At 41.5% G+C, this 72,089-nt stretch overlaps 1 long non-coding RNA gene and 1 pseudogene across 1 annotated transcript; both read right to left on the bottom strand.

Moving 5' to 3' along the window:
* Positions 1 to 35,521: 35,521 nt before the first annotated feature.
* Positions 35,522 to 47,718, bottom strand: LOC150005197 (uncharacterized). The gene is made up of 3 exons (XR_016512318.1): positions 47,492 to 47,718; positions 36,302 to 37,169; positions 35,522 to 35,971 (listed from the first exon to the last, which is right to left on the bottom strand). It is a non-coding gene; the product is annotated as an uncharacterized LOC150005197 (long non-coding RNA).
* A 6,761-nt stretch (positions 47,719 to 54,479) lies between these two features.
* On the bottom strand, positions 54,480 to 55,082 carry LOC150005196 (small ribosomal subunit protein uS11 pseudogene; annotated as a pseudogene).
* Positions 55,083 to 72,089: the final 17,007 nt, after the last annotated feature.

Genomic DNA, 72,089 nt, shown 5'->3' with positions numbered 1-72,089 from the left:
GTCTCTAAACAACTGATATTTATTTTTCACAGTTCTGGAGGCTGGAAGAGTCAGGGTGCCAGCATGGTCCAGCTCTGGTGCAGGGTCCCTTCCTGTCTTTTCGCTGTAACTTCACCTGCCAGAAAGGAGAGAGAGCTCTCTGAGTTAGTTTTGTAAGGGCACTAACCCCACTCATGAGGAGTCTGTCGTCATGACCTAACCACCTCCGAAAGGCCTCACCGCCAGGCACCATCACATTGGGCGTTAGATTTCAACATATGTATCTGGGGAGGAGGGGGTCACAAACATTCAGTCCACAACAATAACCAGCTCCATGTTCTTTTCTAGCACATCGTGTTCACACTTACTTGTCTTCAGGCAGAAATGGCTTTCCCCATACTCACTTAGGCTATTGGGAGGGAGGGAGGGAAGGAGGCAGGGAAGGGAGATGGGCAGCCTGCTTTTGTTTTCTTGGTTCAACAAGTACGCGAACACCCTGAGGAGACAGGAAGAGCATAAAACCTGTTTGAAATGCTGAGAAGAACAGAGAGAAGTTAAGAAATGAGAGCTAAAGGTCAGGGTAATGAAATGTGGTTTTTGACTTATTCGTTTATAATAAAACACTGACAATTCACATTGCCTCCCCCTCCTCCCACTCTTAGGTATCTAAGGACCCACTGTGTGGAAGACCCAGTGTTAAGTCCTATGCAGTTCAGAAAGGCAGCCCCTCCCTTCAGAGAACGGGTCATCTTGTTGTGAAGACATGATATTGCAGGAAAGGAAAGATAATTTTCCCTCTACCCTCTTGTGTTCTTAGCTAAGACCTCTGTAATAAAAAAAACAACAACAAGTTAACAAGAGAAAAACAAACAGAAGTTTATACATGGAGATATGCAGAAAAACTAGTTAACTCCCTCAGATGGCTTAATTAGAATTCAGATTAAATATCATCTTAATAGGGGAAGGAGAGGAGGACTTAGACCTCCTGGTGGGAAGTAAATGAGTTTTAGAAAAGACGAACGGGCCCTTAGGATATTATATGGGGGATATGCGTTTGTGACAAAGTTTGTCTGGGTGCAGCATCTACTCAGGCATCTACTCATCACCTCTCCCTGGTTCGTTGGAACTTCCAGGAAAGAGACTTTCTTGAGTTCCTCTGGGAGTTCAAAGATAGCCTCTTTCTGCATTTGCTATTTTTCAAGTGCCTACCACTCAAAATAATCAATATGCCAAAGTAGCATGTCTTGGGGTGGCATATTCTGTTCTCCTCCATCACTGAAGCAGGAAAAAGTCAAAAATAGTATCAGTCCTAAATCATTGCTAACGTCATTACAGAGAAGCGGCGTTGGTGCCGGTCTGAGAGATGATGGCTCTCTGCTTCTGAGAATGTACTTCACCTTTGCACCTGTTTCATAAGTGCCTTTTATTTCCATTAAGGGACGTTAGCAGTGTCCAGTTGAAACTGAAAAAGCAGTGTTCATGCTGCCTGTCATCTACCAGATCCAATAAGCAGAGACCGGGATTGAATCTTCATGGGCGCTTTATTCAGATGGTCGGGGATCTGAGAAGACAGTGGGTTTGTACCCTAACAGACTGTCTTAAATTCCATTATAAATGGACCCGTTTTACAAGAAGAAGAAAAGTATAGGTAAGGGTTTGGAATTCAGGGAAAGAGTTAATCAGATAAAAAGCTGTTGCATTCTTTTATCTGTGTCCTGGAGTACAAGGGCTCAGATACCATCTTGATTGCTTGCAGGCCTCCCAAGGCACAAAGTTGGAACTGCTTGTAGTCTCCTGGAGTCAGGGTGGGTCATACCTTCAGTTTCTGAAACAACAGCTTTTTACATGCATTGATTATTAAGCTTATTATCTGTTACCTGAAACTAGTTTTTCAACATTTGAGTCCTCCATCAATACTGGCTATGGCATTCGTCTGTCTGGTTTTGTGGTGGTTAGTCCTAGGGTTGTGAAATGCTCACAATAAAACACCAGGACACAGGACTTCAGCAACAGAGCGAGGCGTCTGTTCACGAGTCTCTAGAGTCAGGCGCACAGCCAACCTGGGGCCTGTGCACCTGAAGTAGACAAAGAAAACTGGTTTTATACTAATGCGATGAACTCCCCCTCCCTAATGTGATTAGCTCCCCCTCCCCTCTCTTTCTTCCCTGTTTCTCCATTACTGGTTAATCCGGGTTCACAATCTAATGCAATTAACTACTTAACTCGGGGTGTGATTAACTAAAGGTAATCTAGTTATAGGTCTATCTCCAACTTATTTGCTAAGTTATCTAGGTACATCTTCCCATCTCTCTGTGTTTGGTGATGACAATCTTCCTCCTTTTGATCCCAGAGAGATGTGCGAGGAGCTGCGGAATGTCATTTCCTTGCCTCCTTTTCATGATTCATCTGTTAATTATCTCCTACTGGTTTGAGAGCCACTGGCTTCTTTATCCCTTACACCAGCGGTTCTCAACCTGTGGGTCGCGACCCCTTTGGGGGTCGAATGACCCTTTCACAGGGGTCGCCTAAGACCATCAGAAAACACATATATAATTACATATTGTTTTTGTGATTAATCACTGTGCTTTAATTATGTTCAATTTGTAACAATGAAAACACATCCTGCCTATCAGATATTTACATTACGATTCATAACAGTAGCAAAATTACAGTTATGAAGTAGCAACGAAAATAATTTTATGGTTGGGGGTCACCACAAATGGGGAACTATATTAAAGGGTCGCGGCATTAGGAAGGTTGAGAACCACTGCCCTGTCATTGTTCTTGTGAGTCTGAATAAACACACCTTTGACATACTAGAGTAATTCTTTTTCAGATTCCTCGAAGGTATAACCACTCTCAAGGGAGCAAACTAACCTGTGATCCAAAATTAGATTCCCCTGCCTTGTTTTTGTGTGCCTTCATGTAATCTTCCTTATATTCCTCCTCTCATTCCAACTGTATAAAACAAATTGCAGAACTGTCATTCTCTGGAACATTTTCTCAGTCTATTGTGATCTTGCTTTCAGGTGTTCCCTCTGTTCAGCTCAAATAAACTCTGATAGAGTCTCATAAAAACTTCTTTGTACCAGTTTGGTTGTTCTTATGTCCATAACACTTACTAAGATTCTATTATGTGCCAGGCATTGTTCTGAGTACTTTGTGTGCATTGTTTAAAAGTTCCATATGAAAAGATTCAAGTACAAGTGGTTTTATAAAGGTAGTGTTCCTTAACTCCTAAGGCAGTAGGGCTAGTGGGACAAAAAAAAAAAGCAAAATAGGTACAATTTCAGGCAAAATCTCACAGAAGATGGCTTCTGCTTGGTCTCTAAGGGAGCTCTGGAGGGTAACTTCCACTTCAGGACTTGGTTGCGGAGCTTTCTTTCCTATTCAGGCCCTTGGCCTATGTTGGCTAAGGACCAGGGTAACATAAACCCCCAGGCACTTCCAGCTCTCTGCCCTGACAGGCCAGCAGCTCCAGTAGGTGGAAGGCCTCCAGAGAAGCTGTAGGTGCTCATGCGCACGGTGAAAGTAAAAATGCAGAGAAGCTGATGGGGAACTCAAATACGGGAAAATTTTAGTTTCAGTTAACAGCTAATAAACTTAGTAATCAAGGTATGTAAAAAGTGATTGCTTCAGGAACCAGAGGTATGACCCACCTTGATTCCAAGAAACCATAAGCAGTTCCACCTTTGTGCTTGAGAGGACTGCAAGCAATCAAGATGGTATCTGAGCCACTGTGCTCCAGGGTGACCACCACCCAGGACACAAAGACCACCACCCAGGACACAGATGAAAGAATGCTGCAGCTTTTATCTGATTATCCTATTAACATTTTCCCTGAATTCCAAACCCCTTACCTACTCTTCTCCTTTAAAAAAGGGCTCATTTATGATGGAATTTAAGACAGTCTGTTAGGGTACAAACCCTCTGTCTTCTCAGATCGCTGACCTACCGTCTGAATAAAGTGCCGGTGAAGATTCAATCCCTGTCTCTGCTCATTGAGTCTGGTAGGTGAACAGCAGCGCGGACACTGGCTTTTCCAGTTTCAAAGCCAGAAAAGGGGTGCTCAGAAAATGTTAAAAGGAGGCTGGGAGACGTGGCCAGAACACTAACACTGTCTCCTGCAGAGACTTTTAACAACAAAGCCCATTTTAAAAATGACGCACAGGAGGGAGGTTAAGTCCTTCGCTCTGGTCACGTAGCCAGTAAGTGGAAAACAAGGATTCCAATCCAGGCAGACGATTTCCCAAGCCTGCGCTCTTCCCCTCGGTGCCTTATCAGCCAGCTCTCCTAACCACACCAGCGACTCTGTTCAAACACAATGCCTGGACGTTGTTCTGCGTGGCAGACATCTGGAAACACGCTAAAACCGACCAAATTGTCCCTTCACATAGGAGGTCCTTTGTCATCCTGACTTTTCTCAGCCTCCATCCCCATAATGTAATCAGGACGCTTTTCATGCCCGTCAGCTCTTAATTCCTGTAATTTTCTCTTAATGGCACTCCGGATCCTGCTGCTGATTACGGGGCCGTTCAGGACCCGCAGCCGCAGTCGGTGCTGGGTTTAGGTACCAGGTGCAGGCTCCTGAGACCCCAGCTTTTCATTGGAAACAAATTTCATTTTATTTAAACATGTCAAGAAATGTTCTCCTTTCAAAATGTTAAATTACTCTTTCCTGGAAAGAGTTTGGCCACAATTAATTTTTTTCTCTATAAAAATCACATCAAAGTATTTCCTGTCGGTTTAAGTGATTAGAGAAAGTATGGACTTCATAATGTGCTTGGGCGTCCGGCAGCAGCCAAGGTTCACGTGACATTTGAGCTCACAGCCTCTGGCCCTTGGGGTGAAAAAAGTAGACTATGAACTTCTAAGGCATAATTGATCGAATGATGATTAAACTTTATTTAATATATTGATAAAACATTCTAGATTAAATATATATTGCTTCTTACATGTGATTGATTACTTTCTATAATCAGAAAGACACTAATGAGTATGATACAGCAGTGATGTTGGTAATTATTATCCAGAGCAGGGTTTCTCAACCTCAGCATAGCTGACGTTTTAGGTCAGATCATTCTCTGTTTGTGAAGGGCTGTTCTGTGAACTGTAGGACATGTAACAGCATTGCTGGTCTCTGCTCACTAGATGCTGGTCGAGGTACTCGTCCTCACAAGTTGAAATAGTTGAAATATTTCCAGGCATTGCCACTCATCCTCTGGGAAGCAAAAGTGTCCCTGGTTGAAAACCATTACTTAAAAGGACAGTAACAAGAGAACAACCCATGGTGTACCTTCTGGGTTCACACACACCAACGGCTCTGACAATCCGCCTTCTTGGTTTCCATTTCACTGGTATTTCTGAGTTTAGCAGTTTCAGTTCCTTGTATTTTGCAGATCTTTCTGGCAACCTGTCTTCCAGTTGTTCACAACATTTCCAGTTCTCCAGTGTTGGTCCAATGATCGCATTTCTGAACCTGGAAGGTCCCCATCGCCTTCCTATCCTAGCCTGAGCCTTACTTTCTTGCAAACATTAGCTATGAGAGGAAATCACTGAGCATAGGTAGAAAAGAGGCTGCTGGTGACATATCTGCACATTTTTAGTACTTCCCTTTAGTAACTTTGTTTCAATCTCATGATGTGTAAAGTAATGTTTCCCACGAAGTAAGGGGAATTTAGAGTGACATTTTGGTGTATCCGGGAGAATTAATGATTGAAAAAGAATATAGGTTTTTTAAAATCTAGTAATGAGAATTTTTCATTTTTTTTCAATATGATAATTCTAGTCAAAAAAGTTTTAAGGGTCTGCTCAAAATATTTATATCCACAGCCACAAACACCTGCTCTTATATCTTTTCAAAGTTCAGGCCAAGTATAGCAAACAAAGTTTATCCATCATACCTCCATGATGGGTTGTCTTATTATATTGTCTTCTCCCATCATATCTCTAGAGCTGGACTTTACAAAATAGGCCAACCAAACTGGAACCAGATCTACCGTGTTGCCAAGAACCCAAGCAAGGTTTCTGAGGGAAATTGACCTTTCAGGTTTGAAGCTGGTGCCCAATACTTGCCACCGCCCATAAGGGGTCAAATTTAATGACTTTGACCATTCAGATCATGGTTTGAATTGACCCTGTGGGTATCCAACTCTGCTCCAAATCTCTGTTGGTCTAAGGCCGCTCCATCCTTCAAGACCTAATGCCTTACATGAAGATCTCCCCTCTTTGAGTGTCCATATAATTATGATTATATCTTTAGTGTTCTCCTTTAAACTGTAGTCATTCGTGATCTGTTTGTTTTTGTCTTTCTTAAACTTAAATATTCTTAAGGACAGAGGTCCTTATGTATATGGTTTGTCTCTGCACAGAGGAGGAACCCAGCAACTACTTGAGCAACTGAATTTAATTTTGGTAGAGTCACCCTAGGTCTTGCAGTATTACCTAATGAGTCTTGGCTGAGGCTACAAAAAGGGAGGATGGAAGGATGGAAGGAAGGAAGGAAGAAAGGAAGGAAGGAAGAGGGGAATGAAGAAATGAAGGAAAGAGGAAAGGAGGGGAAGAAGGTAGAAATGCTGGCTTTTTACTTGAGTATGTTTAAACACCAGATCCCTTTAGGAGGTATAAAGTACCCTGCTGAAATCACAATAAGATTATAATGATGCAGGGCCATATTTGCCTCATCTGAAGGTAAAGGTCATTATTAATGAAAACTAAGTAGACAATATTCTCTTCTTGCCCCAGGGTTGTAAAATTTGTAGAGAAAGGAAACTCTTTGCTCACGGTACAGATAGAGCTTATTTCTTTGCTATTGAGCCTCACTTACTTTTGATTGCCTGAGTTTTTCTATGGCTTTAGGATTGTAAAGGCCATAGAAGTGCAGCTTTATCCATTTGGAAGCACCATGACTTCTCAGGGATGTGAATATCCGTATGTTCTCCCCTCAGTGCAGGAACTTTGGTCATGTGATAGTAGTTCCTCCAAATAAAACATCCATCTGCCCAGATCTAGGTTTTCTATTATCATACAGATTCTGCAGCATCCTGTAGCTGGCTCTGCTGCTTTTATGGCAAGGGTGTGATAAACCATAGCCCTCACTGGCTGCTCACCCTGTGCAACTCTAAAGAATTGGGGGCATTTAGAATAGAAGTCAGGCTGGAAATGAAGCAAGAGTGACTTCAGCTCACTGTAAAGAAGGTTTCCGGACCAATCACACATGTCGTCTTGGTCACATGTTCTATGCAAAGCATAGAACACAGAAAGAAAGGGTTTCTTCTTTAAGATAGTCATGTTAGATGCCAAAGAAGACATGATGAAATATGAGGTGTTCTGTGTATATAGTTGATATGGAAAAGAACCCCTTGGGCCTTTTCTTGATGGGATTTGGAAATCTAACCAAAATTGGTGGATAGAATTGAGAAGAATGAAGTTAAAGCAGGAGGACCAGTCTAAAGAAATGAATATAACAAGGCCATAAATTTCCCAGATTATAGACTCTTCACTGGCTGGTCCATGCCCCTAGAGCATGAGTAGGCTGAAGGAATTTGAAATATATGTTAAATTCTGTACATTTTTATAAAGTAAGGGTCCATTCCTAGAAAGTAAAATTTTACCAATCTAGTTGACCAAGGAATTAGACCTGCTGAGCAAAGAAAGAAGAAGGAAAGTGGGGGTTGGCCCTGGAGGTCAAAATGTCAGAATAAAGGACATTTGGGAGGGTCAGGAAGTTAAAATTCAAAGCCATCCTATCTAATGGATGAGCACCTTCCAGGCGAGGTGGGTGAGTTCAAATCAAAGGGGCGAGAGGCACAGTTGTCCATGTTTCTGTCACTCCTCGGGCACACCCAGCTCTGACCCTGCAGACTTCCCAAGAGCAGAGACTAGATGAAGTGACAGGCAGATAAGCTCTGGCTCCTGAATATTTAATGATGGGATGTCTTTCAGTTGCAAGCTTCTTTTGTTATTTATAGTTCCCAGATCTCAATAGAATGAATAGGCCATGGCCTTATTATCCAGATGCTGCCCAAAATAAAAACTAGGGGAGGGGAGTGATAGACACACTGACTGTGGAGGTGTAAATGGTAGCTGCTTTCACAGTTTGATATGAGCGGCTTCAAGGACAGCTTTGCCCATTGATTGGCTATGAACAACGTCAGCAATCCCACCATTATCAAGATCTGTGGACGGTGTGACAGCTTTGCTCCAGTTACATGGAAATACATCAATCACCAAGACTTCAGTGTGAATCAGAATTCCTTTTTTTCTTTTTTCTCAACTGAGAGTATGTTGAGAGGGTGCACTTTGTACAAGACTTTGCTTTAAATATGAGAGAAGAGAGAGAGACAGAGTTAGACGTTGAGGGCAGAACCAGAGAGGATGACTGGGTGGGGAACAGAAGGGGTCCAACTGAAAACCAGCAGGAAGGTGAGGGATGCTTGGATGATTCTTGAAGCTAATTTAACTGGCTTTACAGATTGGCCCAGGACCCGCTCTAAGGATGGAATGTGGCCTTGGTTTCTACATTAGTGTCTACATTAGGTCACAGATATTGTTAAGTTTGCAATCAAAGTGCCTCAAACAATATAGATAATTTCAAGACTCACTTAAGGGAAGTGTCCAGAAGTAATTCACATTTCAAGGTTGGTTTAGGCTTGAACTCTACCAGAAAATGTTCTCAATCATGATGTTGATGATGGTTACATGGATGTGTACATTTGTCAAAACTCGTCCAACAGCAAACTGAAGATCTATTCTTTTACTGGAGGTGATTTATGCTTCGATAAAAAATTAAAATATAAAAGGTAAAGTGAATTGCCCTGACTGGTGTGGCTCAGTGAATTGAGCACCAGCCTGTGAGCCAAAGGGTCGCCAGTTCAATTCCCAGTCAGGGCACATGACTGGGTTGTGGGCCAGGTGCCCAGTTAGGGGCTCCTGAGAGGCAAACATACATTGATGTTTCTCCCCCTCTCTCTCCCTTACCGTCTCTCTAAAAAATTAAATAAATAAAATATATATTTTTAAAAAGTAAAGTGAACTATTATAGCCATAAAAAGTAAACTTTCGACCTTACTCAACTTGTCTAATCTTCTTAATATGGTCTCTTTTAAAATTAATTTTTCCTGTGGACTAATCACAAACTGTTGTCATTAAAAGTACACTTGATAAAACCATGCAGAAAGGTCCAAAGTTCATTTCCAGTCTGTTGAATCATTTCACTTGTCTTTTTTAAAAATCCCAAATGTGGTTTCTATTTTCATCATGGGAATAGCATCAAATTTGGAAACGACTCTTGAACTCAGAAGCCCCACTTGGTCAATTAGCATTTTGAGTTTCGAAAGGTGTGATTGTTCACTTTGGGGTTAAAATGTTTTAGAAGTTGTTCATTTTTATCACTGAAGCAAAATATAAATATATTTTGAGAGGAGTGAATTAAGAATGAACCTATTAGGCACATCAACATTAGTGTTGCTCATGATGTTTTTCTTTCTCTTGGCCCGTTGGTTCCTAGCTTATTGATTTAATTAAAAAAAATTTTTTTCTTTTTTTAAGTTGTAGTCTTTACCTCAAATCCAGTCTTCTCAGAGCCTCAGAGGCTGATCCTTTGGTTGTTTGAGATAAGAAAGTTGGCTCCACAATAACTGACCTGGTATTTTCCAGCTAAAATCAGCTATTATGCAGCAAGGCGGGGGGGAGGGGGGGGCAGCCAATAAGACCTATGAATCACCAGGTCATCTGAGCCATGGTCTGGGTTTCTCATTGTAATGAAGATGGAGCTTCGGTTCAGTAGAGACTAGTTCCTTCACAAGATAAGAAGCTGCTGTTCAGTTCAACCTTGCAGCTGGTCATGCAGCTGGGATGGGAAAATTCCTGAATCAATGAAGAGAGCTCTGCACTTCCTCTCTGGGTTCCCGAAAAGGAAGAGGGCCAGGGCCAGGCTTGGGGACGCCCTCCAGCTGTACTGTTGTCATCGTTCTGCCTTCTTATTGGTTGATTCTCCTAACTATCCATAAGCATTTGCTTATTATTAGTGACATTATTATTTAATTTGGTATTCAAGTGTTGCAAATAGCTTGATGTTTTGCAGGAATTTTTTTTTTTTTTTACTTTTGGGAAAAATACTGCCGCTTTGCTCTGGCCACAATCAGGCCAGAGTAGACATCCCAAAGAATTGTGGCTTATATTTTTAGTGAATCTATTCTCATTTTCATTTTAATTCACTGTCTGCTTAATTTTTTTTTTTTTTTTTTTTTTTTTGCCTTCATGCTCTGTTGGCCTTGGGTGAGCAATTCTGTACACAGTCCAGAGAAAAGGAGTTTTAGGTGGGAATCACCAGAAACAGACCCAGGGACCAAATTTAATGTTTAAGTGCTTTCTGAGGAAGAATTCCTGGGAAGGAACAATAAGGAGTGGGGAAGTGTGATGGGGAAAGAAGGTCAGGAGGGCAAGCACAGTGGCAGAAAGGACTGCTTCAAACCTGCGGAGGAGCTCTGGAGAAGGTAGCTGTCTGAAACCGATGTGAGGGAGTTGAACTATTTATACTCTTGTTTCCATCTATCCGTGGTTAAGGGAGGTCTCAGGAGGGCATCGATTCCCACTCTCATGGCTCTCTGAACAAGGGAGCGCTGGTACTGAGGACAGGCCTCTGACAAAGAGGCCCAGGTTCCAACTGTGATGAGTGAACGCAGCCTGGGAATGTATGTGCATAAAAAATGGGGCAAAAAAAAAAAAAGGGGGGGTGGGGGCAAGTACGAAAATGGGGAAGGAATCAAAAGGATACAGTGAAGCACCACGTCTATCACATCGCAGGTTTCTGTTTCAGAGCCTGTGAGGGGACAGAGATACCCTTTCCTTTTTTCTTCTCTTCCTCCCTTCTTTTCTGCTTTCTCCTCCCCCTGTTTTCCTCTAAAGCATTTTGTGCATCATGGACTGGCAAGGCTCATCGTTGGCTTGACTTTTAAACTACTTGGCTAACTTATCAAATTGATCCACTTGATATGGTACAATATTTTGAAGACTTTTGTTTTCAAAGTGAGTTTCTTCCGGCTTTTTTGGGTTCTTGTCATACCAAGCAACTTAGACAATGTTTGAGTACTTTTCCTTTTCTCTCAATCTCTCACTTCCTATCTTGCCATTACTTGTATTGGAGATATTTTTGTAAATATTTTAACTAAGGACATGATCAATACACATTTGAAATCTGAGTGAATAAGAAATATGCTGCTAAACAAAAATGAAAACCGCACTTTTCCCAACATTGTTACACTATTAACAAGAAAAATCACATAATATTTAGTGATTGTTCCCACAAGTAAGCTGGTTTTTTAATAAAGAGATTTGTCCTCACTTTGGAGCAAGCTTGTGTTATTTGTAAATTATGAAGGAACCACATTCAAATGATAGTCCTATTAAAATAATCTCATAGAAGTTCCCTTGAAGTGAGATTTTTATTTTCAATAGTGCCAACTTTCTGTCATTTGAGAGTTCCACTTTTCTGGGAGTTCCCTACATATTCCTAGCTTGGAAGGATACCTCCAGGAAGCAAAACAGTTCAAGTAGTTAAGGGAGATGATGAGGAAGGGAATCATTTTTAAAAATTGCAAAACCTATAGGAGTCCAGTATTACTCACTATATGAATTAATATTATTAAATGTAATTTAATTTGTAGTGTAATTAAAGAGAGTGTATATGGCTCTATTCTTCCAGTGCTAACATTTCGCCCAGAAGCCCTTTCTTCTGACATCACTGCTTAATGATTTATGGGTTTCCCATGGCTTCCTTACCTTGCCTGGCTGTCACCAATTGGCTTCTGAGATAGGAGAGTAGGCTACCTGGAAAGTGATGATCCAAAGTCCATGGCTACTGGGCTTTGTTCTTACATCTAATTAATTTACTCAGTGGATTCTGCTCCAGGAGGAGATAAAAATGAGAAGTTACTGGAACACTTCATTTGTAAGAGGCAGCCAGCTGCATATTGACTTTCACCTCCTAAGGGTATCCCTGCCAAAATGATAGTTGCTTAGTTTCCAAAGTCAAAATTGCTAATAAAATGCAAAAGTTTTTTTCCCAGGAGACAGTGTGTGTGTGTGTGTGTGTGTGTGTGTGTGTGTGTGTGTGTGAGAGAGAGAGAGAAACAGAGAGACAGAGAGACAGAGAGACAGAGAGACAGAGAAAGAGAACACTTGGTTAGAATGGTAAAGTTCCTACTCTCTGTTTATTGTTTATTTTCATTACTTGATGGAGGCTATTAGTTGTCCTTCAAAATCCCACTCCTCAGCCCAGGTGAAAGGTTTTCCTAGTAGACCATGAGCCTTTAACATCCTGTCTTTCTGAAAAGGGGATAATGAAAAAACAATGCAAAATTTCAGGCTGAAAAAGAACTGTTGGGAAGACTGTGATTTGGTGGAAGGTGAAAGTAGCCTGAAACCAAGTGTTGTAGTGATTAGCTTTTATGACTCAATGTTAAAATGCCTCTGATAGTGGTGGGACAGGAGAGGGAAGAGTGTGGAGAAAATTAAGAACAAGGAGAGAGAGAAAGAGAAAGAGAGATAGAGAGGGGAGAAAACTATCTGAGAGAAATTGAAGTTCGACAATGTTGGATATTCTTAGTGTTTTCATTTATTGAAGCAAGTTTCATAAATAGATCCCATGATCACAGTAGAGAAGTGGATCTATTATACAAAATGTCTCCCTTGGAACTTTGTAAGTCCTAAAGGGAAATATTTCTTTTTCAGCTTAACTATTTCTGGCAAAATTTCATACAAACAGACTCCTCTTTGACTCTTTGAAACTGTTGATTAAGCCAAGCTTTAAGGGAAACGAAAGTATCTTTGGTCTCTGCACAACCGCTTCTTTATTTTTTCTTTTTGCCGTTTACCAACTTAATGCATCTATGTTGACAGCTAAAGACTGAAGATAAAATCAGAGGAAGGTTCTTACTGCATTTTAGATTATGTTAAGCACTTGAACTCGTTACAATTCTCCACCGCAGAAACAAACTGCTCCGTAATCTTTCATCAAGATTTCAGGATTAATGACCGACATTTCCTTCGCTGAAAGTATCAAAAAGCTGCACTAGCCAGCGAATGTTCTCACCCACACTGGTAAGGGGTTAATTATATTCTCCAGTGGAAGCTGTGACTTCTGGTTGCTCTGTTTCTCCTTGTGAAAAAAAAAAAAAGTTTCTGGTTACCCCCAAGGGTACTGTGACTTCATGAAACACCACTTCATAAAACCAGCTCTGCAGTTTCGAAGGGGGCCTAGGAGAGATGGTGGATTCCTTTCTCTTTGAAAATGAGATGTTCTCTTCCAGAAGATGATGGGGAATGTAACATTCTAGGCCAACACCTGGGCTTTATCCGAAGTGGTGACTGATGGAACTTCGATCTCAGAGCATGCAGCTCACCCTCAAGCACTGCTATTCATTTTTTTGGTCAGAACATTTATTTTCCTCCTTCAACCTGGCATTGTGTACATATCCATTGAGAAGAAAACAGTTATTAGTATTTTCCAAGAAGGCTTTTGCCTATAGAGGAAATCAACCTCGCTTTTACTTTTATGTTGTCAGCAGAGGATGAAACAGATGCAAAAGCTGTAAGGGTAGATAACACTTGTCTTTCTCTTTCTTGCTTTTCTTCTCTTGTTGATGTTTATTTCTTGCCTCTTCTATTTTTTTATTCTTGTGCTGCCTTTATATCTTCTTTTTGTTTTCCCATTTCTATGCAATCTTGTGTTCTGTTTGCTTTGCTTTTTTTCCTGTCTCTTTGCTCGAGAGGAAGTTCCTTTTGCTAAGTGGAGAAAAGAGATAAGATAGGGGAAGATTATTCAGTAAAAACAAGGGTTTTGACAATGTCCCGATCATTTAGTTGAGCTGGTTGGCTCTATCATCAACTTACATACAGAACGCAACCACTTACCGCCCCTACTGCTACTCCCGTAGTTTAACCTACCACCTAAATCAGCGGTTCTCAACCTGTGGGTCACGACCCCTTTGGGGGCTCGAACGACCCTTTCACAGGGGTCGCCTAAGACCATCGGAAAACACATATATAATTACATATTGTTTTTGTGATTAATCACTATGCTTTAGTTATGTTCAATTTGTAACAATGAAAACACATCCTGCCTATCAGATATTTACATTATGATTCATAACAGTAGCAAAATTACAGTTATGAAGTAGCAACGAAAATAATTTTATGGTTGGGGGTCACCACAACATGAGGAACTGTATTAAAGGGTTGCGGCATTAGGAAGGTTGAGAATCACTGACCTAAATTATTACATTCTAACTGATCACTCTCACATCACCTTTGCCTCTATACTGTTAACAAATGAACCAGGGTGACCCTTTTAAAAGTTAAATCATGCCCTGGCTGGTGTGGCTCAGTGGATTAAGTGCCAGCCTGCCAACCATAGGGTCACCAGTTTGATTCCCAGTCAGGGCTCATGCCTGGGTTGTGGACCAGATCACCAACTGGGGGTGTGTGAGAGGCAACCGGTCAATATATCTCTCGCACATTGATGTTTCTCTCCTTCTCTTTCTCCCTTCCTTGCCCTCTCTCTAAAAATAAATAAAATCTTTTATAAATAAATAAATAAATAAATAAGTTAAATCACTCTTCTGCTCACAGGCCCTCAATGGCTTCAGCATAAATTCCAGATTGCTTACAGTGGACTCTAAAGGTCTAAACGATGTAATGCCTTGCTACGTCCCAAGCCTCGGCTCCCGTCATCCTTCTCCTTGTTCACACCACTCCAGCCACTCTACTCCCATGTTGCTCTGCTTCTGGGCCTTCTTGGTTACTCCTCCCTCTGTCTGGACTGCTCTGGCCCTGAGAGCCAAAGCCTCTCTCCCCTCCTTCCTTCATGTCTCTGCTCCAATGTCAACCTTCTGTTAAACCTCCCTGAAAAGTCTCTCCAAAATAGCACCCTCTTTTATTTTTGTCCCCTTTATTGCCACCTGACATATAATTATTTGCTTATTAATTTATGTTGTCTCTCCAGACTGAAATATAGAATATAAGAATTTGTCTCTACATCCAGCACCTAAAATAGAGCCCAGCATGTTGAACATAATATTTGTGGACTGGGAAGATGAAAAGTCATAATACCAGCAAAATATGTAGCCTTTGGCCAGGATCCCTTCCTGTGGCATTTGTGTAGTATAAGGCCACTCTTCTTATGGTATATTGGAAACAAAGGGCTTATTGGAATGTTAAAGCCCTGACCAGGAGTCAGCTGCTTTTGCCCTGGTGGCAGCTCTGTGAGCCTGTAAGCGTGACAGCTTTCTTATCTTCAGCTTACTGGTCAGAAAGAACATGCCCAGTCATGTATCTGACTTAAGCTTTGTTTTCCAACAGGAACAGTGTGCACGCGCCCTTCCCTCGTGTCCCAGGGCCAGGGGCTGTACCGTTGGTTGCAGTTTTAGTTCTTATTCATAGTCATGATTCCACCCCACCTGAGTACTTTATGCCTGGCCACTCTCAGAAATTGCACATCACCCTTGGCTTCTTGCAAAATGGTCAGGTGGAGGAGGAAGGTCAAAGCCTCTTTCAAAAGAGTTGGTAGACTAAGCCATCATTGCTCAGACCCTCACAGAATCCTAGAGTATTACAGTGGGGAAGGATTTTGAAGATCTTGGAAAACCGTGATAGTTAATTTTTTTTTACAAGAGCAGTGCTACTTTTTCTTCAAATTCTTTTCTGGAAGCCCAACATGTCAAACAAACCAAATAGAAGCTACTCTGTTTGGAACAGAGGCAGGGAGTCTGCTTGGTTCTAGTCAGCCTGGTTCTATTGCAGAAGCAAGAGTTTTCATGGGAACAGTGAGGGAACCATAGGTGTCATCAAACTCCGTTGCTTTATAGGTAAACAGAGCAAGGTTCAAAGAGGGGAAAAGATTTCCCTCAAGGTTATACAGGACTCAGCAGTCCTGGAATGAGAACTCCAGTCTCCTAATTTCCAGTTTATGCACTATTCCCACCATATCCATGGTTCTCTGCTCACAGTCTACCACCTATTAAGTACCTACTGTGTTCTAGTCATCCTATTAGGTGTTTTGCATTCATCATTTTATTTAATCATATATCTACCTTTTGTGATAGATACTATTAATCTTATTTTATAAAACAGAGACTAACAAAGGGCTCCCAGGACATCAGTAGTAGAACATGGATTTGAACTTAGGTCTGTCTCATTTCAAAGCCTGTGTTGATTCCACCATGTCTCACTTAGAATAAACTAACAAAGAAGCTAAGTGTATTACTAACAAATGGACCTCAATATGTAATAACCAAAGCCCAAACAAAAAATTATCTTTTGTACATGTAAAACCATTAGTCAAGTGAATAGGTTAGTGAGGAGACCCTCCACCTTATAGTCATTTAGGGGCCAAGTTGTCAGAGGCTCTGTCATCTTTAACCCAATAGCTTCCAATGCCACTTTGGATGTCATCTTCATTTTAGACAGCCAGAGAGGGAAATAGCCTGGAGGATCACTAAATGGAGATATTTTATAAGCTAAGCCTGGAAGTGTCCTGTATTACTTGCACACTTCACAAGGTCACTTGGCTGCACCTCACTGCAAGGTGCTGGGAAATATAGTCCCTAGATTGAAAGTCACTTTCTCTCTTTCTTATTTTTTTTTTAAGATTTTATTTATTTTTAGAGAGAGAGGAAGGGTAGGGAGGGAGAAAGAGAGGGAGAGAAATGTCAATGTGCAAGAGAAACATCAGTTGCACATGCCCCAACCAGAAACTGGGCCTGTAACCCAAGCATGAGCCCTGACTGGGAATCAAACCAGCGACTTTTCACTTTGCAGGACAATGTTCAACCAATTGAGCCATACTGATCCAGGGCTGGAAGTCACTGTCCTTTGAGAATGCTATCCTATGAAAGGAAGAGCACAGATTTTGGGCGGATATCTAGCTATCTCTGCCTCATTAACCAGAAGTTGGTGAACATAAAAAATTCTAGATTCAATGTTCTTTTTATTGATGTAGCTTTCGATGTCCATGGCAACAATCACAGTTGTGGTAAACATTTTTAAATTTCTTTTCTTTCCAGCATTTGATCTACCTTCTTATTTTGGAGGAATTCACCAAATGTCTATTATTTATGGGACACATTTCCCGCTAACTTCCTTTGCCCATGCCTCTAGCAGTAAGAATTCAAGCAGGGGAACTAGATCTTACCAATCAATCAGATGATCACTCTTGGCACTTTGAATCTGCAGAGTATAATGCAAAAGCAGAGGAACTGCTGGTGTTCACTTGCGCAGTTTCAATGGTGTCCATTGGTAGCTATTTTTTGTGGTTGTGTCCAGCTGAGGGATGACATTGCACCAGAGATTGAGAACCCTAGCCAAATTGTTCTTCTGACAATTTCTGAAGCCCCTTACTTCCTATCCATTTTCCAAGGTTTCCCCACCCTGCCACCTAAGCCCCTGCCTCTGGGCAATTCTGTAAGCTACCTCCTGATACCCTTCTAGGAAATCCTCTTTTTGTTTAAGTTGTCCAGAGTTGGTGTCTCTTGCCTGCAACCTACAACTTTGATTGATACAAAGGCTTCAGAGCACCTTGTCTAAATCTGCCTCCCTCAGGCCTAAAGCTTGATTATTTCTGATAGCGCTGGAAACGCCATGGTTATTGACAAATCTGGACCCCTGCCTCCTTAAGAGCTGAATTCCTCTCATGACCTATGTTCTTTTTTTCTTTCTTTTTTGTTTGTTTTGTCTTGTTTAAGGTGAGGAGAGTCTATGAGTAATAAAGCTTTTATACTATCTGCAAGAAGGAGAGGGTGTGGAGCAGAGTCCAGAAACAAGCAGCTTGCTCCTACCAGCTGCTCCCAACCACCTCTCCAAGCCAAGGACAGTACAATCCTTCACAGTATTTAGTGACGGAAGAAACCTGGCTGGCTAGAAAAATGTGTGTTGAGTTGAGGGTATGAGGAGAAAAGGCGTGTGTGTGTGTGTGTGCGCATGTGCACAAGTGCATGCACGGTGCACACGCATGCATGGCACACACGCATGCACGGTGCACACACACACACACTTTGGAGAAGGGAGCAAGAGAGCCCGTACCAGACTCTCCTGAGAAAGAGATGGGAGAAGGCAATGAATGACCAGCTTGTTAACCAGGGGACTGAAAAAAACTACACAAAATTGTGTACTTTCTTTCACTCAGCCTGTTGACCCTGCTTTTCCATGCAAGACTTGAGTAAACGTTTGTGGTCAAAGAGAGGACCCAGACTCTATATTGTCAGGTAGTTAACTGCTAGTACAAGTAAATACAATTGCTGTGCTTTCTAAAGAAGTCTTGACCCCCAACCCCAGCCCCGGGCTTGTGGGCATTGGCTTTCAGTATCAACAGAATTCTAATTCAATAAGGATTCATTGACAATTTTTCCCAGGTGCAAATATCTCTGTATTCCAAATTTGTTAAGGCCCCCAAAGCTCATAGATATAAATAAGGTCATATTTACATACTATCCAAATTTCACTGGCTCATAGTCCTCACCTGTGTCTCCCTGCCCTCCAGGTTCTTATTTTCATGTGTCTCCTCAGTGATGGTTCTCTGAAGTTCTCCAACTCCAGTCATCCCACAAAGCTACTTGAGAAATGTCCCTGTTATGTCTTGAATTATTGGACCTCCAAAATTTGTATGTTGAAGTCCTAACCCCCTACCTTAGAATGTGACCATATTGGGAGATAAGGCCTTTAAATAGGTGATAAATTAAAAATGAGGTGTTAGGGTGGGTGATAATCCAATCTGATGGATATCCTTATAAAAAGAGAAAATTTGGACCTATAAAGGGACACCAGGGATGTGCATGGGCAGAGAAAAGACCATATAAGGACACAGGGAGAAGGCTGCCACCTGCAAGTCAAGGAGGGAGGCCTCAGGATGAAATCTACCCTGCGGACACCTTGATCTTGCACTTTCAGCCTCCTGGACTGTGAGAAAATAAATTTCTGTTGTCTAAGTCACCCAGTATTTTGCTAAAACAGCCCGTACAAACTAATACAGTCCTTGACCATGGCCATGATTGTTGAGAATTGTGTTAACCATGTGTTTCTCATGCCTTGACATCTTGGGGCTTTGCTGACCCTGAAAGTATTATACAACCCCTCCCAGGGCTAGCCAATTCCTAGAGATAGTAAAGGACTCAACCTATGAGCATGTCTTATGCAGACCTATAAGCATGCATATGCAAAGCAGCCAGAGCCCGTACCCCACCACCTCCTTTACATATTGGGCTCTGGCAGGACTCACACTCAGAATCACTGATCCCTGACCTAATCACTCCTGGGCCAAGTGCCAGAGAACTAGGAACAGCCAGTCCCTATAACCCAGAGCCAGGTGAAATTATTCAAATTAGCCAAGTCCAAGCCTGCTTACCCTGCTTCACCCATTTCTTCCCACAGAAACCACAGTAAAGATTACCTTCCCTCCTTTCCTCTTCCTCTTTCTGCTTCCTACTGACTCTAGTGCTTCCTCTATGGCCATGCCCCTCTCTTGGGAACTATGAATAACAAAATATCTTTCCAATGGCAATTGTCTCCCCACCTGTTGGCCTCATTCTATCAGAATAACAATAAAACCTGTAAATTAAAACAAAGCTTTTGGTGAAAACCTGCGCCCCAGACTAAGATGATAGCTACCAGCCCTCCCAAAGTTGAAAACCCTAAGAGGTAGCAAAACAAAGCTACTCCTTTTCATTCTCTTTTGTAGGAACCATGAGACACACATAAATGGGGAGAAGAACCTCCAACTCTATGTCACACCATCGCAGGGCCCAAAAGCAGTGCTATTGATGCCCTGTGAGCTACAAAACCCCTCAAACATCTGCTCCTCCTGCCTTTGTCACAGCTCCTTCTGTCCCGAGGACCTGCATGAATCTCTGGGCTCAGCTTTGGTAGCAAAAATCATGCCACTCTCTCCACCTTCCTGCAATAAACTTCCTCTTGTAATGTCCCTCCCCCTCTTGCAAAGCAGCTCCATGTAAACTGATTCTTTTTTCTTTTTATTTGAGAGAGAGAGAAATTTGTTGTTCCACTTTTTTATGCATTCACTGGTTACTTCTTATATATGCCCACAACGTCAGCATAGGGGAAACGCTCTGACCAACTGAGCGACCCTGCCAGGGCTCTGATTCATGTACGCTCTGCTTTTATATGAACAGATAAGTCTAAATTTATATTATGGCCCGCCAGGACCTATGAATCTCCACAACTGCCTCTACTAACAAGGCAGTAAATGAAGTTTGTGAAGCAGGGAAGGGAAGAGGCTGTAGACAGCATCACAAGATGCCTGTCTGGGGAGACTGAACATCTAAAGAATGAAGCAGTCTCTGCGTCATTCGGGAAACACAAAGCCGGTGGACGCAGTTCAAAGAAAGAAGAGATGCCTTCTGATAGGAGAGGCTTGAGATAAGGTACTTGAAAATTCAGCGCAATTTGACAAAGAAATTAACAAGGAGTGAAGTCCAGCTCCTCTTGGCAAACACCTAGAGGCTGAATAAAGAGATGTATTTAGGAAAAAACAAGAAGACTGATGGACTTATGAAGACTAAGATAGTAGGGAAGTAGGGGGTTTCAGGCTGAAGAAGCAGTTGGTGCCTGGCTGAAGACGCCTTGACTGTCTTGTTAAATAACATCTATGGAAAAAGCAACAGAAACAGATAACTGGCTTTTGCCTTTAAGATTATACTCCTTGTAACAAAGATGAAACTTACTTAAATGCTGAAACATACAATAGAACATATTTATAAACTGGCATTTTGGGGGTCTTAATATGTACGACATAGAGCAGGGGTCAGCAAACATTTTCTAAGGGCCATTGGTCCCTGTCAAAACTACTCAGCTCGGCTGTTTTATTGAGAAAGCAGACACAGTGTGTGAATGAATGGGCGTGACTGTGTTCTAATAAAACTTTATTTACAAAAACTATCAGTAGACCAGATTTGGCCTACAGGTCCTATTTTGCTGATCATTAGTATAGAATGCAGTCTTGAAATACTTGTCATTTGGGTACCACATCAGGAGCTTAGATGAAACCTCAAACAAAAACTGGATTTTGAAAGATGATATGATTTAGGGTTTCGATAAAAATAGCATCTAGAAAATTTGGGCTTCATCAATATGTTTTCAGATCTATCTAGGAGCTAGGTCCGTCCAATCAAATACAATAGACCATCTTCCCTTTTGGAAATCTGAATCTTGTGCACAGAAGACTTAAAAGTCTGGAAAGTCAATAAATTAAGCATAAGCAACTGTCCTTTGCTCCAGTCCATTTTCATGACCTGGGAGGATTGGGGATCTATTTGCTGATTCTCAGTCCTCTATTGTTTCTCTCTCTCTCTCTTTCTCTCTCTCTCTCTCTCTCTCTCTTAAAGATTTTACTTATTTTTAGACAGAGAGCAAAGGAGGGAGAAAGAGAGGGAGAGAAACATCAACGTGTGGCTGGCTCTCACACACCCCCAACTGGGCACCTGGCCCACAACCCAGGCATGTGCCCTGACTGAGAATTGAACTTCAACCCTTTGGTTTGCAAGCCAGCACTCAATCCACCAAGCCGCACCAGCCAGGGCTGTTTCTCTTTTTTAAAGCTTACACTTACTAAGTGCATTGCTATTTGCCAGATAGTTTGCTGTAGCCCAAATCCCCAGGGCTCTCTGAGAATTCTTTGCCAAAAACACACTTTCACACCACCTTAGGACCCAGTATAAGAGTTTGTACCAGTCCAAAAAGGTAATATTTCAAAGATCCACGCTACCACTGATTTAATCCTCACACCCTTCGCATGAAGTAGGTACTATTGTTATTATTCCTGCTTACCTGGGAATGAGGAAACTGAGGCTCAAAGAGACTCATTACTTTCCCAAGTTCATATAGTAAGTAAATGAGTGAACAGCAGACTGGAATTAGAACTCAGGTACATCCGACCGCAGAGCCTATAAGTAAAGGTCTTGCCTGTTCTGTGACTTGTGCTCTATCTCAGGAGAGTTACTGCCCACCTGGGGTAAGACATGGGGGGAAACACCATTAATTGCTATGACTGTCTAGTGTCCACTGGACAGGACCAGCAACTAGCTGACCAAAGAGGTCAACACTAGAGTAGGTTCCAGAAACTGACACGAGTCAGGGAATGTACCCAGACTTTCCATTAGCAGACAAAACTCAAAAGGAAAGTACCAATATTGGATCCAAAGAAGGGATCTCTGGTCATTTCCAGAGAAGCAAAATTAGTCTCAGGGACAAGTGCGAGGCTAGATATGAAAGATGAGATACAAGGACCAGAACCACAGAGATCAGAAGCAGGCTAGGAAGAAGAGGAAGAGGCTGGAAGAGACAAAAAGCTTCAGGTATAGACTAAGAACAAAGCTGAGGTGAGAGAGGGTTTGAATGGGATTCTGGCTATGAAGGAGGAAGTAGCACAGTTCAACTTCAGGCTGTGGCTACACAGAGGGCATTGGGGCTGGCTTCATGGAAGAGATGGTAATGGGGTTTGAGCTGGTCCTTAAGGTTGGATTTGACCAGGGAGTTATTTTAGGAGACTTAAACAAACCTGGGACTATGCCTGATAGAGAGCAGCAAGCTGGCACTATGTTTATGAAGAATTTAATAGGAGGCATTGCTCTAGAAGCAATTATTCCATGAGTATTCTTGGTCTATATTCTCCCAACCTCAATGGTCCAAAAATGAAGTATCTGATGCTCGTATCATGGGATTGCCTTGTTCTAACCAGAGGGTGCAGAACTTAAGATAGAGGACAGGCCTTCTACAAATGGGTGTCAAGACGGAGGTATTCTTGGGGAAGCATAACACTCCAGTGTTTCATGGTTACACCATCTGAACACTTGCAGACTTCTGTCAGCTTGTGCCCCTGGGAATCTCTCTTGGATGTTTTCTATCACTCTTCATTCTACATGTATTAAAATTAAATATTGCTCAAAATATAGAGCTGTCACCAAAATTCTCTCTGAAGTAGCTTAGAAATCAATAAGATGTCAATCTGGAAACCTCTGACTCCTAAGAAACTAAGAATTACACCGAGTGCCTTTCTGCCTTCCCACAGGGGGATGTTATACATTAAACAATAAATTAAAGCTTTGCTGTTGTTTTGGCGGATTCAGGATTTTGAAATATGCCTCTACATTCCCCTGTACTCACCCCACGCTCCCACTCCAGTGGAAAGTTTAAAGTCCTCCTGGCTCAAACTAATTTTGAATTCAGAAATAACAGCTGGGACACTGAAGGGTGATCACAGGGCTGTGTCATATTAGTTTTCCAAAGACAGAGTACAGGACGTGAACTAACTTGCCAGTACAAAATGTCTCCCTTCCAAGTGAAGTGATCGGAAGGAGGATCATGAGTGGAGAGCTGCATAGGAAGAAGGGCCAGTACCCTAAAGGGAGTGTTTGTTGGTTGATAATGATCCTGGCTCTCTCATAAGCCACTTGGTTGAGGGTCAACAGACTGTGTTGGGGTTCAGCACAATAGAGCAAAGCAAATAGCCTTTGTGCCCCCACTCTTTTTAGAGCTATTTAAAAACAGTATCTAGGAAAAAGAACAGTCCAAGAATGATTGAGAGAATCTGCAAAGCTAATGAAGGCTGGGCAGGGTGGGGGCGGCCACCAGCAGGTTATCTGAGCAGATTTTAAATACTCATTAGTGTGTGGGCACAATGCTTCCCTGTGCGAAGTCTTCAGAAGCCATAGGCCCCGCCTTGAAAGCAAATAGGTGGCCCAGGAGCTGTGTCTGAACCTTCTGTGCACACATCTTTTTCAGCTTATAGCTCCCCTACCCCCACCCCTCAATACAAAGCCATATGAGTAACTCGGGGCCAGTACACAGCACGTTGTCATGTCAGGGAGAATGCAGCAGCATAAAACCTGCTTCATTTCATTGTGTTTAAGGATGAAAGACAAAAAGATTCTAGCACATGGCATTATTTTTCCAAACAGGAATAGAGCAGATGGAGTTCTGGGCATCTACACAATTATTTCATTACTCTTGGTCTAGTACTGGTGTTTGCTGCTGCTGAGAACAGAACCACTGGAAACCTGAACGTCATCAGACAGGTGTGTGTGTGCTGAGTAAGTCTCTGACTGAGGGGACATTCTCCCAGCAGGGTCTTTGACTTCATTCCAACCCAGCCAATCCTAGGTACAATAATGAAGCCAAGTCAGAGAACACCAGAATGGAAGTTTTGGAAGGGCCCTTAGGAATCATAGTTGCCAAACCCCTCATATAACAGATGGGAATTGAAGCCAAAAGAGGGGAATTTACTTGGAGGATTACACAGCTTGGTGATCACCAAGATGGGTCAAGAAACCAGAACTCGAGCAAGATACAGCAGAAAGAACATTGACAGATCTGGGTACTTCTATGCAGTGTGCCACTAGTGGCTAGTGGTGTGATTTAGATTAGTCACTTAGCCCCTCTGAGTTTCAGTTTCTTTGTTTACAGAAAATGGCTACAGCAACTTAATACCTCTCTGTCTTCTCCCAGAGGGTTGTCAGGTGTTTCACAAAGGACTCTACAAAAATAAATGATTGTGTGCATGTGCGTGTGTGTGTGTGTGTGTGTGTATCTATAACAAAATGTAGTCTGTGTAATATCATGGGAAGAGCTAGGATAGAGGAGTCCAAATTGGTTAGGATTCTTTCGGTTCTTCTATTGCAAATAATAAATCCCAACTCACAGTTGCGGTCTTCTTCCTAACTGAAATATGGGTGTGACTTGGGTCATGTGTCCATCTTTGTGTGTGGTTTTTTTCTTTTGCCTTTTTTTGTTGTTTTTTTACAGTTGTCCCAATTTCTCCTCCATTGCTATCCCCAGCCCTGCCCACCCCACCTCCACAGTCAATCCCCACCCTGTTATCCAGGTTTATGGGTAATTTATACACGTTCCTTTCATGTGTCCATCTTTGAACCAAAGGAAGAATATATAGCGATTGTCTTGTACCTGGATCACGTGAGCTTTTCTCATCCTCGGTGTGGAGACATGGTCACCAGAGCAGCATAGATTAGGGGGAAAGAATAGTTGGCAAAAGAAGAAATGTGAGCACTATTACAAGAATAAGGAGAAATAGATCCTGAACAGAGGAAAAACAACAGAGGTAGCTCAGGCTCAGATGGATGTGGGTTCCAATCCCAGCTTTGTGTGGGCCCGGGCCAATGCCTTCCCTTCTCTGAGCTTCCGCTCTCTCTTCTATGCTATATGGCGAATGCTCTTTTCACCAAGGGGGCCCTGAGAATCACAGAGTACCAGGAACACCGGTGGGAGAGCCGTGCCACTGCCATTGCTCATCTCTAAGGGACGCTCAGTAAAACGATGCTGGCAATGCAACAAGGTGACAAAAATTGCCTTCTCCCCCTCTACTCAGGAAAAATGCTCTCTTTGGTTGGAAGAAAGAGGCTCATAAAAAATTTAGGGGGAGGGTAGGATATGGGAACCAAACCCCTAGACTGCCTTTTGGAGAAGGTCCAACAATTACTTACAGGGTTTTTGTTTTATTGTGGGAGCCTCCAAGTTTGGAACCAGAGTTGGACTGTGATGGAGGAGGGGCATGGAGCACTGTCCCCTTCCAACTTCCCGCTTCTCCCTGAGGAAGGCCCAGACTCACCTCTCATGATGTGGTCAAGATGAACTTTAAGCAAGTGGGTCGAAGGGGTGCTGCGGGTGAGGGTAATATGTCTATGGTCCTAAGATCATTTAGTTTCCTTTTAAAAGATGTTTGCTTAGGTGAATGTGTGACGCATAGCTATAGCTAGAAACTCCAAACCACATCATGCGAGGATGATGCTGAGAGAATTGGAAATCTCTCTTTTCAGATATTTGAAGGGTTGACGCGTGGAATGGGCGTTGGATGTTCTGAGTAGCCCCAGAAGGCTTAATGAGCAGCAGGTGGGGAAGTGAGCGGCGGGAAGATTTAGAACAAATAGGGAAGCGCTTCTAGCCCTTGGGTTGCCAACACTGAAATCGCTTGCCCTGGATGGTGCGGAAGGTCCTGTCACTTCAGGTATGGGGGTGGGAGTAGAAACAACCGCTTGTCACAGATCTCTAAAAGGAATTGAGATCTCCTGTGGCTTTTTCCCCTGTGAGGTGGCAGCAGACGCTCCCCTCCCCCACGGCTCTCAGACTGGGCCAGGTCAGTATGCTCTGGCTGGATTCCACCTTCTAGCATCTGCCCCTCAGAGCCTGAGGGATTTTTCTGGAACCCTGTGTGGCAGGCTCCAAGAGCTGGGAAATTATTATACCCCCAGGGGCAGCCCAGGGTATGTTTTGTACCTTGTCCCAGAGTTTCCCTGGGAGACTGGGCTCCAGTTGCCCAGGCAGAGAGCTTGCTTGATAACACAGCCTTTATGGCCACCTACCCTTCCCCGGCTCACTTCTCCTCTCCCCTGCAGGTGTCCCTGGTACCACTTCCCAAATAGACCACCCTCACTGGAAACCTCGTTTCAGGGTACGCTGCCGGGGGAACCCAAATTAGGAAGCGTAGCTCCTAACACTGTCTGTTCCTGTGGCCATTTCGCACTCAACACCAAGGGTTACTTGGGCAGTAGGTGCTACAGGACAAATTAAGGTGGCTATGGTGTGGACCTTGAGCATGAGGACAGTCAGCGAGGATGGGGAAGGTGGAACGGGGTCTGACGCACTCTGTTCCTGAGGAGGTAAGAAATGTTGTGGACACAGCCCCAGGCGCAGTGAGGCAATCAGCCCTTGAGTCCTTTGGCATTTACTTGGTTTCCACAAGCAAAGAATATTTTTGAAACAAGAGCTCCTGGAGGCCGGGCCTCCTTGCCTTTTTTGGCCTGGGCCTGCCTGGGAGTCTCACCGGGCACATCCATCCATGTTCTTAGGTAGGCACGTTTCCAGGCCCCCAGCTCCTGAGGAATGGCACCAGCAGGCCGACATAGCTTCTTTATTTTATTGCAAATTACTTTTATTTTTCAATTACAGTTGACAAACAATATTATATTAGTTTCAGGTGTACAACTCAGCAATTAGACATGTTTGTAACTTAGCAAGTGATCAGTCCTGTAAGTCTAGTAGCCATCTGACACCGTACATAGTTATTACAATATTATTGATTACATTTCCTACTCTGTACTTTATGTTCCTGTGACTGTTTTTGTATAACTGGAAATTTGTACATCTTACTCCCTTCACTTTTATTACCCATCTCTCCAGTCCTGTTCTCATCTGGCAATCATCAGTTTCTTTATTTTTAAAGTGAAAAAGACCAAAATCTCCCTTTTCTTCTAATCCCTATCCACCCTTTCAAAGCCCCATTTAAATCTGACCTCCTGTTCTTTGTTGACCAGCTTTTCCCCCGCCAGCCTCCCTGTAAATCCCTCTGCCGTTACGGTAGTCTCGCCTCTTCTTATTTTTGAGCTACCACCACCTTTTCTTGTGTATGTAGTTCTTTATGAGAAGAAACAATGTTATTTGTTGAACACTGTGTTTTATGATTAAGGGTTAGGGAGACAAAGATATGTAAATAGACCATTAGAAAACTTGAAAAAAAGCCATGTGTCCATTAGGGAAAAGAAAAGGATGAAGAAGTTTATATAATCATACTATAATCATACTATTATGGTCATGCCTATTGAAGAGAAAAAGGGAGATGTAGATGTCGATTCAAAAAATTATATCCATGAAAAGACACAGAGGAACCTTCAATATATATTGCTAACTGAAAGAAGCCATTGTTAAAAAGGTACATACTGGAAAAGGTGGAAATGCAGACAGTAACAAGTGGTTGCCAGGGTGAATAGGTTGAGCACAGGGGACTTTGAGGGAGGTGAAACTATTCTGTATGATCCTGTAATAGTGGATATGTGATATTATGTACCTGCCAACTCATAGAGCTTTTCAACAGAAAGAGCTAACCGTAATGTAAACTGTAGATGGCAGTTAATAATAATGTACCAATATTGGCTCATTAATTATAACAAAGGTACCACACAAAAGCAAGTTGTTAATAATGTAGAAGGGGAGGAAATGAGAACTCTGTACTATCCTCTTAGTTTTCTCTATACCTAAAACTGCTCTAAGAAATAAAGTCTGTTAATTTTAAAAATATACACTAGAACAATAGGTATAGTAATATTCCATTTGAATGAAAAATAATTGCGTGTGTATATGAGTTGTGGACGAAAAAGGGTTTCCACAGACAGTAACCTCAGGGAGCGATCTGATCATAAATTCCTAACTGAGCAGGTCACGGTGAGTTGTCACACCCCAGGCCTATAACTTCTTAAGTAAAAGGCTCATCCTTGCCTGCAGCAAGGCATGTCCATTGTTTCATGCACGTGAGTTAGTACATCTTTGACATGCCCTTTTTCACACTCTTCCTTCTAATGTGTGACCAACTTTTCAGACCCCTTCTTTTAAAGCCACCCTCAAGAGAGCACATAACCTTCTCTAGCTTTTATAGTCCAGTCTCTGCCTTGTGCTCTCCCACCTTCATGTCCTCTTCCTTATGTTCCCGCCTTAATTTCAAATGCATAAAAGAACTGCAAAACTGTTATTCTCCAGAGCATTTGCGATCTTGCTCCCTAGCCTGTGTTGTTTGCTTGGCTCACATTCTTCTAAAACTTTTCTACATGTTTGGATGTTTCTTATGTCAACAGTGCATGTTTATATGTTTGGAAACATTGCAAGAGGTCTAGAAAAATGAGTACACAACAAATTGTTAACAGTAGCTTTTCTGACAAAGAGGATGAGTGGGAAAAAAAGGGGGTGGGTGAAGAGTGTTACTTTTTAGTGAAATAGGTCAGACTCGGGAGGGTATGAAGAGCTCTGCTAATGTGGCTCAGTTGGTTGGGTATCATCTCACAAACTGAAACGTTGCCAGTTCAGTTCCCAGTCAGGGCAAATCCCTGGGTTGCAGGTTCAATCCCCAGCTGGGGCGCATATGGAAGGCAGTCGATTGATGTTTCTCTCCACTTTACTTCTCCTTTTGCCTCTCTTTAAAATAAAAAATAAAATAAGAAGGTACATAGAATAATGTAATGAGCACCTGTGTACCTCTCACCCCCACCAACCAACTTCTGAATCAAAACATGAGTGAAAGGATTTATCCTTTGCCACTCTATGTACTTCTATACTTAACAATATTAATATATAAGCATGTATTAATATTGTCATTTAAAAAATTTTAAACTAGAAAAGTGATAAAAACAAGGTACTCTGTGAAAATAAAAGTGGACACAATGACTTATACCTGGGGTTGGGGAAAGTCAGAGGTTGATAGACATTGAAGCTGGGATAGACTTAGAGGAAGAGGGAAGTGGGAATTACCAAATGCAGACACAAAGCTGGGAAAGGCCCAGCTCCTTTACAGAACAGGAAGTGATTCTGAAAGCTGGGGACAGGAAGAAGGGAAAATGTTCCAGGAATTAGAATGGAACCTCGAGCATTTGGTTGTGGTTTGATAGTGAAAGGCATTCAATATAATGTTGTGAGGTTTGGTCTTTATGTGACCGGCAACAAGTACCTAGAAGCAGCATCTAAGATGGTTCAGTACACGCTCAGATCTGCTTTGTTGGGAGCAGATGGCAAGGATGGGAATGGGGGTCAGTAGGCAACCTGCAGTGTTAGACTCCAGCATCTCCCAGTGCTGAAGACATTAAGAAGGTGTGTATTACATTTCATAGTCTTTAAAGTTTTTGTTCATTTGTATTGGACAAATAAACATAAGTACTTCCCCATGATAGGCTGAGACGACGTGAAGTAGCATAAAAGCCCGACTGCCCCACTTCACCACTCCTTACCTGAGTCTTCCTGAAAGTTAGACTGCATTCACCCTCCTTATTTTCGGATGTCAAGGTACAGAGAAAACCACAGCCTTCCCAGCACCCTCACGAAGGGGCAGGGACTACCTTCAGGAGGTCCCGGTTAGAAGTGTGTGTGTTACCTTAGTATGGCACTACACTTCCAAAGTCCCAGTGATGATAACAGCTTCTTTCTTTAGAGCTGCCTGGATGTGTTTTATATTTCCTCCTTAGCAGCATGCCATTGATTTTGTGAGTTCAGAGGTAAATGAACTCTTGGTCCTTAGAAGGCCCTTGTCTGTTCTAAGACACAGTCTGGTTTTGCCTGTTATGATGAAAGGTCACTATTTAAGTCTCAGTATTAGAGATGCATTGATGGGGGTGGAGTGGGCGTATTGTTATAGATGGGTTTTCCAGGGAAGCAGACTCTGAGATGGAGTTAGTGTGCGCAGGAGGCTTACTGGGAAGTGCTCCTGTGATCCACACCTGGGGAAAGGAAAGAAATGAAGAACCTTTAGGCAGAGGAAGAGGGTGAGCTGCCACACAGGCCCAGTGAGGGCCTCAGCCTACCCCACTGCGAGTTCTGAAGATGGGAGGATCCTTCAGAGTTGTTCTGGAGTGGGGCAAGAGGGCAGGGCCTTATACCCCACATCAATCAGTCATTGGGTTTGGCGGCTCTGGGAGGGAGGTGTGATTTGGGTGAGGCAGCTCTCTTCAGTTAAGGTGATCCTCAAAAGGGGCCAAGCTGAGAGAGTAAAACAGTCACTCCTGAAGGGTGATCTGAGCTGCGAGTTACAATGTCCATGCATGTAGATAATGCATGTAGGTGCTTTGCTGTCATCCATGGAAACCCACAGGGGGCCTGGGCTTCCAGGACCTCCTTTCTTCTTCATCTTGAGCTTATGCAGTGGCAATGGGCCTTGTAGGACATGTCTTCAAACTTTAAAAATTAATTTATGTAACAACTACTTGCTGAGTTTCTCCCATGTGGCAGACACTGTTTTCAGTGCTAAAGCATCTTGGCCATGAATAAGCATAATAGCACTCACATTCTAGAGGTGGTGGGTCCAGATCAGAAACAAAAGAACTGATTAGATGGTAAGAGATACTGCTGAACAGGAAGGGAGGGTGGGAAGTGCTAGTTGGGGTGGGAGTAGGGGTGACAATTTCTAGGCAGAAGGAATAGCAAGTACAAAGGCCCTAAGGTGGCAGTAGGTCTGGGGTATTTAAGGAAGAACGGGAAGACCATTGTGTCTGGAGTAGACAAAAAGAAGCAGAGAAGAACTGTAAGAGAGGCCCAAGAGGAGAGCAGAGATTAGGGAAGGGTCTTGGGTCTCAAAGAGCCTTTGGGTCATTGTGAGGCTTTAGATTGTCCTCTGAAAGAGACAGAAAGTTGGTAGAGGGTTCGGAGCACAGAGGTGATATGACAGGATTGACATTTTAATGTCACTGTTGAGAACAGCCTGTAGGGAACAAGAGTGGAAGTAAGGAGGCCAGCCAAGGAGGCAACAACAGCATAATTCCCACAGAGAAATGGTGATGGCTGGGACCAGGGTGGTAGCAGCGGTGATGGCAAGAAGTGACAGGACACACTATATGTGTCTTAGAGATGAAGCCAGCAGTGTTTTCTGATGCATTCCCTCTTAGTAATGAGAAAATAAAAACCAAAAAAACAAGAAAAACAAAAGAGGAGTCAAAGTTGATTACAGTGTTTTGGACTCAGACAATGTGCAAAATGGTGTAGCCATTGCTGAGATGAGGATTGCTGGAGGAGATTTAGGGTGAGGGAAGCAATCAGGAGCTTAGATACAGACTTCAGTTTCAAAAGACCTTAAAACGCTGTTTTCCCCATTGGTTGGCCACTTTTCATCAGCAACCCAGATTCTCCCCGCAGGGATTACCTTCTGAAGTGGGATCCATGGCTGCCAAACTAGATCATTTCCCTGGAAGAAGCCCTTTCACACCCTGTGCTTTTCCTTCAGAGACGTGGCAGTTTGCAACAACACCCATGTGACTCTTTCATTAATTTCTGTCTCTGCCTCTAATCTGCACGTTCCAAGGGTGGAGGAAGGTCTCTCATTCACTGCCTGATCCGCAGCTTTAAGATCAGTTCCCATCGTGCTGTACACTATTCTCTTGGATGAATACACTGAAATAAGTATATGTGGGAAAGGAAAGGTATGTTTCACATTTTCCCCATCGTTTTTGCATAAATTAGAAAAATCATTAACTAAGAGCAGCGCTCTCTCTAATGTTTTCAGCCACCAATCTGTCCTTCACGCTTCCCACAAATTATGTTCCTAAACCCAGCTCTCGTGGCAGAGCATGGGATTTTGGGGTTCAAAATCTGTGTGACCTTGAGCAAGTTTATAAACTTCTACATCGTAGGGAATGACAACAGTACTCATTTCACAGGATAATTGTTAGGTTCAAATACAATAATTTATGAAAAATGCTTAGTGTAAAGGTTAGCAAATAACAACAAACATTAGCTGTTATTATACTTTATACACCCTACATCAAAAGGCCCTCTTGGCTCACATTAGTGCCTACAGAAATGTCTACACTGGACAGCTAGAGCAGGCATTCACGCCCATCATGTTTTATTACATCCTTATTTCATTCCCTGCACCCCCATTACCGCTCGCCTGCCCCACCAAACTGTTTACGGTTATCCTCATGCTTCCTAAAAGTCGTTCCTTCTCCTTGTCCTGCCTTTCTGTCAATTTCCTGGCTGTCGGACCCAGCTGAACCCGCGGAGTGATCAAACGTGGGTTTTTTTTTAGCCCTCCTACCCCAGGGCACAGAGCCCCGACTCAAGGATGCAAGAAGAGCTGCTGCCTCACGTGTACGTGCAAAAAAACCAAGGCAGCAAGGATGAGGGAAACGGGAAGCGAGGCAAGGGGAGAAGCGATGGGAAGTGAGGCGTGACTGTCTCGAACACAAGCTGCCAGGCAGCCGTGTCCGCTCAGCACACATGACTGCTCTCCCGTTGAGTTTTCCGCGAGAGAGGGGGAGGAGGGGAAAGCCAGCCTCCGCTTCCGCTTCCGGTGGGTGGGAGTGCTCCCCGCGGGCAGAAACTGCCCTGCGCTCCGGGGTGTGTCATCTTTTCCCTTCTCCCGTCCAGTCCCATGCGCACCAGCACGGCTTTGCATCCAGTCGCACGGGCAGGGGGAGACGAACCAGCTGCAGAGTGCGTCCGGGGGGGAGGGCCTACCCTTCTCAGGGGAGGCGCCTCATTGGTCCTGGCAGCTGCCACGTGAGTGGGAGGTGGGCAGTGCCCGGGGCAGGCGGTGGCCCTGCATCGGGTCCTTCACGTTGCCTGGGGGGCGGAGCAGTGAATTCTGGACAACACCATCCCCCACCACTCATAAGCTGTTTGAGCTGGGCCAGTCACTCCATCGCTCGGTGCCAATGTTCCTTCTATTCTTTTACCTTTCCTATTGAAATAATTTAAAACCTACAGAAAATTTCAAGAGTAGTAAAAAAACTCCAGTCTCCCACATTGACCAGTTGTTAACATTTTACTCCATTTCTTTTATCATTCTCTCCCCCTCCCTCTACACACACACACACACACGCATACACACACACACAGTTATTATTTTCTATGATATTTAACAGTAAGTTTGCAACGGCATGCACCTTTATTTCTGAATAGTTCAGTGAATTTCCTATGAGCAAGGACATTCTATATAATCACAATTATCAAAATAAAGGAAGTTGATATTCATAGAGTACTGTTGTCTGTTCCATCTGCAGTCCATATTCACATTTCGTCAACTGTCCCAGTAATGTCCTTTATAGCATGTTCTCCCTCTGTGTCTGGCTAATGGGAACAATAATAGAGCTAAACCATAAGATTGTTATGAGAATGACATGGGATGATGCATGGGAAGCACGTTAATGCCAGTTCCTGAAATTCAGTGTGTTCGCCACTACTGTTATTGTTTCTTCTTCAGTGAGGTCTTTTCCATTCCCGTTCCCTTCAATTCAGAATCAATCTCTTCCTGCTGTTCCAGCGACTGTTCCACATGCCTTACCCAGCAGTAGGGACTTCATGGAGGCTTGAGAAACCACAGCACTAAGGGCAAAGCTCTCAAATTCACTTCCCCAAGCCTTGTGGATCTGAACAAACAGTTGAATTGCATTTGGGCCTCCCTTGCTGAGATGGCCCTTTGGCCAAAAGAACCTGAGGCCAAGTGATGTCAGCCACTTCCAGGCCTGGCTGGTAAAAATCTGTGCGTGATCTGCCACCTTCTAGTAGCTTTGGAGACCACAGGTGGAAGATAGTAAGACACAGGGAGAAGGAACATGAGTCTCTACATGACTATATGGGACAGAATCCCCAGCCCCAGACACCCACACAGCTGTGACAAGAACAAAAACAAAAAACTGTTGTACTACACCATTGAAATACGAAGACTGTTAATGACAACATCTACCAGGTTGGATTCAGGAGACCTGTGTTCATTTCCTAGCTCTGTCACTTAACTGCGGGTGAGCCCAGGCAAGTCCCTTCATCAGGGAACTGATGTGAGGATAAAGTGGAAAAAGACTTTGTAAACTGTGAACGTGCTGTAAACGTTGGATATTATTAGTATTAGTCTATTCTTCCTAAGTTGGCCAAAATAACAGTCCAAGAATAGTATACAGGGATTAGTCATTCTTTCCAAAATAACAAAAAGTAGAACACGGTCTGGGATCTCATGATACTGGTATTAACTCAAGTGTTGGAAAAGGAGTTTGAATGAGTCAATGGAAGGCCATTGATTCACTTCAGAACTGCTGGAGTTACTTTTCTGCTTTGTATTATGCAGTAAAAATTTTATGACTATGTTGGTGTTTGTAGTTAATTCCAACATTGGGATCTCTTAATATTTCAAATTTTGTTGGGAGAAGGAAACAAAAAGGAAAGAGAGGAGAATGATTTCTAGATGAGTTTTATCAGTTACTTTCCTCAGAGTCAAATTTATTCAAAGTATTCTTTTTGGCCACACATTGATTGGTATTTTTGTATTTCCCACCAATGATGACAATTCTTGCTTTACCAAGGAGGTTGAGATAATCCAGAAGTCATACCCCAACATGCATTATATTTTAAAGTACATAATATGACCAAAGAAGACTTCTAAGATTGAGATTTATTCATCTTATAAATTCTACCACAGTCCTGAATACTGGAGCCAACCTGGGAGTGAATCAACTCCCAGGCTTCTTGGTGTGAGTTTTAGGGAATGGAAGAGTATCCCAGACTCACTGAAAAACTTCCAAGGCACCAGGGAGAGCGTGTGAGGCAGATCACTGATAGGATATGGCCCATCACCCTCACTGGTGACAATTCCTGCTGTGGTCAAATGAAAGGCAAGAGGCAGAGTTTGTTCATTAAAACCATCTGGGCCCTTTATTCATGGCCTGAACCCCATTATGAGGAGATAATTTCTTAAACTAGCCATTGGTCCTTTTCTTCATTTCTTATGCCTTCCCTTCCTGTGTGCAGCCACCCCCCCCACCCCCAGCCTTCAGCAGCTCTTTTTGTTTATATTCACATTTTGAGATGAGGGCTAATTTGGGAAATTGAAGGTACTTTCTCCTGCTTTCCTGGATCTTTTTCCTGGCCATAGTCCCTTCCTCCCTTGTTGGCTCTCCTGTTTCTAAGAACTGTTTTTACTCCATTTGGTGAACTGGAATGGAAATCAGAAGACTTGGGCTTGTGCTCATCAGCATATAGATAAAATCACTTTATTTTGCTGGGCTCCATATCTCATCTGTACAAGTAAAGGAAGGGTGGACTAGAGTGCCTCTCCATCTACTTTCTTCGTAGATTCTGTGCACAAACAGGCCCCCATTTACAGCTGAACAAGGAGATCTTTAGAATTCTCTCACTGACTTCCAAAGCTCTACAGTAAAGCAGATGTTTCTTATAATTGCTGGGTGAAAGATCTGGGTGAATTTCAGAAGAAGCAAGTTGAAATCCTGGTATATGAATAAGGCAGGAGTCAGTGGAGATGAGATTGTAGAAGTGCCATCAAATGTAGTTAGGTTTGGAATTTTTTTCTCTGGGTGCTGGAGATTTTTGGAAGAACGACCACATTTGTGTTTTAGGAAGTTCACCCTGGTTGGTATATGAAGGACAGTGGAAACAGAAGACAGTGCCACCAGATCAAACTACTGCCAACTTTCCAGGCAAGAAGTGAGGAGGATCTGAACTAAGAAAGAGAAACATAGTTAGAAAAAATCGGAAAGGACTGATTTAATATATTTGGGGATTTGTTGGCCAATTGGCTAAGGGAGCTTAGACAGGAGGACAGTCTAGGAGGACTTTCTCGCTAATTTGAGCAGAGAGATTTGTCACAATCGTAGTAGACACCTATGACTTTGTCTACCTAGCACCTTGTGTTTATTACTGAAAAAATTACGCCTTTTTTCCCCCTGTAAGCTGCTTAACAATTTACTTCAAGGGAGATGTAATTATTTTTCTCATAAATTCCGCCCCCCACCCCGTGACCTTTTTTGATTGGTCCTGGAAGACACCTCACCTGTGACAATTATAGAATTCCCACCCACTGGCAGCATGTAATGAATGGATCCAGAAGAGGGCAAGTAATTCAAACGAAGCCCATCAGTCAGAGTTCTTGTCGAGGATTTTGAACCTGGAACCAAAGAAAGCTTCAGTCGGTCCCTTTTCAGGAACAGACATTGCAATGAACTTGACAAAGCTTGTAAACCCCTAAAATTTGTAAGTTGAGGCCTAATCTGCAATGTGATGGCATTTGGAGGTGGCCCTTTGGGAGATATTTAGGTCGTGAGAATGAAGCCACATGAATAGGGTTAGTGCCCTTCTAGGAAGTGGCATGAGAGAGATGGCCTCTCCCTCAGCCATGTGAAGATACAGCGAGAAGACAGCTGACTACAAGCCTGGAAGCGGGTCCTCACAAGACACCAGGTCTCCCAGTGCTTTGATTTGGGACTTCCCAGTTTGCAGAATTGTGAGCTATTTCACACAGTTATTTGATATTTAAAGCACCCAGTCTGTGCTATTTATGTGATAGCAGCCTGAAATAAGACAAAGTTCCAAGATATAAAATAATGGAGCTGGCAGCTGGTTTTCTTCTATATAGAAGGAGTCAGTCTGAAGCAAAAGAAAATAGAGCCAACAGGCAAGGAGAAACAAGAGAGGAGAGTCCTGATCATGTTTGAGACCCTGGCTCTAGCTGTTCCTGGGGCCCATTCGTTTCCCTGTCCTTCCTACAATTTGATTGTACAACTTTCCTTGGACTTCCTGAGATGATACTTTTCTTTTGGTTGCTAAGCTAGTTCAAGCTGAGTTCAGATACTTGCTGCTGGGAGTCTTCACTAATGTGGCAGTCCATTAATTGAGATGGGGAGGAGCAGAGAGAGGCCAGTCTGGAAGAAAAGAAAATGAGGTCAGTTTTGGACATTTAGGTTGAGCTGCCTTGGCCAGCCACCTGAAGATTTTTAGCAATGATTTCATTACAAAGCTGAAGCTCAGAAGATAGATCACCTTCTCCAAGTCATCAAAAATATATCTAAAAAGACAAGTCTAAGGATGAGACCTTTTAATATATCACTAGATATATCCAGTTAACATTAATCTTTCTAGGATGTAATTATTTAAGTGGCTACATCTCTATTCATTTGAAGTAGCATTCAATTTACCATTCTCACACTGATTTACAATGATATCAAACATTTTTCTAAGAAACGTGATGCAATCAAGACTGAGCATTTTATGGAATTCCCCTAGCCTTTTACCTCAACAGAATATCATAGACACAGTGGAAATAACATTAGTCTGACATGAATTGATCTTGACGAACGTAGCTTCTAGCCCCAAATGAACATAGCTGTTTTCTCAATATTTATAAATCAAGCATCAAAAATTTATTTTGGTGGCTAAATCATCCGTCCTTATCTAAGGAATAATAGATGGGTATACCAACTTCTCCACAAATTATAGGACTTGTCTCTGTTAACCTTGTCAGTTCTGTGCATGGATGCTTTTGGATCGCCCAGCAGGGGAGGTCCCAGCATTCCATAAACTTAATGGTGCCTGTGAATTGTCCTCGTTGTCCTGTTCAGCATGGAGGGGTGGTGCTTCAGAAATGCCAGGCTGACTCTTCATCAGGAAAGTATCTTTTCTTTTACACCATAGCAGAGACCATAAACAGTACAATTGTCTTTTCAAGGCAGAGAACCTGGGGTGCAAATATTGGTTCCAGCAGTTACATGCTGCATGATCTAGGCTGGGTTAAACATGCTGAGCCACAGTTTTTTCTTACCTGGAACATAGGAGCAATGATTAATTCCTTAGTGCATTTGTGGGAATTAAATGAGATCATGTATATATACTATTAGTTCGTGGCCCACAGTCAACTTTCAATAAACAATGACTGTGGCCATACTTTAGTTGATGACATTGTTTGCATCTTCTTGTTTCTCATTTACCCATGCTTGTCACTGGTTTTGCTTCCTTTACATATCATTGGCTTCTCTGTCTGGTTTCCTTTGTCAATTACTTTTCATCATGGCTGGGCATCGCTCATCCTCATGAAAAAGCTAAAACATATTTCTCCACTAATAAGAGCTGTCTGTATGAATAGCTTGTATAATTGGTGACCTTCTTAGGTCATTTCTGTCCACGGCCCTGGCAAAATGTCCATTTCTGGGCTGGTTCTCCAGTAACTCCAGGCCAATCAAAACCGCACTATGAGTAAATGACGTGTACTTTACTAAACATGTCAACACAAATAGTTACCATCTGGTTTACCACCCCCTTATGAGACTCCCATTTCTTTCTTGTTGATCTGGCATGACAGCAATGGCTGAGGCAAAACTGCCCTGCAAAGCTAAGGCGGCAGGGCCTTGTTACATAATATGCGACATCAAAGCAAAACTAGAGAAGAGGCTCAAAGATTTTGCACTCATTCAAAGAACTAGACAGTTTTGGAGTGACATCCTGAATAGCTCTTTCAGCTGCCTACTTCTCTCCATACCCATTTCCAAGTCCTCACTTGCAGCCCATTCTGTGTAAGTCAGAGGGAGCTTTCTGACTTCCAGACATGACTGTGTCACTTCGCTGCATGGACTGTTCAATCCGGTTTAAATGAGGCCCCTAGTGATTTAGCCAGGGCAGACCTCTCCAATCATGGGTCTCACCACTTACAGCCTCCTAGTCTACAGTTCAACCCTACTAACTACTGGAGTTTTCAACTTCTCAAGTGCTCTATGGTATCTCTTGTCCCCCAAGCTTTGCCCTCGTGGTAAGTAGTCTCTGATAAGAACCTTCCTTAATTCCCCCAACCTTTTGCCTTTGGCCTAATCTCAATATCACTTCTTCTGGGAGTCTTTTTCTGACGCAAGGCTGGGTTAATTGCCTCTCTAATGAATAAACTGTGAATCATGGCATTTATCACATTATGAAGTGATTACCTTTTTGCTTTCTTAGATTAGTCTGTTTTGCTCACCACTGTGTGGTCAGTACTACACACAGGACTCAGCACAGAACAAGGCCTTAAATAAATTGATGTTGAATCAGCAAATGAATTAATGAATCATGACATGAGAAGGTGACAAAGAGTCAGAACTGAGATGACAATCCCAGCTATCCATGAAACATTTGGGACACATTTATACAAAAAATTATTTGTTGTTTACCTAAAATTCAAATTTAACTGGGCAGCCTATATTTTACCTGGCACCCTTACTTGCTAATTAAATACCTCTCTCTGCATGTCTGAGAGATAATGTACTAATTTCAAAAACCCAAGTCTTTGATTTGCTGCCTTAGCCTGTCAGTATAGTGAATGCTCATGTTACTGGTGATGAATAAATTGCTTCTCTTTCTCTTTCTTTAAACAGTGGGGATTGTGTAGGTTTCCTGGTTGAATTTCAGCACTCCAATGCCCTGACTTAATGTGAACTAACATAACATGCATTCCTTTGCGTACTCTAGTGTTTTGAACACCACAGTTGGTTAAATTCAGAGGGACAGCTGAGACCTTTAAAATTACTAAGTCCTATTACTTACACACATTCCACTTATAGTTTAATTTGCTGACTCCTTTTCAAGTCTCTCACTTTTAAGATTAACTTTCATTATTGCATAATCAGTAGTGACTGATGTTGACTAATAATGAGTAATCTAATTTTTGTTCTTAATAAATGCACCAGATTGTCAGTTTCACCAATAACTTATCAGAGATCCCTTTAAAGATAGAATTAATTTTCTTAGTGAATAATGAGAAAACAAATACTGATAAAGTTAAGTGTACAAGTATTCATAACAAGCAATATCATAACAAGATACTGGTGACAAAGTAGAGAAAAATCTTTAATACAAAATTGGTTACACAATTTAATATATTTGTTGAGCATCTGCTAAAAATTGCAAAAATTACTAAACTAGTAGAAATTTTTAACCTAAATTGCCACACAAGGAAAATTAAGTCCAAATCATTCATTTATTAAGAACATTACTAAGTATTTACTTCCACTTAAGGTTTTGTCCTGGAAGCAGTTGCAGATGTAAAAATGAGTGCCTTCCAAAAAGAACAGTCATATTCAAGAATATGATATAATTTGTCAAGATAAAAAAGTAACTGATGCTGCATAAGAGGCACAGAAATACTTCAGTGAGAACTCAGAAGATGTAAGTAAATTCCCTTTCAGCTGGAGGAACCAAGTAAGACTTTGTTCCTGATTTTCGTAGATGTGGTTGCATCGGTCTTCGGCCTTTGTGGAAAGACAAAATTCCAAGATGCATTCCTACCATGCAGAAGGGTCTCCATAGGCAAAGCCCTCCTTTACCTTTAACAGGATCAACATTCAATTGCTTGGAAACTACACACTCTAAAGAAGACTTTGAACAATGTTCATACAATGGCCACATATCTGAGAATTTCTGAAATCCTGCCATAAAATGCTAATAATTTTAAGACACCAACTGAATTAAGAGCATGACTAGAGCTATACTGAGAAAATATGGGCTAGGGAGTTATCTGTGTATGTGATAGCCACTTATAACTAAATTTAGCATATTATTATATGTATTTCAAGATAATGCTTCTATATAATGCACCTGTAGCTGGATGTTAGAGACAGTATTTTGAAGCTCTTTCCTTAAAGTGTATAACTCAGCTGACATATATGAACAGTCCTTACAGGGTGGATGACTTTTCCCAGTTTGGTGCCCTGAGTGCTAGCAGCTGCCCCTCCTGGGATGCCTTGGAGGAAGTTTCTGTGGGTGTGCTTCAGTGCATGAGGGAACAGCTCCAGGGGATGCTGTGGGGATTTTTGTCTCCTGCACGTTGGTTCTGATTCATTTTCTAGGCTCACGTAACTCTAGGTACTTGGGCCAAAAGGTGTGGAAGGCGACTGGAAGGCTAAACCCTGAGCCTTCCCCTTGACCTTTTCTGTGTATCACAGGACGCGCTCCCTCCAGGCAAGCTCTCCTCGCTCATTTTGTTCTCAAGTTGACTGCCGTCAGAATGGGAATGGGAATGACAGGAGAGGCCATCCACGGAAGCAGGAACTGCAGATCCACGGACCCTGACCTGCATTTCCGAAATCCAAAAAGCTCTACAAAACTGAGTTTTTGTAATTCATTTGGCAGCAAAATCTGACCTTACCTGAACTCATTTGAAAGCAAAATCTTACCTGGACTGACATGAGGCTATTGACAGTTTTTGACCAACTAGCATAAATATTCACATGTTTTGCGGCAGATATGTTAATGTATTTCAGTACAGAGTGCTGTCCCAGAGCCTGCTGTCAGAGTTAATAATATGCAACACTTACACTGTAGCATTTAAAACAAATTTATTTAAATCTACACTTGAGGACATTTTCTCTTCATTGTTGTAGAGAGAGAGGAAGGGAGAGAGGGAAACATTGATTGATTGCCTCCTGTACACTCCTGGACCAGGGATCATACATGCCCAGACTGAGGACTGAGCCCGCAACCTACGTATGTGTCCCAACCGGGAAGCGAACTCACAACCTTTAAGTTACAGGATGACATTTTAACCAGCAGAGCCACACTGGCCAGGACATGTAACACTTTTTTCAAAATCCAAGATAATTCTGAATTCTGACATCTGGTCCCAGGGTTTTGGATAAGGCCTTGTGGTCCTGCAGTACAAAATGTACCATTGATTGTACACAGGGTGAAGAGTACAAAGGTCAAACCTTGGTTCAGTTATTATTTCTGAAGTCTCACCCTTGAGCATATGAAATTAATGTTTTTCTAGAACAGTAGGTTTCAACGTGTGATCATGGGACATTAGAAATTTGTAAGCTGTCTTATGGAGTCTATACTTTCATTGGTGTATATAAAAATGTATTTGCACTTTATGATGACAGCAAGACATTACTGATAGCTCATTAAAACAGAAGCAATTTCTTCTTCACTAATCTCTCTTTCTCTCTCTCTCTGGTGTAGCAGCAAGTGGGGAAAATAAAAACAGAACCAGCTCCATGGATGTGTGACCAATGTCGTCACACAAAGCTCTAGCACTCAGAAAGTGTACTACTTGGTTATCCAGAGAAACAGAACCAATAGGATGCCTATATATGCGTACAGATAAAGAGAGAGAGAGAGAGAGAGAGAGAGAGAGAGAGAGAGAGAGAGAGAGAGAGAGAGAACGTGCTTTATTACAAGAAATTGGCTCATTGGCTCATGTGATGATGGAGGTTGGCAAACCTAAGATCTGCAGTGTGAGCTGGAAAGCTGCAGACCCAGGAGAGCTGATGGTTTAGTTCCAGTCTGAGTCTGAACGCCTGAGAACCAGGTGTAAGTTCAGTCTGAAAGCTGGCAGGCTTGAGATTTAGAAAGAGCTGATGTTTCAGTTTCAGTCTGCAAGCAGGAAAAAACTCTCTCTTCCTTGGGGGAGGCTCAACCTTTTTGTTTCAATCAACTGATTGGATGAGGTCCATCCATATCAGGGAAGGCAATCTGCTTTACTCAGTCTGTGATTTAAGTGTCAATTTCATCCAAAAATACCCTCACATAAATGCACAAAATATGTATATGGGCATCCTGTGGCCCATTCAAGTTGACACAAAAAATTAACCATCACATAAGGGGACCAGATGTTTGGAGTTTAATACTGTGTTGTCACCATCTAGAAATTTTTAATAATCTTATCTTTGAATTTATATTTTCTAACTGAAGTCCAATGGGACATTGGATATTGGAACCTCAACTCAACAGTCCACCTCCCGCCACCCTTTCCTCCCAGGATCAGTTCTTCTGTGCCTGTTCCCACATCCCTGCCCAATGACCACTGCTGCTCTCTGCTCCTGACACGGGGCCTGGGCACAGGTGGGGGAAGGATCAGGATGGAGCACAAACCAACTTGCAAGGCAGGGCCCCAGGCACCTGGAGGGTTTCTGCTGGCACTGTGAGTATCCCTCGTCGTCGGCAGCCGACCGTCTCGAGAGACGATGGTGTAGCTTCTTAAGAGTCTATCTGCACCGCCGAGAATGGCTGTGCAGTCCAACTCGGGAGTGACACGGTATCTGTCTCCTCCCGTGTTGAATCGACATCTTGTGATGACGCTGGAGTGTCCTCTCCAGTGAAGCTGAAGCTACAGAGCCTGGGCAGGGTGATATGGAGGGTCTGCTGTTGCCCACGCAGCAGAACCCCCCTCTCTTCGCAGCTGAAGGGTCCAAGGGAAAGACGGAGTCAATACAGCTTGGCTTCAGGTGCGCCGCAGGAGTTGCCGGTATTGACTACAACGTCAAACCGCCTTAGGGACTCCGGCTCCGGATTTTCTGTCGGGGTTTACTCCCTTAGCCTTTCCCCTGAAGAGGTATGCCGCAAGGCAGCGGAGGTTTTTTTGGAATCAGAGTTTTCCTTCTCTGATGTGCCCTGGCTGGAAGATCGAACCAGCGACACTTAGCTCGCAGGCCGACGCTCAATCCACTGAGCCAAACCAGCCAGGGCATGTGAGTATCCCTATGCCTCAAGTAATGTGACACTAAATAGCAAAAAAAAAAAAAAAAGAGGAAGAAGAAGCAACAAACAACAAAACCCACCACAACAGATCAAGGGAGGGACCATGGAAGAAAGGAAAAACAAAAAAAAAACATGTTTTCTCATTTTTTGAATAAAAGGTCTCAATTATCATTCTGCACAGCACTCTGCAAATGATGTAGCCTGACTGAAGAGGAAGAACACTCAATGAAATCTTTAGCTTCTTCTTCACCCTGCACGCAAACACATCCACACACACACAGTTGGTTTTCATTGTTGTCTTTCCTATTTCTGGTGGTGTGAATGCAAAAGAAAAAAAAAGTTTAAGAATCAGTCAATTCAACAGATAGTTTAAGTTTGGATTATTAACTGACTTCTCCCTTTTCCTTTCTTCTCATGTCCAGACTGCCTACAGTCATGCTGATGTTCGCCAAGAGCTCTTATAACTATTCTTCTTATTCTTTTCTACTTCTGCCAACCTAGTCCAGGAATAGAGCCCTCCCTTTCTCTTCCTCCTCCTCCTTCATCTTCTTCTGTCACCATTACCACTACCCTAGCATCATAAGAAAAGTTATTATGCCTATAGTGTGCCAGACATTATATTAAGTGCTTAATGTGTTATTTAATGTATTCCACACAGACACTGAGGAAGGTATATGGAATTACCCCCATTCTGCGGAAGAGAAAACAATAGCTCAGGATTTGCATGTGGTCCATTGCCAAGTAGTGATAAACCTGGAAGTTGCAACTGGGTGTGCTCTTTTGACTGAACCCCAATATTCCACCTCAACACCCTCTTAATTCAAATGGCTCATCTTATAGTCTTCAAAACAAGTCCAAACTTTTTTTTAATCTAGCATTTAGAGCCTCCACAACACAACTGTATCTATTTTTTTAATCTTATCTTTGGTTACTCCTGCATTAGTCAGGTCTCTGTCAGTTGCAAGTGACAAAATCACAACAGAGCTGAAACACATAAGCAAGTGATTGACTCCTGTAGCTGGAAAGTCCAAGGTGGGAGGAAGTTTTACCTCAGACACAGAGGACTTCAAGGATTCAAACTCTGCTCAGGACCCCCTTTCCTTCCATCATGGGTCCTCACACTTCCAAGTTGGCTTAATTCTTGGGCAGTCTTCTTCTCTGTAACAGCAATGATGCCATGGCAGAGCTAAATTTATACTGTCTTCATAGCTAGCAATTATAAAAAGAGAAAATGATCCCTTCTACTTTGGCACTTGTATTCATCTCCTCAAAGGACTCTGATTGGCTCTGCTTAGGTTACATGACTAGTCCAGAGAAGTTCCATGTTCTAGGTTAGGGGCATATAGTATCCTGATTGGACGACCTATTGGTCAAAACTTAGTCACATGGCATTACTTAGCTGCAAGGGAAACCAGAAAATGCGGTTCTTGGTTGGGCTTCCATCTGCTGAGCTAAAACTAAAGGAATGCTATTCCTAAAAGAAGAAAAGAATGCGCAGTAGTAGAACTAGCAGTAAAACTGAGATTAAATTAAGGTGAAATGAAGAGAGGCTCATTTGTTTCATGCATTAATTTGTTGCTGAAATGGAAGTGTTACCAAAGTTCTCTAGATTGTTAAATTGAAAAATAGTTCTCTTTGACCTTTAAGCCTGCTTTTTATCCCAAGTACCTTCGTATCTATTTTCCCTTCTTTCAATTTCATTGTTACTTCTGTCATTAAGCTTAGCAAGAGTGAAGAGCTAACACATGTAATAGGATTAGGCCATAGACAGAGGTTAGTTTATTCATTTAGTAATTTTCTTTCTTGAGGGCCTACTATATGCAAAACACTATTTTGGGGGCTTGGATACATCAATGAACAAAACCAATATCCCTACCTCTGTAGCTTCTGTTCTAGTAGGGAGTGGGGAATACACAGTAAACAAGAAACATTAGCTCCCGTGAAAACAATGCTAACCATATCTCAGACAAGACTTTAAGCTCCTAGAAGAGTGGAGAGGACATCCCCTGGTTTTATGGCCCTGTAAGGATGGCACACCCTACATGTATGCTGTCCAGACATTTGTTAAAAGATTCTTAACAATAAATATCTCTATACTTCTTTGGATCAAATTTTCTTTGAGGAAAAAGTTATTGGTAACCTCCACTTTATTTTACTTTTTACAAACAGCTCAATTAGTGGATTTAGTAGGACTTCTTTTTGATGTATTAGAAACCTAAGTAGCTTAATCCAAAAACAAGTGCTGGTGATAATAATTTTTAAAAAATATTACGCAGTATCTTATGCCTTAAGACAAGCTGAATGATCTTAGGTACAAATGGAACCAAAAAATCAAATGCAGCCAGCACCGGTCTGTCCTGCCTCTCTAGGTGTCAGCTCTTTTTTTTTTTTTTTCTTCTGAAGATTGGTTTCCTCTCTATGCAAAAGAACACCGCACCTCCAAATTTCACTCCCCATGCTCTCATACAAGAGCATATGGGATTCTTGGCAGCACTTCAGTGTAAAAAAATTCCAAGGCAGCACTCTAATTGGCCTAGAGTGGGTCAGGTATCTAACCCTATATTATACTCTGTGGCTAAGGAAGGAGGATAACAGAAAAGACATCCCTGGGAGTCTACTTCCTGGGTCTTCTCAGCTGGGCCAACAGCTCTGTTTTAGCACGGAAGCAACTTGGTGGGGAGTCATAAGTTCTGAAAACAACTCACCATTTCGAAGAAGTGGTACCCAAGACTGAACAGGTTAAGGGCAGAATTATCCTAAAAGAGTTTAATAACCCTGCCTGCCAGAGTCAAATCCTAGGTCTTCACTTTCTGAGATAATTTTTTAAAGCTGTGTCATAAATAACAGGTTCATTAAGCATAAAGTCACAATCGGGGTGTGGGTTGCTTTGTTTTGTTTTGGAATAGGCCTTGGGCATCTTTTAAATGTATGTGTCCACAGCAAATGGGTAGTTCAGAAGTTCCATAATATTTTCAGATAATTATCTTTAAAACAAGAAACTGAGACTTGGATGTAAAATAGTATTCTGCAAACAGTGAAGCCCTTTGTTTTAAGACATCAGGTTCCCAGGAAAACAGCTCCCAGTTCGTAATCTTTGTTTTCTATTTGGTGGTGATGTGCATTATAATTTTTTCTCCCCCAAATGAGAATGTTTTGAATTAAATAATACCTCTTCCTTCCGTTGTGACTCGACATAGAACGACAGCAAGTTAGTTTTCATTATCATCACATTTCTGCCAAGGATTTATGCAGGTTGACTCCGATTTGGAGTGCTAGGGCAGGGTCTCTGTTTTTCTGAGCTTCGCCAGGTCCCTAATGTAGCAATGACAGTGTGTGGGCAGCCAGATATCTTTTAATGATATATGCTAGAAATAAAACATAGTATCCAGCCTCCTACTGCTTAAAAAAGGGCCAGCTTTGACTACCACTTTCAAACCAGTTGAAAAGTTGAAGTGCTTTTCATTTGCAATCTCTCTGCTTTCTTAAAGGAAACTGGAATGCCTGTGGTTAGGTTTCCCTGGGTCAAATCCAGCTGAGCTGTCCATGAGATCAAAACCTGTTTGTTTTGTGATCACCCCCCCCCCCATCCCGCCCCACCAACCATGTAGAGTGGCTTGATTCTTTTTTTTTTTTTGGCCAATGTCACTGATATAAAGACTAGCTGTTGGGGTGCCCCAAACTCTCAAATCACTATTTTTCAAGCTGGTATTTTTTAGCACCTGGTCCCAGCATGACACTGGAACCTTACCTGGTATCCCCTGTTGTAGAATGCTGGGTGGTCTTGAAGTCCTTTTCAGAAATAAATGGGGCCAGCCAGAGTGTTGATGGGAGGGACATCAGAAAGATGTCCTTTCAGTGCCACGATGGCCTTTCAGACTCCAGAACTGTTGAATGGTATTGGCAGCCCCTTGTCCCTGCCCCACCCAAACTCCCAGGCCCAGGAGAACTAGGGCCAGAAGACAGCACACAGAGGGTGCGGTCGACACCAGCAGCCCCGGCCCTCCTCTCGCTGACACACAGGCAGTTTTCTATTTTTACTTTGACAGACTCTACTTCCGTTTACCTCAATCACATCCTTTATAGACTTATTTCCCTTCCCTTCCCCTTCTTCCTCTTTCCCATTGTTATTTTTCGATGCTGTATTCTTGTTTACAGAGAAGAGAATGATCTCCCAAATGAACACCCAATACAACAGCCAACTGACCAGCTTGTCGGTGGCTACTCTGAAACACCTCAGCCATTTCTAATCATCTCTTTTCAGTTGTTACTGGGATGGAGAGGACCAACAGCAGGAAGGAGGATGACTCAAACCCAGAACCCAGAAAACAAACACCCACTAGTGACTCACACATTGCAACTGGGGAGATTCTGAGTCTCCCCTTGCTGAAAATACATATGCAAACAACATTCCCCTCCCCAGGAGGCCGGGCTGGCTCCCCCTGCACAGGGACTCTGCTGAGGTGGCAGCGAGTCAGGGATGCCTCACATACCCCAATGTGGAGTTTACTGGGTCAGTAGATGGGAGGGTGGCCTGGACTTGAATATCTTTGCTTTTTTCCAAATGTCTGTTGAAGAAAATCTGATGGAGCCTATATGAGTCAGTCATGAGTGTTTCTGTTCGGGGGTTAAGAGCATTTTAGTCACTCCTCTCCATCTCCCTTGCTGGTTTTGTGATTTTAATTAGCAAGCCTGCCATCGGAGTGGAGGCGTGGCCTTTCATCAGAACAGGAGTTTTCTGGCTGTGTGGTCCTTCGTTGGGCACTTGGGTCATATAATGGTAATTTTTTTTTCTTTAGTACATTTTTTCCTCCAAAATTTCAAAGGGCTTTACTGAACGAGAACCAGTCTGGGCCTTCAATTGATATTTACATTAAAAAACGAGTGATGATGGGGATCTTTGTGGCTAAGTGCTTTGAAACCCTGAGATGAAAGGGAACCCGTAAAGAGAAATTAACCTCATTTATTTTTTAAGCAGCATTTTGCATGCGTGTGTGGACAGATGTAACTTGAGGCATCTTGAAGGAAGAGCCTCCTCTCCCTCGGCTTGTGACCCTCCCTGTCTCTGACTGAACTGAAGGACCTCTTTTTTCTTTTTGCTTCTCTATTTCCCAAGCCAGGATGTGTCTGGTCGGGATGGCTGATTCAGGCTTATAACTGACTCTGGGTCCTCCCTCTTGACATCGTACCTCTCTGTGGCTGGGCCTCCCCAGGTGGAGGCATCCAAAGTTCAGTAAAGGAAGGAGGGAGTTGAGGGGTATGGGGTGGCCCCTCCTGCCCTGCATGTCTTTGTTTCCATACCTTGCATTCTTCAGTGCATTCCTGAATCTATTAATGCATCATGACCAAGCACACTCATGAGCCCTTTGAGGCAAGGCTAATATTTAGCTGGAACACAGTGGTACTACCATGCATATTGCTAATATATTAAAATACTCCTATAATCATTTGTAAATAGTCACTGCCTATGCCTACACCATTGTTAAGTATTTTTAATTGCACCCCTGCATTGTGAGCTAGGGGAGTATCTTCTTTCTTAGTTTCAGATAGTGCTTTGTATAATATCCTGCTCTACATTTAGAATGTATATACTGATTGATTGAGGAGGAGAATGGAGAACTCCAACTTGTTTTTAGGCCATCAGGGTAGTGAGGGACCAGCTTGGGGTTTCCCTACAAACTGTTTCTTGAGTGCTTCTAGGGTTTAGTGCTCAAGTTTTCTCACTTACTCTCTTTGGGGTTCTGAACTGAGGGAGGGCGCACATGAAGATCAACGACTGGATAGCGAGCAAAATACGCTTCCAGTTGTGGAGAGCTAGCCCAAGGCCTGATAACCTCTGCAAGGATGGGCTGGGTGCAGGGCCCAGGCCCAAGGCATAGAGCATTTGTTACAGATTGAATGTTTGTGTCCCCCCACAATTCATATGTGTCGGCATTTGGAGATAGACCTTTGGAATATAATTAGGTTCAGATGAGGTCATAAGAGTGGGGCCCTCATAATAGGATTAATGTTCTTGTAAGAAGAGACACCAGGGAGTGCTTTCAGTCTCTCTGTCTCTCTCTCTGTGTGTCTTTCTGTCTCTGTCTGTCTTCTTCTCCCTCAGTCCCCCTCACCCCCCGCCACTTGTGCACAAAGAAGTCAAGTGAAGTGACATTCTTCAAGCCAAGAAGCGAGATCTTACCAGAATCCAACCATGTTGGCACCCTGATCTCAGACTTCTGGCCTCCAGAACTGAGAAAATAAATTTCTGTTGTGTAAGCCCCCCAGTCTATGGTTCTTTGTGGTGGCAGCACAAGTAGACTCAGACAGTGTCCTACTCTTCACTTACTAGGCTCTCATGAGAGACTCCAGTCCTGTATGTAGAGATGTGTATACAGAGCAGGTCAGTGTGACTGAGCCCATCCAATGAAGACCAGAAAAATGGTCTACTTCACCTGGATGCTAGGAATAAAGGGGAAAGTTTGGAGCCTACTCTCTGCCATCAAGGCACAAGCCCCATTAGTGTCTCAGATTCTGATGAATCTGATCCTTCTAGCGAACGAGGATGTGGGAGGGGAAGCTGAGACCCTGTTAAGAGTTCAAGCCCCATAATTACCCAGAAGACATATTCATGTAAGTATACCAATTCATAGTATGGTTTGATTAGAAGTACAGGTTAGATCTGGTATAGGGAAGGATACCCAACTTCTCTCCTTATTGGGAGGGTGATTCTCTACCATTCCATGGACTCTGATAACATTTGGGAAATGGCAGCCCAGTCTCATGAACTCATACCTTAGGGCTATGGTTCTCTACCTTTGCTACACAATGAAATTATTTGAGACACTCTAAAGAAGATCTGACTTAATTGTTCTATGATGCAATGGGCATCAAGATATTTTAGAGCTCTACAGATGAACCCAGTGTGCAATCAAGGTTGAAAACCACTCCAGATGAGCTCTGAGAGTTGAGAACCTGATATATTTCATGGAGCAAGTTCATTAAGTTGTCTTCTAATTCTGACTTACTTCATACTTCTCTTTGGGCCAAGTGAAAGCCTTTACTACACATGAATGGTCCACAAGGTCTTTGCGTAAACTGCCTCACTGATTTGTGTTTCAGTGGACTTGCTGGGCCAATAAGGACAAATATATTATTGTTCCCTTGCTATGCCTGAGCTACTACCCAATAAAGTCCACATAATTTCAAAAGATGTGATATCATCGTGTGTTCTTGGACAATGTGTTCCTGGATTCCATCTAGGTCACTGCCTTCCTCTTGTGTGGAAAGACTAAAGCAAACATCTAATTTTCCTACTCTAATAGATGATTTTGAGGCACAGTATGTCATCTAATCTTCTTTTTACAAGTTTTAATTTTTTCAAAGTTCTATACATACATTGTTTTAAAAGTTAAGTAAAATTTACTATATAATGTATTATCTTCTACTTTTATTCCTTCCCTTCCCCAATTCCCATTCCCCAAAGGCAATCATATTTACTCCGTTAGTCCTCCTCATGTTTTATACTATATGCTCAGGTAACGGGCATCCCCTACTATTTCTTGATTTTTCACTTTTAGAGATAATCTCTTAGCTTCCTAATGGGAAAGATAGGGAGTTAACTCTCTCACTCTTCCTTTGTTATACACACATAAATATTTCCTCCCTGACATCCTAATAAAGGCATAGATTTTGGTCAGATTGATATTAGGTTAATTATGCAATGTTATCCACAGAAAAGTCATGTAGCATGAGTCATGTAGATTTTCTTGCCTGAATGACTACTTGCTTTCTGTGTATTTAATGATTATCTCACTTTTTTAATTTGCTTTATTTTTTGTGTAGCTTATATAAATTTATCTTCAAGAAGAATATCTTCTGTGACTATGTCCAAGTGTGCCAGATAATTTTTCAAATTTGACTTATTTTTTTAAAGAATGATTGCTAGTGGTGCCCTCTATGTGTATTCTCCAATATGGACAGGTTGTGCTCTAGACTTGAGAGAGCTAGTGTTCTAGGGTCTCCCTTCAATATCCTCTCTGAAATTACCTTCACTTCTCTTCTTTGTTAGATCTCTGGCTTCTTGAGTCACATGTATTTCCCTTCTTTGGTTTATTTCCTTATTTTATTGGGGCATATTCTTTAGTAACTTCCTTAGCAAAGTTGTGTGGAAGGAAAATTATTTGAGGCTCTGTATATTTAGAAATGTATATATTCTAGCTTCATAGTTGATTAATAGTTTGCCTAGGTATAGAATTTTATATTGGAACTAATTTTCTTTCAGAATTTTGAAACTATTGATCCATTATCTTCTAGGTTCTAGGATCCTGTTGAGATATTCACTGGCATTCTAAAAACCAACCCTTTATATATTGTGTATTTTTACATTCTGAAAGATTTTTAGATCTTCTCTTTGTTCTATTATGGAATTTCACAATAATATATAGGGCACGAGGTGTTTTCTGTTCATTCAGTTGGTTGGCAGAATCTTTCAATCTGGAAATGTGTCCTTTACTTCTGGGACATATTCTTAAATTATTTGTTTGACAATTTCCTTGCTTCTACTTTCCATATTCTTTCATTATGGAACTCCTATTAATTAGTGGGTGGGTGCTCATGACTTATCCTCTCTTTTTATTAGGTGTTTTTAATGAATGTTATTTTTTAAAAATTTTATTTATTTATTTTTAGAGAGAGGGGAAGGGAGGGAGAAAAAGAGGGAGAGAAACATTGATATGAGAGAGAATCATCAATCAGTTGTCCCTTGCACGTCCCCAATCAGAGACCTGGCCTGCAACCAGGTATGTGATTTGACTGTGAATTGAACTGGCAACATTTTGGTTTGCAGTATGATGCCCAACCCACTGAGCCACACCAGTCAGGGTGTCTTTTTTATTATATTTTATTTGCTATTTGCCATCTCTGTATTTTAGCTCTGAAAGTTTTCTTTTATTTTATCTTTTACTCTTATATTGAATTTTTCATTTCTGATATAATATTATTTATCCAAAAGGTCTTTTCATTTTTTTGGTTCTCTCTTAAATAACATCTTACTTGGGTTTTATAGATGTGATAGATTTTCTTATCTAAAGATATTCATTTGAAGTTTCGTCTTCCTGCATAGCTCTGTTTCCTCTAAGTGGCTTTCCTACATGTGTCGTTGTTGTTTTCTGTATTTCTTGTATTAGAAGTTCTCCCTGGATATTGATAGTCATTGATTTTTTTATTTATGTTTAATAACGGGAAATTCTAAAGTTTATTGGAAACTATAAATGTGTGTAATGACCTGCCTGGCTCTACGTTAGAGAACTCATGAGGTCAGTATACTTGTCTTTTCTTCTAAGTTGGTCAGATTTCTTCAAGAAGAAGAAGAAAAAGAAGGAGAAAAAGAAGGAGAGGAAGAGGGAGAGGGGGAAGGAGAAGGAGAGGAAGAAGAAGATGGAGAGGAAGAAGAAGAGGAAGATGAAGAGGAAGAGGAAGAGGAAGAAGAAGAAGAAGGAGAAGGAGGAGGAGGAGGAGAAGGAAAAGAAGGAGAAGAAGGAGAAGAAGGAGAAGAAGGAGAAGAAGGAGAAGAAGAAACCTTAAATCTCCTAACAAGAGGAGGGTATAGGTCTGATTGTCAATGTTCCTGGGGTAGAGGATTAAACAGCTGAGTGGGAAATGTCTTAGAATACTGGAAATTCTTTCGCTTAATTGCTATTACTGTTTGTCATGGGCCCTGTCTGCTCAACTGTATCTGATAGTACCCTCAATAAAGAAACCCTATGTTTTACCCCTTCGAAGAATAACCTCCCAGACTTCTACCATAATGGGAAAGTGGCAGCTTGCCCAAGCACAGGGAGTGGGAGAGGGCATATAGAGGGACACAACTGTCTTTGGAACGCCTTCAACCAGTCCTCCTGGTAGTACCGTTCTCTTCACTTTCAGGGGGTCTCATCAGTTTGTGAGCCCTCTGATGAATCTTAAGTTAGCTTTTCCCACTGTTGGTTTCAGATTCAGCTATCTTGGGTGTGCCAGTTTGATCACCCCTTGTCTCCATGTCTCCAAAATGCAGTTCCTATAGTTTCCTTCCCTGCCCCACTATTGTAGACGTGTGCCTTAGAAAATTACTTTTATTGATGTTGCACTCAGGTTTTAGGAGGAATGTGTTCAATCCACCGTCTTTCGAGAGGAGTCTTTAGATTCTCATTACCTTCACTGTATCTTGAGAGGTAAGAATTCATTTGCATTTCATAGATGAGAAAATGAGTCCTGAGATTACACAGTTACTGCAAGATTCAAACTTATGTCATTGCTCTTTCTGTTATCTCACTCTGCCTGTCAAACTTAAAATTTGAAAAAACACACGCACATAATTTGGTCATGAGATTTTGGTTACATTAGAACAAAGTATGGAATGGTAAGATCAGTATAAGACAAAGAAGAATTAATGAAGTAATTAAAAAAGTAAAGGCTTTATTTTACTCTGAAGACTGAAAACCATCTATCTTTAAAGAATTTTTCTGAGTAAAATTGAATCTAGGTTAATCAGCTGAAAGAATACACTACCAAATTCCTATCAAAGCATGTGCCCTTTTACCCCAGAATTACTAAAGTTAAGTAGTCATTTCATTCAGAGAAACATAAAGCCACTTAACTGAGCTCTCACAAAAGCTACAAGAAACCATTTCATGAACATTCAAGGACAGGAAACCTGAAAATCTTATGTTTAAAAATTACCAAATCTGAAACAAAGATAAATTAGATAATCTGCTGGACAATTAAAAAAGAGTAATTTGCAATTTAACAGTTATTAAATGCCAACCAAGTGTTAGTGCTATAGAGTTCTGGTTTCCTTTGTAGAAAATATATATTTGGCTCACACAAAGGCAATTTATTAACAGAGAACAATAATTTGAAGAGTCCTGTCCACAGATGGTGCCCGGGGCAACCCCCTTCCGGCAGGTGCTGTCAGAGGGGATGGGTGTGACATCCTCAATCAGTCGGACCTTCATTCCTGAGTGGGCAAGGGCTCTGAGGGCTGCCTGGGCACCTGGTCCAAGAATCTTGGTCCTATTTCCTCCTGTGGCTGGGATTCTGATGTGAAGGGCCATGAGACCCAGTTCCTTGCACCTCTGGGCCACAGCCTGAGCAGCCAACATGGCAACATGTGGAAAGGACTAATTTTGGTCAGCCTTGACCTTCATCCCACCAGTCACATGGCAGATGGTTTCTTTGCCAGAAAGGTCGGTCACATGGACAAAAGTATCACTGAAGGATGCAAAGGTATGGCAGACACCACATACATTTTCCCCTTCAGCCACCTGAGATCTGAGGCTAATGATCTATTTTTCCTTCTTTTCCTTTCCCTTGCAAGGTGCCATTTCTGTGGGTCTTCTGCAGACTCAGCAGTTGGAAAGGTCTTTCTAGAATATTAACATAAAAACAATTTTCAAAATATCTCCTTTTTGCATATAAACATATTCATGAAAACTTCTGCACAGAATTTACATAGTTCACTGGCTTATAAACTATGTTGGATTACTACTAATTTACATTGCTGGTGTATTTATTTTTTTATTTATTTAAATCTGAAAAATTGTGTGATTTTCTCCAAAAAAAGGCTTATGCATGTACTCTGGCTCTGAAACATGTTTTTGTAACCACAGGACAAATATTTTTTTACCTACTTAGCTTTTCTTTTTCCTCCTATTTTACAAGCTTGTGTATTTTAAATGTCATTCTTTCAGGCTCTGAATAGTGTATTCCATAAGCAGAGTCACTGCTAGAGCTATGGGGGGTTTAGTGAACGTACTAAATGTGTTTTCCAAAAATAGATTTTAATTCTTACCCATTTTCAGCAATGAAAGTTATTTGAATATTTATAAGACAGTATAGGTCAAATTTTGAGGCTTACTGTTGTGTCTTGGATGGCTTTAACCCACACTGGTAAAGGGATAGCAGTCATTACCAATTAGTATTCCATCCTTGTCTATGAACGATGTTTAGATTAAGTAACCTTTTGAGCAGTCTAGATTTGTTCTGCTTCTTGATCTTATCCATGGAAAGCCCTTTCAGTTGTTTTTAGGTCTGGTTTTCTTCTGGGCTTAGCATTTCAGATTTGGTTCTAATCTGTGAATAATTCTAACCAAAGTAAAGGGCTGCTTTGAGCATCACTTTTTAGCTGAAGAGATAGAGAAATCCATCATGCTTCAGGTCATAGTCTTACTGCCAGAAAATTTCCCAAGTGACAGCAGTGACATATTTGTGATTTCCTGGAGAGTCTGGGTATCCCAGAATGAGAAGAGTAGGAAAATGAACACTTTAAAGCTAATGGTAAAGTGACTCAGAGAGTCTCCTCCAATCCTTTGACATTATTTACCCTCTTAAGATGAATATGTGTGTGCACATGTGTGCGCTTTCTAAATTTATATAAATTATAATCATTGGTCTATCGGGTTCAATATTGAACCTCTGGTCCCAAAATAAAACAAACAACATTGCTGTGCTCAACAGTAAACGCTCCTAAACAATCTTCAAAGTCTTCGATCTGAGACATTTTTATGAGTAGGCACAGGGCTTCTGAATGCATCATACAATTGGACTGAAGCCTGGAAAGTCATGCCAGGGTGTTTGAACAAACCGTAAACCACAAATACCATATTTTTATATTGGATCATTCCTTTCCTCTTTTAAAGGGAACCAGCACTATCTAATCCCCTTTTCACATTCTTGAGTAGTTGAAGTATCAGTTTCAAAAGTCATTTCAAACACTTTACTTTTATCCTATTACAGGGCTGGGAAACAATAAACCAATAGGTAAATGCTGAATATGCAATTTCAATTGCATTAAAAATTTTTGGCTTACAGAATTCTTTCTCTTTCTTTTTCTCTTTCTGTTTTGCTCTTTCTTTCTCTCTCTCACACACACACATACACACATGCACACATACACACAGTATGTGTAATAGGAATAATATTATTTATGAAGTTAACACTGTCAAATAATCACATTGCAGCCTATTTATTACACAGGTGATATATGAGTATGTGTCTTTTCTGCTTTAGTAGATCATATGGTGAGATGAGCTAGCTGATATTAAAGGACAAAATCAGATAAAATACAGTTAATCTGATGATTTCAAAATTTTAAGACTAACTGCATTATTTATTCACCAAACTTTTGAATATTTCCTAGATTTCTCAGACTTTGTTCTAGGCTTTTGGAATATAAAGGTGAAAAATATGAGATATCTGCCTTGTGTAGGAGACAGAGGTGTAAATATAAAAATATAAATTACGCTTCATGAGACAAATGCTATAGGAAATTTTTAAGCAATGTTCTAGGGGAATGCTGTATAATGACTGTGCCCACCCCCTAGTGCATATGTTGAAATCTAATCCCCAAAATGATGGTGTTTGGAGGTGAGGCATTTGGTAGGTGATTAGATCATGAGTGTGGAGTCCTCGTAAATGGGATTGTGCCCTTAAAAAAGAGACCCCACAGAACTCCCTTACCCCTTGCCTCATATAAGGACACAGCAAGAATTCAGTTATCTGTGAACCAGACATCAAATCTGTAGCTGCCTTGATTTGGTGTTCTCAGTCTCTAGAAATGCAAGAAATATTTTTCTATTGTTGATAAGCCACCCAGTTTATGTACTTTTGTTACAGCAACCCAAACTGAGAGCAAAAAAATTAAGCAACTATACTGCATGAGGGAGGTTTCACAGAAGGGAAATATTTCAGCTAAACCTTGAAGTATGAGTAGTATTCTCCTGACTTACAAAAGAGTCAAGTAGCCCTAGCTGGCGTGGCTCGGTGGGTTGAGTGCTAGTCTGTGAACTAAAAGGTCACCGGTTCGATTCCTAGTCAGGGCACATGCCTGAGTTGTAAGTCAAGTCCCTAGATGGGGGTGGTAGGGGGAAGAGTGCAAGAGACAACTGAATGATGTATCTCTCACACACTGATGTTTGTCTCCTTCTCTTTCTCCCTTCCTTCCCTTCTCTCTAAAATAGTCAAGTATGTTTTTGGAAGAGGTGCTATATAAGCATGTCAACAGGGATTGACCAGAGTTGATTTATAAAATGGGCAAAATATAAATCGACTGAGTTTTAAGAAGACTTTACTTATTTATTTTTAGAGTGAGGAGAAGGGAGGAAGAAAGAGAGAGAGGGAAACATCAATGTGTGGTTGCCTCTGTCACACCCCCAACTAGGGACCTTGCCTGGAACCCAGGCCTGTGCCCTGACTGGGAATCAAACCGACGATCTTTGGGTTCGCAGGCCAGCACTCAATCCACTGAGCCGCAGCAGCCAGGGCTGATTTTTATAAGCTGGGTATTTGTATTTATGGAGCCATTCTTGGAGTCATCTTGGACTCCTCTCTTCCTCCCACATGCAATGTCTAAGCTACTGGCAAATGCTATTGGCAAAACCCAGAGACTCTATGTTTAAAACACATCCCTTCCCTGGCTGCTATGGCTCAGTGGATTGAGCGCCAGCCTGTGAACCAAAAGATCATTAGTTCAATTCCTAGTCAGGGCACGTGCCTGAATTGTGAGTCAAGTCCCCAGGAGAGGGTGTTCGAGAGACAACCAAATGATGAATCTCTCACACATTGATGTTTCCCTCTTTTCCCCCCTCCCTTCCCTTCTCTAAAAAAAAAAAAAAAAAAAAAAAAATAGAAGCTTAAAAAAACCCCACACCCCAAATCAGACCACTTTACCCCATCTCCATGGCTACTGTCTGGGTCCAAGTCACCATCATGTCTTGCCTTGACTACTCCAAAAACATCTTAATTGGTTATGCTGGTTTTCTGTTGCTGTGTAACAATTACCATAAATTCAGTGGCTTAAAACCACACACATTTATTATCTCACAGTTTTCCATGGTCAGGAGTCTGGAAGTGGCTTAATTGGAGGCGATGCTCAGGGTCTGATCATCAGCAATCTACATGTTAACCATCTGAATTTTCACTTGGAGGTTAGACTAAGGAAGGATACACCTCCAAGTTCACTCAAATTGTTGGCAAGATTTAATGTTTTGTGGTTATAGAACTGGGAGACCTTCTTCTTATTGGTTTTTGGCTGAGGAATGCCCCCAGGTCTTAGAGGTTTCTCCTAGTTCCCTGACACATGACCCACTCTGTAAACCATAGGTGATTTGCTTCTCCAACATAATCAGGAGACAGACAAACGCCATATGATTTCACTTTATGCGGAAGCTAAAGAACAAAACAAACAAACAAAAGTGAAACAGACTCAGAGACACAGGGAGCAGACTGGTAGTTGCCAGTGGGAAGGGGGTTTGGGGGACTGAGTGAAAGAGGTGAAGCGATTAAGAAGTACAGACTGGCAGTAACAAAATAGCCACAGGGATATGGAATACGGCTTAGGGAGCCTAGTCAATAGTACTGCAATAACCATGCATGGCGCCGGGTGGATATTGTAAATATTGGTGGCAGGAACACTTTATAAAGTGTATGGTTGTCTCACCTCTATACTGTACACTTAAAACCAATACAAAATAATATTGAAAGTAAACTGTAACTGAAAAAAATTTTAAATATACATTTTAGCCTCTAAAAAAACAAAAAGCAAAAAAAAACATAATCAAGAGAAAATCTAACGTTTCAGTTTGCTAAGATGAAGTCTTCGGTCATGTAACATAATCATAAGAGTGACATTCCATCACCTTTGCCATATTCTGTTCATCAGAAGCAAGTCATAGGATCCACCTGCATTCATGGGAGTACTATACAAGGGTATGACTCATTAGAGTTCAGCTGAAGGTGTGTCCACCACATTAGTCTTCCAGCTTCCACTCATGCCCTCCTAGTTCATTCTCCATACAGTAGAGAGAGTAATCCTTTTAAAATGTGAAAGTAACAATGCCATTCTCTTGCTCATACTCCTCTTAGAAGGCCTGTAAGATCATGTGTATATGATTGCTGACTCTTTCTCTTACTTCATTGTTCACTAGGCTTCCCCCTGCTCATTCCTCTTCAGCCACATGGGAATCTTTGCTTCTCCTCAGCCATGTCAAGCTCACTTCTGCCTGAGGGTCTTTGCCTTGGCTATTTTCTCTACCTCAAATACTACCCTAACAGATCTTTTTTTCCCCACTCACCCAAGGACATTTTTTCATTGCTTTTAGAGAAAGATGAAGGGGGCGGTGGGGGGGGGGGATTGGTTGCCTCCCACATGTGCCCCAACAGAGGTTCAAACCTGCAACTTAGGTATATGTCCTGGCTGGGAATCAAATCTGCAGCTTTATGGCACATGGAATGATGCTCCAACAAACTGAGCCACACCGGCCGGGGCTACCCCAGCAGATCTTTATGACTTGAACCCTGTCTTCCTTTAAGTGTCTGCTCAAATGTCACATCCATAGAGAGCACTTGTCTCAGAAACCCCGCACTAAAGGAGTCCTCCATTATACATCTCTACATTTTTCCCCTACCTTATTTTCTTCCTAGCCCTTATAGCTCTATATTTTTAGAATATAGTTGTCCAGTTATTTTTAAAATTTTTGTTGTTGACACTATTGCAGATGTCCCCATTCCCCCCCTTTTGTTCCCCTCCTCCCAGTCCCTGTTCCCCCTTCCCTCTGGCATCACAACACTGTTGTCTCTGTCCATGGGTTATACAGACAGTATATGTTTTGGGGCCAATCCCTTCACCTTCTTTCACCCAGTCCCCCCTCCCTCTGACAGCTGTCAGTCTGTTTCATGTATCCATGCCTCTGTTTCTATTTTGTTAGTTTATTTTGTTCATTAGTTGTCTACTTACTAGTTGATTGACTCTCTCACTAGAACTCAAGCTTCATGAGGACAGGAAACTTGTCTTTCTCATTCACTGTTGTTTTCCCAAAGCTTAAATCATTGCTTAGTATAAAGTTGCCACTCACTATCTTGTGTGTAAATAAATAATGAAAGGATTTAAGACACAAAATAAAACTTGTCAAAATATTTTATTGTCATTGATAATGCATTGAAATTTTCAAGTAAGCAGTGATTAAACTCTAAACCGTATCATGAAATCTTTCTCATGAATTGATTTGATTGGAATAGTGCAGAATAATCAATGTCTCAAATGATATTTAAAGTCTCCTGGTTAACATCAGAATAATTGATATTTTTAGTTGATTGAAAATTACTTACAGTTGAAAAACCTCATATAAACTCATAAGAAGGCAGTAATGGAAGAAAGGAAATAAAAAATAAATAAGACATGTAGAAAACAAATAGTAAAATGGCAAATGTAAATCCTACTTTATTAGTAATTACATTAAATGTAAGTAATTAAACATTCAATGATTAGACAGAGATTAGCAGAGTGAACTTTTGAAAGTGATCCATGTAGATAGCTCTAGCTGGGTAGCTCAGTTGGTTGGAGTATTGCCCCAATACGCCAAGGTTGTGGGTTTGATCTCCGGTCAGGGAACGTATAAGAATCCATCAATGAATGCATAAATAAGTAGAACAACAATTCAATGTTTCTCTTTCTCTTTCTCTCTCTCTCCTCCTCCTCTCTCTCAAAATTAATTAATCAATAATTTTTTGAATTGATCCATGTATATGTTGTCTACAAGCAACACACACATTGATTTAAGACACAAATAAGTTAAAAGTAAAATGATAGAAGGAGACATACCACTCACACAGCAACCAAAAGAGAGCTGGAGTGGCTATATTAACATCAGATAAAATAGACTTTAAGATGAAATTTGGCTAGAGGCAAAGAAAGACATTTTATAATGATAAAATGGTCAACACATGAAGAAGATATAACAATGATAAACTTACATGTAACTAACAAGAGAACCCCCCAATTCATGAAGCAAAAAATAGTCGAAATTTAAGGGAGAAAAAGAAAATTCAACAGCAATAATTGGAGACATCAATACCCTACTTTCAATAATGGATAGAGGAACTAAACAGAAGATCACCATGAATAGAAAAAATTTGAATAACATTATAAGCCAACTTGACATAACAGACATCTATAGAACATTCGACAAATGCTAAATACACATTCTTGTCAAGTGAACATGGCATATTCTCTAGGATAAACCATATATTAAGCCATTTAAAAAGTCTCAAAATTTTAAAAGGATTGAAACCATACAAAATGTGTTTCTTGATCACAATGAAGTAAAATTACAAATTAATAACCAAATAAATTTTGGAAAATTCATAAATATAGGAAATTACCACACTCAGAAATAACTAATGGGTCAAAAAAGAAATCACATAAGAAACTAAAAATACTTTTAGGTGAATGAAAACAAAACACAACATACTTATTGGATGCAGCAAACGCAATGCTTAGAGGGAAATTTATAGTTTCAAATGCCTATATTAAAAGAGTAAAGCTTTCAAATCAATAAACTACACTTCTACCTTATTAAACTAGAAAAGAAAAAAGAAAACTAAACCCAAAGCTAGTAGAAGGAAGAAGACAATAAAGATTACCACAGGAATAAATGAAAGAGAGAATAGAAGAACACCAGAGAAAATTAAAAAACCCCAAATTTGGTTCTTTGAAAGCATCAACAAAACAGACAACATTTAGCTAGACGAAGAAACAAAGGAAGAGGACTCAGAGTACTAAAACCAAAGATAAAAGAGGTAGTATTATTACCAACATTTCAGAAATAAAAAGGGTATAAGGGGATCCTGTGAAAAATTGTAAGCCAACAAATAAGATAACCCAGATGAAATGCCAAGAAAATTCAATGAGGAAAGAATAGTTCAGTTCAATAAATGGTGCTAGGTCAGTTAGTGTCCCCACGCAAAACAATGAATTTGGTCACCTAATGGATCAAAAAACCTCAATGTAAGAGCGAAATATATAAAACTCTTAGAGCAAATAGTTATAAATATTCATGACTTTGAATTAGGTAATAGTTTCTTAGATATGGCACCTAAAGCAAAATCCACAAAAGGAAATATAAAGTGGACTTGATAAAAATTAAAAACTTTTATGTATCAAGAAAGTGAAAAGACAGCCTGCAGCATAAAAGAAAATGTTTGCAAGTTATGTAATTGCTAAGGACATCCTGAAAAATACTTACAATTCAATAATAAAAGACAACCCAATTTTTAAAACGGGCAAAGGTTTTGATTAGATATTTCTCCAAAGAACATATATAAGTGACCAATAAGCACATGAAAAGATACTCAACATTATTAGTCATTAGAAAAATTCAAATCAAAACCTCAATGAGAAGCACTTCACACCCACTAGGATGGTTATAATCAAAAAGTTAAACAATGACAAGTGTTGTTGAAGTTGTGGAAACTATGGAACACCCATAGATTTCTGGTATGAATAAAATGGTGATGCCACTTTGGAAGACCGTGTAGCGATTCCTCAAAAGGTTAAAAATAGGGTTACTGCATCACCCAGCAGTTTCACTCTGAGACGTACATGCGCTCAAGAAAATTGGAAACATATATTCACACAGAAATATGTACAGGAATGTTCAAAGCAACATTATTCATCATAGCTTAGAAACAATTCAGTTGTCTACGAACTGATAAATGGATAAAGAAAATGTGGCATGCACATACAATGGAATATTATTGAACTATAAAAAGCAACTAAGTGCTCTATATGCTATAACGTGGATGAACCTTAAAGTATGCCAAGCGAAGGAAGGCATATACAAAAGTCCATGTATTGTAGGTTTCCATCCATATGAAATTTCCAGAATATGCAAGTCAATAGAAACAGAAAAGCGATTTTTGGTTTCTAGAGGCTGGTAGGAGGAGGGAATGGGGAGTTACTGCTAATGTGTATGCAGTTTCTTTTAGGGGTGATAAAAATATTCTTAGGTAGTGGTGATAACTGCATAACCATGTAAATGTAACAAAAGCCTTGAAATGTATACTTTTAAAAAGTTAATTTGATGGTATGTAAATTACTTGTCCATTTAAAAAAAATGGATGAAATTCATAAAGAAGTGAGTTGTGAGAATATCTTTCTGAGTGGAGAGACATGACTCTTCACAGAGTTTACAGCAAGGTAGGAAACCTCGCCCATAGCTAGAACTACCTGAGACTTGATCTTATTCTACCCTAGTGTCGCTGTGGTTGAAACAGTTACAATATAGGAGAAAACCTTTTCCCCAATTCCCTTCCCTGCTAGGTAGGTTCTGTTCTTCAGTTCGTCCGAATGTCCCCTACTCCTCTCAAGAAACCATCTGCTTTTTCCTCCATTTTTCTTTCTCATTCTCTCCCCTGCTTTTTCCCTCCTGTCCTTCGTTGTTCATGTTTTCCTTTCCCTTTTCAAGTATACTCACCGCTCTATTTCCCTCCCTTTGCTCCCACCTCTCCTTTCTGCTCTTCCTGTTTGTTCTCTCTTAACTGGCCACAATGTGGAAATAAAGTATATTTTAAAGTATTTTTGTAAACATTATGTACTGCTTTGCTTTCTTTGATTGGCTGAAAAAGGAAGTAATTTTGAAACTTAATATATCTGTCAGGAAAAACAACTCTAAATTAATTACAAGGTTGGCTTTGCTTTAGGGATAAATCAACAATTAAAAAAAAAAAGATTATCCACCCATGCTATATGACTAGTTACAAATAAATAATTGAGGGGAGATACTCTTATGAACATTATAAAGTGATTTGTAAATAAGAGTAGACACGACTGGTAAACACTGATAATATCTAGTGTGGTGGTGTTCACAGACTGCTCTTAATTATTGTCAGCTCTTCTCTGTGTAGACATGCCTGAGTTAACCATTTAGGCTACAAAGCAAAAGCCGCCTACACAGATAGTTTCGCTTGACTCATGTAAACCTAAATGCAATTTCCCTCAGGAATGTACTTTTTTGAACTAAAAAAAAAAAAAAAAAGTATGGGTTGCAAGCTCTTCCGTTTTAAGAAGCCATCTTCAGAGTGACCTATTACTCTGATGTTCATCTGGAAGAGCGAGTATAAAAAAATAAATCATTAACCACAAGTTGTCATCTTCAAATAAAATTCTGATCTCTGGCTTGAATGTTGAAATGAAAGGTTCACTGTTTTCTTGTATGAACTGGTCAAGAGAGTGATTTCTTTTTCTTAACTGTCATTTTATTTAAAGAGTTTACTTCCTTGGTTGACAAAATGTGAGAGAGAACGAACTGGTTAAGTTGCACAGGGCTTCGTGATTGAAATTCTAGTGCCCAGACTAGTGGTGTTGGAGGGAGGAGGCATCCGGATAGTGATCTCAGAAACCTTTCCAAACAATGTGACTGTTTCATTGGAAGGGGGAAGGGGAGAAAAAGACCAGCTTAATCTTCAGTCAGTTCCTAAGAGGCCATCTATCCTGCCTTGCAGGGACAAAGTGCTTTACTGTGGGGCCTCCTTTGGTGTATTAGTACAACTATTACTGAAAGATTAGACTTGCTTTTAGATATTAAGTCTTAGGCACGCTGATTGAGTTGAAGAAGGTTGGATTCCCACCTGACTGGCTCTAGCAGTCAGCCAGCTGTCTGTCGCCTTTAAGATACCCCTCGTGTGGTTTGAGAAGCTTGGTATTTGCTTGTTTCCTTAAGCTGCACAAAGGCTCTGTGTCTGGGTCTCCTAGTTGTTCAACAAAAATGAGTTTCCACTTCTTCCTCGGCACACGGCTCGACTTCATTTCCCAGTCTCCCTTGTAGTTAGTTGTGGCTACAATTTTGGATTCTAATCAATGGAGTAAATGCAATAGGGATTTATGTCATTTCCGAGCCAAGCCTTTTACAAAATAGGTATGTCTTATCCTTGCTCTATTTCTTCCTTTACTGGTTGGTTGCTGATGAAAGTAAGGCCTCAAGGAAAGGGGAGCTACTTGATTAAAAAGAACAAACAAACAAAATAATACAAAGGGGACTGAGCATTCTAGAGAACCATCCACCACCCAGAAATAAGTTATGTGTGTAAGAAGTCAACTGTTATTAGATTAGAGGATTAAACATTTTGACATCTATTTATTACAGCTGCTAGCATGACCCTAACTCATTGGAGTAGCTCACATGCGAAGGACCACAGTGCAAGGAAACAGCAACAGATGTGCCTTCACCACATGCGAGGGAACCATCATTTCAGAAACATAATGTTTTCTCCTTTTCCCTTATCTTCCTCGTTTCTCATCTTTAGTTTAGCATTGGCTCACTTTCTATCTTTATGTTTCAATTAGTTCATTTTGATAGTGATATCTCTTCTTTAAAACTTGTCCCCCACGCCCACACTGAATATGACTCAGTTTGGGAAAAGGTACCAGGAAAGTTTCATAAATTCTCCAATGGAAGGAAACAGGAACGGCAGGAGCTTGACGAGATGTGTGGCGATCAAGGGGAGGGCATTGAAATGTTTCCCTCACCATGACTGTGAGAAGGAAACATGGTGCCCATTTTGGATGATGGATTATTTCCAGGTATGCTAAATTTTTGAATTTTCATTCAACAAAATAAACCTTGTTTACATTCCACCTATTGTTTCAATTGTTGAAAAGTAGATGTAGGGTGTAGCCTAAATAGCAACTAGACAGCATGAGCCATCTTACCTATAAAGTCTTTTTTTTTTCTGAACAATTTTTGGGGATTTTGATTTCATGATACATGGTGATGACAGTAACTTAGTGTGAGAAACGCTCACAATAAAAACCGGGACACGGGACTTGAGCAGCAAAGCGAGGTGTTTATTCACGAGTCTACAGAGCCAGGCGCACCCTCAGCCAGGAGAATGTGCGCGCCAAGTAGACAAAGAAAACTGGTTTTATAGTCTTAGCTTCCCCACCCTAAAGCTTCCCCGCCCCGAAATTGCCCTGAAAGTGATTAGCTTCCTGCTCTGAATGGGATTAGCTCCCGCCTCCCATATGCCTCCCCCCTGTTTCTCCATTACTGGTTACTCTGGAGTTACAATTTAAAGCCATCATCTAAATGCCCCTATTGTGATTTATAAATATGCTAATGTGTCAACTCCCTTCTCAGAGACCCTCTAATTACATTTGCCCTTGATACCCTTTAATTACATTGCCCTTTGTTACTAATGATTTTCTACTGGTTTGAGAGTCACTATATCCTTGTTTCCTACATTAGTGAGGGTTCAGGTGAAGAAACTGATCCAGACTGCCTACTTGATGAAATTGATAAGATAATTTCTGCAGTTAAAAAAATAATTTATTTTAAATTGTTTTATTTACTTAGATATAGATTAACCTGTGAACATTTTTACTAAAAATGCACAATTATTTACAACTAAAATACAGTCTTTGAAGCACTGAATTATGAGTCAAGTGTAAATCATATTTTATTGTAAGAAAGCTGAGTCAAAGATTCAGGTAATATTTGTTGAGCTCCTTCCATACCTCAGGTGCTGTTACACTTATTTTCTATTATTCAACTAAACCTATGCACTTTATTTTTCTTCACATTTTTAGTAGTAAAATATACAAATATATACTGGCACCTTCCAAGTTTTTATAGCAGCTTACATATACCAGGCAGAGTGCCTAGTATATGAACACATTTTTCTCTTTCTTGATGGTCTCATTTTATCTGGAAGTGTCATAGGTCAGGTTCCTGGGAAACAGACTGAGATCCTGAGATTTTTGCGCAGATGTTTATTTAGAGGTGCTCTCAGGAACAATGCTTGAGGAAAGTGAGGAAAGCAAGATGGGGCAAAGGGAGAAGGCGAACCACTATCCAATCACTAAACTGAGCTTTGGGGCTGGGATGCTCCTTCAGAGTCATTTCAATTGAGATAAAGGGTCTGAGACTTTTTTTTTTTTTTAACACTCACCCGAGGATACGTTTACTGATTTTTACGAGAGACAGAGAGAGAGAGAGAGAGAGAGAGAGAGAGAGGAATATCAATGTGAGATAGAAACAATGATCGGTTGCCTCCCATATATGACCCATCTAGGAATCAAACCTGCAACCTAGGTATGTGCCCTGACCGGAGATTGAACCCACAACCTTTTCGTGTATAGGACAATGCTCCAACCCACTGAGCCACCTATTCAGGGCTGGGGTCTTGTAACAGAACCCCTGGGCTGCTCCGATTGAAACAGAGCCCACGGGCTGTTTAGTTAGGGGGCCGATTGCCCGCCACCAGAATCATAATTCTCAATACCAAAGTTTGGTGAAAAGAAAAAGAATTGTTTATTTGCACATAGTTCTGCCTCCCCCTCCCAGACCTGGCCAGTCTTAGGAAAGTCAGAAACACCATTTCCCTACTTCCTAGGCAAGTTCAGCTTTACCAGTAGCTGCCAATCACTCAATTCTGATTGGGGAGGTCATTTCTGTGCTGTGGTGCCCTCCAGCTCTCAATGCAGAACCGCCTTGATTCTCAGCCTCCTTGCAAACTGCCTTCTTCCTGTAAACCACATGGATCTCCTCTCCTTCTCAAAGCAGCCTGGAGACCCCTGCCCCTCCAAGCCACATGGAGGGAGCCCACCAGAGCGAGAGCCAGAGAGTGAGGGCCAGCGAGTGAGGGCCAGAGACAGAGCCTGAGAGAGAGCCTCCTAGAGCCAGAGCCCGCCCAAAATGTCGGCAGCTGCCTTCTCTCTTCCTCCCTGCCTCCTCTCCCTCACTCACTGCGTCCTCTCGCGCAGTGGGTGTTGCAAACAGTTCTGACCATTCGCAGAACCCTACCTAGGCTCTGTCTGCTTCTTCCGTACCAGCCCACAGTCCAAGACCCCTCCCAGACCTGAGCCTTGAAAGTAAAGCGGATCTTTGCAACAATGTTTCCAGCCACTGGTTCCAGGCATGTGAGGGGATCCTGAAAGCTGCTTCCTTTTCCGCAAATTCTGGGGTTTGTTTTTGGACTCCCCTGTTTCTGTAACAGTCTGATGAGCCTTTTTGGATGCTGGCCGTCCCCAGTTGGGGTATAACCTTAGACAAGGTAGCTCCCTTCAGCTGAGGACAATTCCTAAAGAGGAACTGAGTTGTGAGCCACCAGCAGCTACTACCCCTCGGCTAGAGGAGTGAGTTCCTTGGTCCAGGAGGGATCTGCGGGGCATATAGCATCCACTGTATGTGTATTATATGGGATTGTATCATTTTGCCATAAAAAAAAAAAAGAAAAACAATGACAAGATAGAAATAAACAGAGGGAGAAATATGAGGAAAAAGAAAGGAAAAAAGTAAGCCCGTATTTGGAGTAAATGGGGAAACAGCAGTGAAAAGTAATCAAATAAAATTTAAAAATATATAAAATCTGAGTGGACCAGCCATTTGACTGATTTTATAACACAGACCATTCCAGTTGAATATAGGCATCAAAAAGGCCAAGGTCACTTGTTACATCACAGGTGGAAACCACCTGTGAATCATGATTCAGAAGCTTGTGCCATAACCTTCAAAGCACATTAAATGATTGGCAATGCATTCTGTTCAAGTATTTACTAGCAGAGGTCATTCAGTCAGAAGAATACCTTCAGTGCATGAAAAAGCAAGTTTGATGCTGTGAGTTGAAGGAAATTAAATTTAGCAAATTTGAGTCTTGTCAACTTTTAATTATCTTATGGGTGATTTAAAAAGTTATGTATATCTGGCTTTGGAATCCATTAGAAGGGGGGAGCCTGCTGACCATCTTGGTTTGGTTTGGGTTTCCCCAGAAGCTGACCATGTACCAGAGACTCAAGGGCTAGTAGTATATTTTAAAGTTGCAGGAATTGTTAGTATAGTAGCAGGGACCAAGAATGCAGCTAATAAAAAGGTATGTTAGGAGCTTAACTCCTCTGCGAAACAGAAAACAAACACTTTAGAATTGTCTTAACTGAGGGGCAAGGAAGCTGGGGTATGAATCATTCGTGTTTATTGGTCATTGGTAATGGCTGCTCCTAAACTTCAGGCCTGCTTTGTACACAGGTCTAGCAGCCTCCCTAGGCTAAGGAAGTGGCCTCAGGGACAGAGAGACAGATACTGAGCACTGGAAGCCTGAAAATAGAGCCTGAGAGGTATGTGCAGCGGCCTGGCAGTGCAGCCTCCATTACACTGACAGTCTTGAGTATACTTTTCTTGTGACAGTTCTCAAGTTGGTTTCCCTCTTCAAGAATGAGCCTAGTTGAGCCCTGACTGATATGGCTCAGTTATTTGGAGCATTGTGCCACACACCAAAATGTTGCAGATTCGATTCCCAGTCAGGGTACATACCTAGGTTGTGGGTTCTATCCTTAGTTGGGGCATGTATGGAAGGTAACCAATCAATCTCTCTCTCTCTCTCTCTCTCTCTCTCTCTCTCTCTCTCTCTCTCCCTCTCTCCCTCTTCCATTCTCTCTAAGATCAATAAATGTATCCTTGGGTAAAGAGTAAAAAAAAAAAAAAAAAAGGATGAACCTAGTTGTGGTCAGGAGAGAGACAACCCAGACATGTTCTGAGATTAAACATTTCAGTGTGTGCTAGGCACACAGGGGCGAAATTGAGAGTCGAAAGCAGCTTAACCAGGCACTCCCTGCTCTAGGAAAAGTCCTGTGAAAGACAACGTGGGCAGTTTCCTCCATTCATGCATTTGGACCATAAGGCTCCTGAGCTGGAGAATAATAGCAGAGTGGAAAGTTTTCAGGTGGCAGTTACCTTGGTCCTGTGCCAGGTGTATTACTCACTGCTCACAAAGCTCCAGATGGTATTTACCACCCAACAAGACGGAAAAGAAAAAGAGAAACGTTCTCTGCTGGTTCTCACATCACATTTTGTGTTAAGACATGAAAGATGAGACAGCGTGATGGGGGAGAAAGAGAAAATTTTCCCATCGTCCTTTTTTATTTTTATCTCAGGACATCCAATATTTCTAACCACTTTATGGCATGTAAGAATCCAAAGTGGTTCAACTCTTTAACTAAATTTTGTTTATTAACCTCATATCTGAGGAAATAACATTTAATCGGCTCACTTCCTGAAGGGCTTGTTTCTTGTCCTTGACTCAGATTGCTGCTGTGTGACCAGGGACAGCTTTCCTCTCTCCTCCCACAGAGAGCTGAAGAGAGGCTCTGACTTCCAATACAGTGCAGTGAAGACCAGAACAAGGAATGTCTTGACCCCGAATGTCCTTGTATGTTTGTGCTAAGAAAAATCCCCCTCAAAACTAATCTGGAAAAATACCAGCTAGGATCATATTACCAGAGAGGAAGATGCTGAACTAATTCATTTACTTAATAAGTCTTTATGCGTTTTCTGTACAATGTACAAAGTGCCGAGAGGGAGGCAACAATGAGCAGGCCATGTTTCTAGGCCTCACGGAATTTATTTATTGGTATTCAACTCAGAACTCAGGAAAGCAATTAATTATAATCTAATGTGAAATGAAATATGCTTTGATATATGAGAACAGTAATGGTACTGATCATGCTTCTTTCATTAAGTCGTAGAGCTCTTACATTTCATGCCCCATTATTTAGCAGTTTCTAAAAATTCTGCCCTCACTGGTTTCCTATGGCTTTCCTAACTCAGATGATAACCTTAAAGTCAGGAAGGAGATTTTAAGAACTATGTTTCCTAAACTTTAATTGTGTACAGTGCCCAGGACTCTGCACGTCCAACAAACTCCTCCGACCAGCTCTTATATCCCTGACAGCAATTCTCACACTGCTCAGCACAATCAGATTCATGATTACAAAATTCCTTTTGAAACTATTCATCACTTTTATTACACCTGACAAGCAAGCTAGGGATTCCTAAAATATAGTAGACGCTTCACGTACGCAAAAAGTCGTCAGGCATATTGAATGTGTTAGGATACAATCTCCCCAACACCTACCAGCCCATGATGCTATCCTATGTGCACAGGACTAAAGACTACACATAAGCACATATCCTGTGCTTTTTTAAGGGGATGAAACATGAGCCTCATACTTTACCTCTGGTCTTTTCATGGAATTGCTCACATAACATTTCTTCAGTGTTATTATATTTACTTTGCAGAGTAAGTTCTTTTGGAAGTCAGGGTGTGGAACTGAGTAGTGATCATAGGCTTCAGAACAATTCTCAAGCCTCAGTGCTGTGTAACAATTTTAGAACAATGAGTGGTAAGAGCCTGCTGCTAACCAAGGCCTGCCAAGGACGCTCAGTGCAGGCTTCAGCCTGCTCTGTTTGATACTTCTGGTCCTTATCTACCAGATGCATATTGAAATGAAATCTACACACTTAAGTCTTTGGTATCCCTGGTCTTTCTTATCCCAGTGTATGGCTCTCTAGTTATCTAGTACCCTCTGCTAAATATCCCCAAATGACCCTCTGCTTCCTCTCCTTTGACCCTGACTGCTCCTCCTATCAAACCTCCAGGTTTTGAAACCTCTTTCCACTACAGCTTGAGTGATTTTACATAACATAGGTCTGATCAAGTCACTCAGTCTTAAATCCCTTTCAATGGTTCCCCATAGTTCTCAGGAAGTGTTGGAACTCCCTAATGTC

The sequence above is a fragment of the Furipterus horrens genome, unplaced genomic scaffold, assembly GCF_987537825.1.
Source record: "Furipterus horrens unplaced genomic scaffold, mFurHor1.1.pri manual_scaffold_7, whole genome shotgun sequence".
In the NCBI taxonomy this organism is placed as follows: domain Eukaryota; kingdom Metazoa; phylum Chordata; class Mammalia; order Chiroptera; family Furipteridae; genus Furipterus; species Furipterus horrens.
This window is presented reverse-complemented; position numbering and strand designations above follow the sequence as displayed.